This window comes from Staurois parvus, unplaced genomic scaffold (assembly GCF_062004578.1).
Source record: "Staurois parvus isolate SC_StPar_1 unplaced genomic scaffold, SC_StPar_1.0 ptg000592l, whole genome shotgun sequence".
Lineage (NCBI taxonomy): Eukaryota > Metazoa > Chordata > Amphibia > Anura > Ranidae > Staurois > Staurois parvus.
In genome coordinates, this window is record NW_028318388.1 from 1867445 (window position 1) to 1939533 (window position 72089).

Consider the following 72089-nt stretch of genomic DNA (forward strand, 5'->3'; position numbering starts at 1 on the left):
CAGCGCCTCTAAGTGTAGAGTTTGAGTAGATTTAATAGTAAATAAGTTAGGCAACTCACATGTATAAAGAGTAAAACAGGCTTGTCATATAACCAAGGGTGACTGGACCACCATACAGCACAGGTAAACGCTGGGGCACTCTGGTGTCTGTCTCCGGAGTGGATGGAGGAAGTTGGCTAGCACCTCTGCCGATGGGAGCTGGAATGCACCGCGGACCACAAACGTTAGGCGTTGTGATATCACCAGGGGGTTTCTGAGCATAGGCGAAGTCCAAAACAGCTGAATCTTAGCAAGAAGTGTGGCTGGACACATCCCCTGTGGTCATGTCTGAGAAAGCTATCTACAGTAAACCTTTTCAGTACATTTGGGAATTGCCTGAGCAAAGACCTCTGAAATATCAGTTCACTGTACATGACCTCTGTTCCAGTTCTGATACCCATTTACGACAGCTGCCTGTTTTCGGCAATGCTTGGTTTCTGCCAGCCCTGATTGTTTGACTATGACCTCGCCTGTCGATTCTGTACCACACCTTGCTTCTGACTGCTGTCAGTTTTTGCCAATGAGACTGTAGTTGAGGGCCACAACCTGGAAGCCATCCAGAGCAAAGACCATCATCCCTTGTGAGGTGATCTGGTCTGGTGGACAACTAGGCAGTTCGTTAACCAGCCAGCCATACATTCATTGAAATGTGGCCAGTTCAGCAGGGAAAGGGCGAGATTTGATCCATGTATGGGCAGGCTGATTGCACCTAAGTCGATCCATATATCACGGCTATAGCAACTAGGTGTAATCGTGTTCTGCCAGCTGGGAAGTCTCCCCACCAGCAGAACACAATAGCACTGCAGGTGGGGTTCCACCATCAATACTGACTATGTTGATGGGGAAATTGAGTGATTTTCTTTCCTTACATCGTAGGAGGAAAGAAAATCGAGTTATCTATGGGCTGCTAAAGAGTGCCTTAGCCATTCTTAGTGTCTACATTTGCCTGAGGATGCAGAGAGCCCAGTACCTCCTTGACAGTGGATTACTATATTTGTTTAGCTTGGATTTCAAAGAGGAAATTTATGGAGATTGTAGAGTGAATTGTTGTGTGTACAAGAGCGAATCTTTTGATGAAACTGTACATGCATTCATTTATAGTGGTTCTATATTTAAATATTACCATGCAATATAAAAGCTTTGCTGCTACAAATAAACAATAAAAGAAGGGTTGATCACTTGACCAAAAGCCTTAGCATATAGGTTACTTATTTTCCATTAAAAAAAAAAAGATCAGAAAGGATGACCTGCTGCCTCAGATAACATGTGATCACAGGCCTAGAAGTTTGGTTATGCAAGCAGCGCATGGTCCAATTGATTTGCCCATATAAAAGTTTAGAGTAGACCTAAATTCAATTAACAACCCAAATTATTTTGACCAAGTTTATTGCTCCATTAATCTTGTAAAAGAAGGATGTCCAAACTTTCTAAACAAAGGGTCACTTCACTGTCCTTCGGACTTCAGACTTGTGGCTATTGGAGGTAAAAAATGCCCCTCACCAATGGGAGTAGACAAAGCCTCAGGCCTTTTGGTCAGTCAGAGTGTGGTCATTAGAAGGAGGAACAGTATAGCATCATTGGTATTAGTGGTCAAAATAGTGCCCATTCATTTATATCAGTGGGAGAAATTTTAAGCCAATGTTAGTGTCAGTGGAAAGAATAGTGCCCTATCAGGTCAGTAGAAAGAAAAATGCCCCATTGTTGGTTTCTGTTGGAAGAATAGTGCCCCACTGTTGGTGTCAGTGGAAGGAATACAGCCTCATTGTTGGTGTCAGTGGAAGGAATACAGCCTCATTGTTGGTGTCAGTGGGCAGAATAGTGTCTCATATCAGTGGGATGAACATGACCCAAGGATGGGATATAGGCAAGCAAAGGGCCCCAGTTTTGCGACCAACATCATTAATGGTAAAAGGCTAGCATATCTTTTTCCAATAAAATATGATACTCCATCTCTCTTTGGTGTCCGGTGACATTAACAGTACTGAGCAGGGGCGGACTGATCATTTGGAAACTCGGGCACTGCCCGAGGGCCCGGGGTCAATAGGGGGCCCCATGAGATGCACCTGGTACCTTTTTCATAGGCTTTTTTGAGTTTGGCCAAGGACACAGGGGCCCCATGATCCATTATTGCCCGGGGGCCCCATGAGTTGTCAGTCTGCCCCTGGTACTGAGGCATTAGTCACATTGGCTCCAGCAAAGAGGCTTGATGTAGTGACAGGAAGAGATGATCAGTCAGGTTACCTGATGGAACAAAGGTAACCTTCCTCAGCAGACATCACGTGGTTAATTTCTCAGCACTGGTCATTTGAATGGATCCCGCTAAGCATGCTGAACTAGCTAATGCTCCAAAGTCCAATATCTGCATGAACTTTCATCGTGGAGGCTTACTTAATAAAATAAAAATACTTTTATTTTACAGTTTAGGTTTGCTTGACAAACTATACATAATGAACATTTGGTCCTTCTGCTCACCCACACATTTACCAGGAAGATGAATTAATGAATATAGTTTTGTTCTATTTCCACTCAAATGATTATACAAGAGTTCATTTTATCTGAATAAGTTTATTCTGCAGGCAAATACATTTTTAGTCAAAATATATTAATTTACATATTATACCCATAAAATTAATAAATCAGGAAATATCCAAGTAATAAACATCATTGATTTGAAAATACAAAGGAAAACTGTAATTACTCAACAGAAAAAGAATGATCATGTGCTAGAAAATACAAGCTACCATCTGATGCATGACATGTTAGGTATGGACAAAAAACATGGTGTGAATGCTATATAACAGTTATCTAAGTATGCATGATTGTAACATTTTATGTAAAGTAAACCCAAGGGCACAGGTGTCAAACTGGTAACCCTCCAGCTGTTGCGGAACTACAAGTCCCATGAGGCATTGCAAGGCTGACAGTTATAAGAATGACTATCACAGGCAGAAGCATGATGGGACTTGTAGTTTCGCAACAGCTGGAGGGCCATCAGTTTGACACCCCTGCTCTAGGGGGATCTTTAGACATTGTACCTGTCTGTGGCAGTGTGCAGCAATTTCATTTATTTAAATAACATTTGAGAAGCACAAAGATCATGGGTGCTTTAATAAGTAAATTGCGACCTGAGCTGGCATGGTCTTAACACCAGACCCCTTTACCGATAAAAGAAGCTAGCAGGTACTCCAGCTCACCAGGCGCCCCCTTCTAATGGCAAACTTACTTTTTAGTGAATGGAGGCTTTTCTAAGCAGTTCATTATTGTATGTCCTATAATACATTATTGTCAATCTAGGAAACTCCACTTATCCACTAGTAAGTTGAAACTGTTGTCAGATAATACAGCGCAACTTAGACTGGAGAACAGACTCTAAATAATATTTGGAGACAGGGATGGCAATCATATGCAAAATTAAAAAATGACATATGATGCAGTCTGCAAATAGTATTAAGGTGTTACTAAACCAAGGACCCTGCATTCACTATATCTGGTCTCCCTGGATCATGCATTCACTACATCTGGGCTCCCAGGACCCTGCATTCATTATATTTGGTCTCCCCGGACCCTGCATTCACTACATCTGGGCTCCCAGGACCCTGCATTCACTATATCTGGTCTCCCAGGATCCTGCATTCACTATATCTGGTCTCCTCGGACCCTGCATTCACTATATCTGGTCTCCCCGGACCCTGCATTCACTATATCTGGTCTCCTCGGACCCTGCATTCGCTATATCTGGTCTCCCTGGATCATGAATTCACTATATCCGGTCTCCCCGGACCCTGCATTCACTATATCCGGTCTCCCCAGACCTTGCATTCACTATATCTGGTCTCCCAGGAACCTGCATTCACTATATCTGGTCTCCCCGGACCCTGCATTCACTATATCCGGTCTCCCCGGACCCTGCATTCACTATATCTGGTCTCCCAGGAACCTGCATTCACTACATCTGGTCTCCCTGGACATTGCATTCACTCTATCTGGTCTCCCCGGACCCTGCATTCACTATATCCGGTCTCCCCGGACCCTGCATTCACTATATCCGGTCTCCCCGGACCCTGCATTCACTATATCCAGTCTCCCCGGACCCTGCATTCACTATATCCGGTCTCCCCAGACCTTGCATTCACTATATCTGGTCTCCCCGAACCCTTCATTCATTATATCTGGTCTTTCAGGACCCTGCATTCACTATATCTGGTCTCCTCGGACCCTGCATTCACTATATCTGGTCTCCCAGGACCCTGCATTCACTATATCCGGTCTCCCCGGACCCTACATTCACTATATCTGGTCTCCCCGGACCCTACATTCACTATATCTGGTCTCCCAGGACCCTGCATTCACTATATCTGGTCTCCCTGGACATTGCATTCACTCTATCTGGTCTCCCCGGACCCTGCATTTACTATATCTGGTCTCCCCGGACCCTACATTCACTATATTCGATCTCCCCGTACCCTGCATTCACTATATCTGGTCTCCCCGGACCCTGCATTCACTATATCCGGTCTGCCCGGACCCTGCATTCACTCTATCTGGTCTCCGCGGACCCTGCATTCACTATATCTGGTCTCCCCGGACCCTGCATTCACTATATCCGGTCTGCCCGGACCCTGCATTCACTCTATCTGGTCTCCGCGGACCCTGCATTCACTATATCTGGTCTCCCCGGACCCTGCATTCACTATATCTGGTCTCCCAGGACCCTGCATTCACTATATCTGGTCTCCCCGGACCCTACATTCACTATATCCGATCTCCCCGGACCCTGCATTCACTATATCTGGTCTCCCACAGTACACACAACGTGGAAAAGCAGTTATTTTAGAGCAGTTATTTTAGCAAGTATAAACTGCCAAATACCTTTTCTCATCAGCAGTATATAGCAGTCTTGTGACTTATATCAGTGTCTAGCCGAGCACTGGTTAGCTCGTAGTTTTCTTTCTGCTCCTGAAAATGCCAGGACAGTACAAATATCCCCCAAATTACCTCTTTTTGGAAAGTAGACAGTCCAAGGTATTTAAAAATAGGCATGGTGGATGTCTCCCAGGGGTAACAGATCCTGTTGCCCCTGGAAGATGTCCTATGATACGAAACGTATGTAGGGCAGAGCTCAGCGGTGACGTCATCACATCCATCCGGGGAGCTGGTAGCTGTTTGATATGCTCTTCAATATTGCCTTGCTTGTGTTACTGCACTTCTATGTGTTATTGCGCTGATCTGGTTATTTTCTAGCGCAAGTTACCTTTGTAATTTAGAGCATGATATTTGTTATATAGCTCATGGTCCCACTTTGGTTACTTATAAAAGCTGCCATGTTTACAAAACTAATTCAGATTTTGTTACTGTTTTAGCCCTGTGCATTTTTGTATGTTACAGCTGTTTTTGTAGCCATTTCTGGAAAAAAAGAAAGGAATTGCACCATTCGAAAGATGAGGATTTGGTCATTTTCACTTAATGTAAATAAAATAAATTTTTAAACTTCAAACTTATTTAAGGTACAATTCCAGCCTTCACAGAGCAAATGTACTTTACCGGTAACAAGTCTGGCATGTGTAATAGTTTGTAAAATTCTTTTTTGAATAACTGCAATTGATTCTGCAGCTGGGGATCATTTATTACCATTTGCTGAGCATAAGGAAGGAAGTCCTCCTGGTGGCTTGTGACACCAATGACTTATGTGAATGCAATGTCCTTAACAGCAGGCCATAGTAGAATATGACTTGAAGGTGGAGCAGTTATGTGGGTAGCCTGTAGTTGGGAAACCAAAGGGAAGCAGCAATATAATAGCAGCATATATTTTAGGATCTTTCAAAAGTATCCTTAGTGGGGACACCAGAAAAGCACAAGTTCGTTTGGTTGTCACCAAACGTGTGGATTTCACATGTTTAAAGAAAGGGGCTAAAGAGAATTGGGGGGCGATTTACTAAAACTGCATGGTACAAAGACTGGTGCAACTCTGCATAGAAACCAATCAGCTTCCAGGTTCTATTGTCAAAACTTAATTGAACAAGATGAAGTTAGAAGCTGATTGGCTACCATGCACAGCTACACCAGATTCTGAGTGCTCCAGTTTTAGTAAATCAACCCCTAAGTCTTTTTATAATTACTGTTGCAACTTTTTAATTTGTCTGACTAGGTTGTGCATTCAATTTTTTATCATGATCCACCCAATTAAAATTTGAATGTGAACATGTGCTTTGCCGAGGCAGATCACAGCAATGGGTTCGTTAAATTGCTTGATGCTTATATCTTCTGCTAATGGTGCCACGCTGGATGCCTGACCAGCCAATCGTCAAGACACAAGTGCTGTCACATGGGGGCAGGAAGAAAGTCCTTGAGTAAACCTACATGAGATTGGCTGAAGCTGGCCATATACTAGTAGAATATTATTGAAAATACTTTGTTTAAAGAAGTCCATTTGGGGTCAACTTGACATTCGTTTTCAACCACAGTGACAAGAAAATTCAAAGGTGCAGGATGAAAAATTTTCTCAAACGAATTTCCAGCAATGTATGTGGTTTTCATTCAGGAAAGTCCATTCATTCCAAAATCGAATGTTAAAAGCAAACAACATTTCAAGGTACATTTGAGTGACATTCATCAAGTCATCGAATATACTGGAAATTTTCATAGGAATGTTTGTACAAAAACCTGCTAATGTATGGCCAGCTTTAGAGTTCATACAGTACTTTCTCTTTGCTCAGGCAAAAGGATAGGATGAAAAGGGAGCAAAAAGAAGGTGGAAATTCCAGGGCAGCCAACTAGGTAGGTGAACTTGTCTCTTTCCTCTGTGTGGGCAAAGCACAGGTTCACTTTAAATGGTGAATTATTATGAAGAACCCTGTCTATATCCTCTACAGGCCTTCTGCATGTCCTTCAAGAAGTTCGGAACTCCACTCTGAAATAAAACAGGAAAAATGTAATGTTAAAAGAGTAACTCCCCTTCTGTTGAAAAAACAAAAAAAAACAGTCCTCTCTAGGAGATCAATGTACATTACAGGGATTTTAACAAACCTTCAGTTTCCTTCCTTTTGTTACACTGAGGAAATAGTTGTTTGTTTTACCATGTACTTTGGATACTGATTCTCACATTATTGCTGGGGTGGATCTATAGTTATGGGGAGGGGGGCAATATGTTGCGGGTCTGTTGTTGCTGGGGGGTCTACTGTTGCTGGCTGCAGGGGATTTATTTTATTGCTTTTCTTGCTATCGATTAACAAATTCCATACAAATTACTTAGCACCACAAAATGATACTTGGCTCTGTATTCCCTAAAAGGGTTGTACTGGTAAGTGGGCAAGTGATGAAACAAAGGGACGATGCTTGGAGGTGAGTGAGGGACAGAGACAAGTGCTGACTCACAAGTACCTACACCTATTCCCTGAGAAAAAAAGTCCTGATAAGATCCATATCTGAGCTGAACACCCCAGTACAAAGGAGTATAATGTTTAACCACTTCAAGTCCGGACACTTTTACCCCCTTCCTGTCCAGGCCAATTTTCAGCTTTCAGTGCTATCACACTTTGAATGACAATTGCGCAGTCATGCAACACTGCACCCATGTGAATTTTTTAGCATTTTTTTGAGACAGATACAATTTTACTTTGGCGGTGGTGTCTATGTTGTCTGGCCATTGCATCTGGATAAGAAGACCAGCTAAACAGAATTGTTATAAATTTTTTTTTGGGCAGTGGTTCATGGGTGTATATTTTAACAACATAAAAAAATTACATGTGCATCACATCTTTAAGTCATTCATTTGAACACATTTTTGCACACATGAAACAATCTTTGTGTAGGTACATGCCATTTCCTCCCATGATCATTCTGTTAACAATACCTTTAAATGTAAGATATCATAAGGGGATTAAACAATCCCTGGAACAATTAAATGAGTCCTCTGGGACTTAGAGCTACTTTAAAGCGCACATATAAAAGATGTTTGTATTTCCAGAATCGCTCCTCCTAAACACATACCCTTCGCCAAAACCAGGGACTTCGCTAATCAGATCTTATACAATACCCTCGTCTCCTTACGTCAATCCCTTATCTTGACTGTGAAGAAGCAGGATGCAGGAGAAGTGACATCAGTGCATGAATTGTCTAATTGGCGTCTAAGGGCATGGTAATAAAATTAATACACGGCTGCTTTTGCGGCCTCAAACTTTAGGGAGGCCTGGAAGGAAATGGGTTTCGGCAACAAAATAGACAAAGACAATAATAGCAAGATTGTTTAAAGAGTCAGAGAAAACAAAATAAATTCAATTTTCCTTTTATGTAAAAGTGCTGATAAAATGTACTTGAAATTTTAGCGAAAACAGTTTACCATAACTGAGTCTGGTAAGAAAAATAGAAGTTTTTATTTTTAAGTATGAAGGTTTTAAATAATCTTCAAAGGATATTGGCCCCTCCTCAACAGAATCTAGAATAAAGCTCCAACCACTTTGTGTATGACACTGGAGAGGAAATAAGATTGCAGAAAAGTATGGTGGCACACTGATGTTCTAAAGTTCTGTATGACAGCTGAGCATGGGATACCAAATCCTTGGATGGGGTAACATTCTACCCATACCCTGTAACAGGTAAATACAGATTATTGGACAAGTTCATCTAGTGCCCAGGGTAAGAATGTGGAACTGTGCCCCTTCCCCGACTGTTATTGCATGCTGTAGTTTGGGCTTACTGCCCTGTGGCCATTCTCTGCCCCCTTACTCCACTGTGCCAAGGGCAGCTGCCCCTCCAGCCCACCCCTTGTTCCAGCCCTGGGTAAATAGTATAGTAGCTTAGGGAGCTCCAGTCTCCTGTGTGAAAATTAAAAGTCAGCAGCTACAAAAACTGTAGCTGCTGGCTTTTAATAAACAGCCACTCACTTGTCCCACGATCCAGGGATGTGCTCACCCCAGCTGTTTTCACCTTCTGTCCCCTAGTGCCAGCATCTTAACTGTGAGCACCCGGATGTAGGGCCGTGGAGAAGGGGGTACCACCAGTCCTCCTGTATGGGGCCCAGACAGCTGGGTGAATCAGATTTTTGGTCAGGGAGGGTGATCGGCACGTCAGGGGGGCAATTACTGGAACAAATCCCCTGTATGGGTCTCTGCAGCAGCGAAAAGCTGGCTTCTTCTCCTTCCCCTCCTGCTGGCTTTCATCTGTTGCAGAGAGAGCCATACAGGGGATCAGTTCCAGTAATTTACCCCCCCTGCCGCACCCATCTCCCTCCCCGTGCACCATACATTTGCCTTTGCTGCCCAGGACCCCTGTGTCCCCCCACCCTGCAGAGCTTCCGGAATCCCTTCTCTCCTTTCCACAGGCAACTGCAGTGACGCAAAAGGTTCCTTCAGGATGGAGCCTTAGGGAAGGGTCAGATAAATATGTCACATTTACCAGCCCTTTACTTTCCTGAATGAAGACAATGAGGGATTGGTACCGATCACTCATTGTGTTCATTTATAACTGAAGCATAGTAAACTGTGTGTTTTTTGTTTTTTTTGAGGGGGCCCTGTCAGGTTGGCTGTATGGGGCCCCGTAGTTTCTAACAGCAGCCCTGCCCAGGTGAGACAGCTTGTGGCTTCAAAGCTGGGTGCCCACTGCATATTCATGAGCCATGCTGCGCACTGTAAAAGTTCTTGCGGTCTTCTGGGACTTGTGATGTGTCCTAGAAGACTGTGGGGAGGACGGGGGGAGGAGAAGTTTTTCTCCAATCACCTAGGCGGTCCGAGTGGAAGTGGGAGCGGGTATCTGTCAAAATGAGGCTCCCCTCCTTCCCCAAAAGTGCCATTCATTAACAGGAGCAAGGGAGGAGGCCCTAAAGTGGAACTTCCCTTTCTGGGTGAAGCTCCGCTTTAAAGAACCAGAATAGGCATTAAAGTGTATATTTAGGCACAGTTTGGGTTTACGTAATACTAAAGCAAGAGATGGCTCACCTATATGCATGATGTCCCCATTTAATAGATGTGCATTTCCAATGTGCAGCATATTTTTCCAAACTTGTGATCCTAGGACTAGAGAAGACCTGTCATCCCTGTCTGCACTCTAATCCATGGGTTACTGGTCACCCCAATGCCCACTTGTAGTTTTGATGTTGTTAGATCAGTCTGAATCAATTAGTGTTCACCTGACCTCACTGCCAATACCTGAATCAAGGGGTATTCGTAATACTAATGCCTCTCCCCCGCCAGTGCTATTCCCCACGGTCTCTTCTGCTCTGATGATGTAACATGCCATAAAAAAATTATTAACTGTTCGTTATAGGCAGGTAAGGGAAAACAGTTTTAAAGCTGCATGCAGTTGAGAACAGAAGAAGGATGGATGTGGTGGGATGGGAATTGGATATAAGCAAGGAGGTGAGCTTGAGGGGAAATCCCAAAATAAAGTAACATATAAATTTGCCAAGTCATTTCATAATCAAATTTAAGGGTGCATTGACCCTTTAAACCAGCCATACACTAATACGATTTATGATCTATGAAGTGGACTGGGACATGTCTTTCTTGTTTACTTTTAAGCTGAGCATTGCTAGTTATAACCAGGGAAGAAACGTTAAACTGCTCATTTGATGGTAAAGGACCCTATCCTCCCTGCAGAAGATTATCCTATCAATAACTGATAGGTCCTAGAGGTGTGCAGAATCTGAGGGTACCCTATTGCATCTGTGGTGGTCTTGTTCTTGAATCAGGCCATTCTGGGCCAACTTCTTTAAACTGTGCCTCAAGATCCCAGGTCGAACATGGCTGGAGATCCCAGAGGTGGCACCTATCTCCCTATAATTCCAGGGTCCATTGCTGGACCTAAACAGGGTGTTTTTCGCTTTCTTCTCATGCACTCGTCCCTAGGCATTGGAAGAAGATGACCCCCCCCCCAACATTAGGGAATGGACAAAGGAAATCAATTTGATCCTGTGGACGGAGGAGTTAACCACTCACCTATACAATGATACCCTAAATTTGTACCATTGTGGTACTCTTGGATCGACTTTTCCATATCAACCAAACTTTAGCCCTTATGACATTTACAGCTAAGCCTGAAGCCATACAAAGAGTTTTGTTGGGACCCTGGTCATGAGTTCTCACTCCTTGTCAGCTTTTACCATCCTACTTTCCATGGGCCCTCCTTTCCCTCTTGTATTGAACTGTATTGTTGCTGTATTGTCTCCTGTCATATTGTAAAGAGCTGAGCAAACTGTTGGCACTATATAAATCCTGTATAATAATAATAATTCCTCCCACCTTTTTGTTGATATTTTTTGTCTTTCCTCAGTCAAGGCACTACCCACACTCATGCACAGTTTGATTCTCGTCATGTGGTGTTTAAACTTCATGGCACCCATAACCCATGCCCTACTTTTATTGGTAAAGCACCATTACATTCTGTGGCCTGTTGGTCACGAAGCTGACCAGTTAATAAGTCCAAGATTCCATTCAAATAGGTAACCTGGATGAAATTCTAACTGGTTGGATTAGCTGACTCAGTAGTGGCAAGAAAGAATGTTCTGGTGAGAATTTCTGTACGAATGTTTATATGAAATTCTACTAGTGTATGGCCAGTTTTAAGTCCCTTGCAAACTACAGTATATTTATGCTGCAATCAGATTGGGTAATAAACAACACCACCATTGTTTATCCTCTCCAGCAGCATAAGCCTCAAAAACTAGACACATTATAAACACTAGTAAACAGACTCTTACCTTGGCTGCCCAGTTAATAAGCCATAAAGGGATCATTCCACCTGGATTGTCAAAATAATACATAAAAACTGCAAAAAATGTTTTTGAAAGTTTAATTAAACATGTACCTTGGTACAAAAATCCAATATATCATAACTACTATATTACATATTTACATTTTAACTACACAAGTCCTCATGCCTTTTTTCAATACATACAAACTCCAAGAGCATTTTTTTTTTCATTTTAGCAACGTCTTTCTTTGCAATGCAACGTTTACGTAATTTGTGCACACCTAAATATCATAATATCTCAATATACAGTATAATCAACAAAGTCAGCAGATTAAAACCATGCTATGTTAGTGCCACTGTATCATATTGGAATGTTCAAGGCTACCTATCCAACTATACAAGGGGCATCATCCTCAAGGATGATTTTTTTCATTTCTTGTACAGAGAATGCAGGGGAAATAAGGCTGCATGATATGGAAGGAGGCAGAGCAACCAAGACTGGTGGGGAGATCCTACCAGTGGGGACCCTAAGAGATACACTATACATTGAAAGGTTCATAGACCATCACAGGTGTATATATATGCTTGGTGGAACTTGTTTCAAAACCATAGGCATTAATATGGAGTTGCCATCCTTCCTTGCAGCTATGGAAGCCATCGCTCTTCTTAGAAAATGTTACCATAGGATTCTGGAAGTTTGCTGTGGGGATGCATGCCTATTCGGCCAAAGGAGCATTGTGAGGTCAGATACTAATGTTGGATGAGTTAGATTGGCATTCCAATTAATCTCAAAGCTTTTCAGTAGAGTTGAGGTCAGGGCTCTGTATGGACCACTCAAGTTCCACCACACCCAACTCATCACTCCATATCTTTATGGAGTTGGCTTTGTACACAGGAGAACAGGCATGCTGGAACAGATAAGGCCTCCTCTAAACTATTGGCTCAAGGATAGATATACACAATGTTCTACTATGCTGTAGTATTAACTGAATTCTTCAGTTGAAACACCCGAACTGTTATTGGCCATAAAGTGTATTTAACGACAGGGTTTAGTTTTTTCCTACGGGTAATAATTGAGTACTGTCTGTGATACTTTTTTTATTTGCACTAACATACAATTTTGAGGACAAGCTTTCGGGGAGTGTCCCCTTCTTCAAGGTCCAAGCAGTAATATACAGTATAGTACTGCTTGGACTTTGAAGAAGGGGACACTCCCCAAAAGCTTGTCCTCAAAATTGTATGTTAGTAGTACTGCTTGGACCTTGAAGAAGGGGACACTCCCTGAAAGCTTGTCCTCAAAATTGTATGTTAGTAGTACTGCTTGGACCTTGAAGAAGGGGACACTCCCCGAAAGCTTGTCCTCAAAATTGTATGTTAGTAGTACTGCTTGGACTTTGAAGAAGGGGACACTCCCCGAAAGCTTGTCCTCAAAATTGTATGTTAGTGCAAATAAAAAAAAGTATCACGGACAGTACTCAGTAATTGTTTCTGTCGCAAATGCACTAATACAGCTACAATCTTCCTACGGGTACAAAGTTTTGGCAGGGGTTGAGCTTTAACAGCACCCTACAAGACCAAAATCTGTCACTACCCTCTAATTTCCTCTATGCAACTTGGTCATTAGTCATTAGTGCCACATCCCTATTGAAATTTGTACAAATCATATTGTGGACATATTGGGCAAGTACCAGTCTTTTCTATTCTCTTGTGATTGTGGCAAATGTGGAGGTTTGACGCTGGATACATATAGTAGTAAATATGATGATAATTATACCTAGATGCTTCTACCAGTTATATTATACATAGATAACCTTAGATTATGAGATACAAGTGTCTTCCCACATAGTTTACTAATATGCAGATATTCAGATCTGAGGGGAATTGGATAGGAGGGGGTGGCTCCTGGGTGGGCATTCCCACTGATATGAGTCCCATGTAGGGTTCTGTAACTTGTCTCTTCTTCCCTCTTGGTGTGTTTTGAGGACACTGTCTTTCTGGGATCAGATGGTACATGGGATTTGAAGTGAGATTTATGTATGTTTGTTTTTATATTTGGAATTTTGATTATTGTTTTTCATTCAGAAGAATATTTATTGATTTCAGGTACTTGTATTGTGCCGTCAATTTTTATGCAGCACTTTACATATATATTGTATATTCACATCAGTCCCTAATCATCAAGGGGCGTACAATCTAAGGTACCTAACTTACATTCATACATACACATACTAGGGACAATTTAGACAGGAGCCAATTCACCTACCAGCATGCCTTTGGAGTGTGGGAGTAAACCGGAGTACCCGGAGGAAACCCACGTAGGCACAGGGAGAACATGTAAACTCCAGGCAGGTGATGCCATGGTTGGGATTCAAACCAACGACCCCAGTACTGCCAGGCAGAAGTGTTAACCATTTATCCACTGTACTGCTCGAAATAAACAGTTATTCTTTGGGCTCCTGAAAAAGTGGATTTTGTCCAGAAGACGCGTTGCGCTAAGATGAGGACAATCCAATTAACAACGGTTTACTATTATGCCAATGATTTAAGATTTTTTTTTATTTTTTAAAAAATGTGTGTTCTGTAAACAAATAGATGAGTGTATATGTTCTGTGAGGGAGTCAATAATAATAATGTCTGTAATAATAAATACTTCTGTTTTATTTGTAACATATTTTTACACTTGACTACACTGACCCACCAACACTTACTTTTGCAGCCATTTTTCCCATCACTCTCTATAGCAAGGCTTTGCTTGTAACCATTGACTCTAATGATGCCTGACTTCTCTGGCCAGTGGGGAACTGATACACTTTTAGCTAGAATCACAAAGATCTTCCTCCCGCTGATGTCTAGATCTCGCCGTTCCCGAACATATACATACTGCTCTTACTGATTAAGGAAGATAGTTGTACAGATATTTCTTACAGTCAAAAGTAAGATAAAAATAAATATTCCATTAAAAATAAAAACACAAATACAAGTTTTGCTGCAATATTCACCATCAATACAGAGATTTCCCCTGTGATATTTTTTTCTGCTGCTAGCTATTCTCAGTTCGATGGCCAAAATTATTTATTCCACTTCCCATGGTTGCTTGGGCCCGCTTCAGTTTGACTGGACAGTGAAGAAGCAGTACAGTGATGAGTTCATCTCTATGTCACTCTGCTTTCTCCTTCTATCAGCATTCTTCTTGTCGGCATGTGAACTGATTTGGCACCTTGTACTAATTTCTTTTCACATATTCCAGCCCTGCTACCTGCCGTACAGGAGCTGCAAGAAGCTGATACAAGGTCAGATTCAGGTACTTATGCCGCTTGTATTTAAAAACTACAATTAATAATGTATTGCAGATTACAGAGCTTAATGAATTTGTGTAATATTGTGTCTGTATGTATGAGAGAGAGTATATAAATATATATAGTATGTGTGTATCAGGGGCGGACTATTTGGAAACTCGGGCACTGCCCTAGGGCCCGGGGTCAGTAGGGGGCCCCATGAGATGCCCCTGGTACCTTTTTCATAGGCTTTTTTGAGTTTGGGCAAGGACACAGGGGCCGCATGATCCCCTATTGCCCAGGGGCCCCAGGAGTTGTCAGTCCACCCCTGGCGTGTGTGTGTGTATATATATATATATATATATATATATATATATATATATGTCAATACAAGTCGCAAAGATGTCTCACAAAAATTGTGAAGGAACCTTTGCTGCGACTTGAATCATAGCGATAACAGTGGGGCTATTGAAAGATATGAGATGTGACTTTGAACTCGCAAGTTGAATGACAAGAAGCATTGATGTGAACCGGCGCTAACATTGTATGTTCACAACTACTCTAATATTTGCATTTTATATCTTCCTGAAGTTCAGCTTTAAATACACTTTAGATACAGCGATTTCTTGCAAGGGTATAGAAGTAACATTGTTCCAAGTCTATAAGAAAGGATACATCCCTATTAGATAGAGGGAAGGGATACTTTACTTCCCAATAGATCATTTTGTCTTCTCCAGTTTTTTCTTCTTGAAGAGCTGCAGAATAAGAAAGGCAGTTGTGACTCACACCCAGTTTATTTCAATTATTGAAAAATACAACAGCTCCTTATAGAAAACCACACACCAGAAATACCAAAATTGTCATCGCTGAGCAGCTTCTGAAAATCCCACTTTCCTGGCTGTCTATGGCTAGTGGCAAGTGATGTCAGAGTTTCTGGCACACTGACTTCTTTCAGAGTACAGTAATACCTCGGTTTACGAATGTAAGTAATTCTGCAGGACTTTTCGTATAGTGAAAATTTCGTAAAACGAAACGTCATTTCCCACAGGAATGCATTGAAAACCAATTAATCCGTTCCGGAGGTCAGAAAAAAGTAAACGCTACCAAAATACCGAATTAGTTATTTTATCAAGTCATGCGGTATTTTAGTAGTGACAACCATGTGTTAATATTTCAGCTGCCAGTGGGGTTCCCCACTGACAGCTGAATGTAAAAGAATTGCCGGTAATTAAAAAAAAATTTTTTTTAAAACGGCGTGGGATCCCCCCTCCCATACATACAAAGCCCTTCGGAAACCGAGGTACCACTGTAGTTCTGAAGGATTTGGATTAATATAACCGCCAGAAAGAAAGAGGTCAGCAGTGACAGCCTTAACTCGGGTATTTCTTTTAAATGTAAATTAATAAGCCCTGGTGCAACTTGAGGTGCGACATGCGATTTTACAAATTGCACCTGAAGTCGCATCTAATGTGTTTCTATGGCACTGTCTTAATCAGTGCAATTTGAAGTAGCGCAAGTTCCTGCACTACTTTTTCCTATTTCAATGTGACTTGCATTGACTTCTGTTAAATGTGAAATCAGAGGTACAAATCACACCGATCTGCAGCTTTGAAATCACGATTTCAAAGTTTCATTCCGTGTGAACCGGGACTTAAAGTCCTACTAAACTTTCAATTCAAATCAGCTAAATTCTAGTTGTATCAAAGCAATACAATTACACTGCACAATATCCTCATTCTCCAAACAGAATGCATATATATCCATTGTCATCTAATTTTCATTAAATTGATTCTTACTGTTTTTCAGCTTCCTTGTAATGTCCTCTGTGAGCTGCCAAACCTCTCTTTTTCTCTCTTACGTCCCTTTGTTTGGACTCTGATGTAAGGGGAGACTTCAATGGGAACCCGGATGTAAGGAGGACTCTGATTGGGATCCTGATGTAAGGGAGGACTCTGATGGGGACCCTGATGTTACTAGGACTCTGATCGGGATCCTACTGTTAGGGAGGACTCTGATGGGGACCCTGATGTAAGAAATTGACTCTGATCAGGATTCGGATGTTAAGGAGGACTCTGATGGGAACCCTGATGCAGGGGCGGATTGACCATTTGGAAACTCGGGCACTGCCTGAGGGCCCGGGGTCAGTAGGGGGCCCCATGAGATGCCCCTGGTACCTTTTTCATAGGCTTTTTTGAGTTTGGGCAAGGACACAGGGGCCCCATGATCCCCTATTGCCCGGGGGCCCCATGAGTTGTCAGTCTGCCCCTGGTGGGGACCCTGATCTTAGGAGGATCCTGATGTTAGGGAGGACTCTGATGTGGATCCTGATGTCAGAGAGGACTCTGATCAGGATCCTGATGTAAGGGAGGACTCTGATGGGAACCCTGATGTAAGAGAGGACTCTGATCGGAGCCCTGATGTAAGGGAGGACTCTGATGGGGACCCTGATGTAAGAGAGGACTCTGATCGGAGCCCTGATGTAAGGGAGGACTCTGATGGGGACCCTGATGTAAGCGAGGACTCTGATCAGGATCCTGATGTAAGGGAAGACTCTGATGGGGACCCTGATGTAAGAGAGGACTCTGATGGGAACCCTGATGTAAGGGAGGACTCTGATGGGGACCCCGATGTAAGAGAGGACTCTGATCAGGATCCTGATGTAAGGGGGGAATCTGATGGGGACCCTTATGTAAGGGGGGAATCTGATGGGGACCCTGATGTAAGGGGGGACTCTGATGGGTAACACTGAAAAGATTAGAGAACCCTGGCCTAGAGATACCTAACCAAAATTATTTTTTCATATAGAGTAGGTATCCTATATTTTTAGTATTATACAGTTGTGCTCAAAAGTTTGCAAACCCTGGCAGAAATTGTGAAATTTTGGCATTAATATTGAAATTATGACTGATCGTGCCAAAAAATGTTCTATTATTGAAGGATGATGATCATATGAAGCCATTTATTATCAGATAGTTGTTTGGCTCCTTGTTGTCAGGCATATTGTAACTGGGCTTTTTTGTGGCTTGGTATCAAGAGATCCCCAAACTTTCCACTTCTTAATAGATGATTTAACAGTACTGATTGGCATATTCCAGGCTTTGGACATCTTTTTATGTCCTTTTCCATCTTTATAAAGTTCTGTTACCTTGCAACGCAGGACTTTTGACAGTTCTTTTCTGATCCCCATGGCTCAGTATCTAGCCTAGTCAGTGCTTCCATGTAAGAGCTAACAAACTCATTGACTATTTATACACTGACACAAATTGCAATTTAAAAAGCCACAGATGTGGGACATTAACCTCTAATTGGCATTTTACCTGTGTGTGTCACCTTGTGTGTCTGTACCAAGGCCGAACATTCCAGGGGATGGAAACTTTTGATCGTGCCCATTTGGGTGATTTATTTTATCATTATGATTTAAAATGGAGCCACACAACTATTTGATCATCATTGTTCAATAAAAGAGCATTTTTTGGCATCAACAGTCATATTTTCAATATCAATGCCAAAATTTCACAATTTCTGCCAGGGTGAGCACAACTGTAATAAATGTAGATGGATTTAGATTGGTCATTTAAAAGAAAAAATGATTATAAATCCCTCAAATCCCTCTTGTATTGAACTGTATTGTTACTGTATTGTCTCCCACTATAATGTAAAGCGCTGAGCAAACCGTTGGCGCCATAAATCCTGTATAATAATAATAATTATAATATAATAAAAAATATAATTCCCACTGAGTTTGCAGACTCATGGACTTGCATTGTAATTAAAAACAATAACACAACTGCTTTCTAGCAAGGCAATGGGGGAAAGCACGCATCATGAGAAAATATGACTGCCGCCACATACAGTGGGGCAAAAAAGTATTTCGTCAGCCACCAATTGTGCAAGTTCTCCCACTTATAAAGATGAGAGAGGCCTGTAATTGGCATCATAGGTAGACCTCAACTATGAGAGACAAAATGAGAAAAAAAATCCAGACAATCGCATTGGCTGATTTGGAAAGAATTTATTTGCAAATTATGGTGGAAAATAAGTATTTGGTCAATATCAAAAGTTCATCTCAATACTTTGTTATATATCCTTTGTTGGCAATGACAGAGGTCAGACGTTTCCTGTAAGTCTTCACAAGGTTGGCACACACTGTTGCTGGTATGTTGGCCCATCCTCCATGCAGATCTCCTCTAGAGCAGTGATGTTTTGGGGCTGTTGCTGGGCAACACGGACTTTCAACTCCCTCCAAAGGTTTTCTATGGGGTTGAGATCTGGAGACTGGCTAGACCACTCCAGGACCTTGAAATGCTTCTTACGAAGCCACTCCTTCGTTGCCCGGGCAGTATATTTGGGATCATTGTCATGTTGGAAGACCCAGCCACGTTTCATCTTCAATGCCCTTGCTGATGGAAGGAGGTTTGCACACAAAATCTCATGATACATGACCCCATTCATTCTGTCCTGTACATGGATCAGTCGTCCTGGTCCCTTTGTGGAGAAACAGCCCCAGAGCATGATGTTGCCACCCCCATGCTTCACAGTAGGTATGGTGTTCTTTGGATGCAACTCAGCATTCTCTCTCCTTCAAACACAACGAGTTGTGTTTCTACCAAACAGTTCTATTTTGGTTTCATCTGACCATATGACATTCTCCCAATCCTCTTCTGGATCATCCAAATGCTCTCTAGCAAACTTCAGACGGCCCAGACATGTACTGGCTTAAGCAGGGGGACACGTCTGGCACTGCAGGATCTGAGTCCCTGGCGGCGTAGTGTGTTACTGATGGTAGCCTTTGTTACGTTGGTCCCAGCTCTCTGCAGGTCATTCACTAGGTCCCCCCGTGTGGTCCTGGGATTTTTGCTCACCATTCTTGTGATCATTTTGACCCCACGGGGTAGATCTTGCGTGGAGCCCCAGATCGAGGGAGATTATCAGTGGTCTCGTATGTCTTCCATTTTCTAATTATTGCTCCCACAGTTGATTTGTTCACACCAAGCTGCTTGCCTATTGCAGATTCAGTCTTCCCAGCCTGGTGCAGGTCTACAATTTTGTTTCTGGTGTCCTTCGACAGCTCTTTGGTCTTCACCATAGTGGAGTTTGGAGTGTGACTGTTTGAGGTTGTGGACAGGTGTCTTTTATATTGATAAGTTCAAACAGGTGCCATTGATACAGGTAATGAGTGCAGGACAGAGGAGCCTCTTAAAGAAGAAGGTACAGGTCTGAGAGAGCCAGAAATCTTGCTTGTTTGTAGGTGACCAAATACTTATTTTCCACCATAATTTGCAAATAAATTATTTCCAAATCAGCCAATGTGATTGTCTGGATTTGTTTTCTCATTTTGTCTCTCATAGTTGAGGTCTACCTATGATGCCAATTACAGGCCTGTCTCATCTTGTTAAGTGGGAGAACTTGCACAATTGGTGGCTGACTAAATACTTTTTTGCCCCACTGTACATATATAAATATAAAAACGCATAAATCCAAGGTTCCTTCAAAACATGTACACATATAAAGAAACATTTTTATATCAAAGTAATCTCTTTTCCATTCATATATAAAATTATTTCTAGGATGATACATTCCCTTGAGCCTAGCCTTGGTAGAAGCACAGCACCACCAGGTGGCAGCAGCAAACTGATTTCTTTGTAATACGGTCACTACAGAAATGATACATATAGGACTCTTATACCGAACCCTCAAGGACATGAAATGAATGACACGTTTATGTTCTCACGTGGCCTCTTTCTTTCAATACACATGTATCTGCTCCCAATATGTGATAAGAATTTTCTGCTTTTATTATTATCATAAGGCCTATTAGTCCTTGAAAAAAAAAAGAGCTGGACTACAGAACGACAATGATGTTCGAGTTAACTCTTTTGTGACCATAGGCCATTGCTGCATGGGTCAATTACATTAGACAATGATTCTATTACTAATTGTTCTATCTAAATAATGTAATAAGTACCATAATTTGTTTTTATTAATACCTTTTTTTTAACACTGTAATTGTATCTGTCTAATACAATAGTAAATAAAAAACACAATTTTGTCTGATGTGGCCTTGTTTATAAACAAAAATGATTGCGATCACCTGATCAGGAACCACGATGATTGGTTCCTGAACGCTAGTACAGACTGGAAACTAGATTCAGTGTGAGCTGCTGTCAAGGGGGATAATAGATTAATGAGAATAGGGCACTGTGAAATGTTAAAGCAATAGTAAATGTGGAGAAAAAAAAACTTTTCCTTTACAAAGCAATGCCATAATGTGCTAGTATGCACATTATGAAATATTTACCTTAAAACAAAGGGCTCCAGCGGCATGCCATCACCTCTGACAAGGCATCCATCTTAGCCCGGTCTTCGGAGCCTGGAAAGCCTTGCATCAGTGATCAGAAGATCATGGGTGCCATGTTAGGCTCCTGAAGACTGTTAGTGTAGCTGCCTGCCCGTACCGCTGATACGGGCAGGCAGTTGGTTCAGTCCAGGAAGAATTAATGAACTACAAGGATGCTCAACAGCGCCCTCGCAGTTCATTGCGAACTACAAGCCATCAGCAGCAAAGGCTGATGGTACTTGTAGTCTATTAATTCGCAGAACTCTGTGAATGAATGAGGTGGTGGTGTGGGAGGAGCCCAAATAGTGACAGCAGAAGCGGGGAGAAGATCACTGCTCGCTGTCACAGGGACGGGGGAGAGGCTGCAGCTGCTGGAACATGTTACATGCTCCACCCTAAAAACAAGTGAAAAATGTAATGTGTTCCACCCTAAGAACAGGTGAAACATGTAATATGTTCCAAAAGGTGGACTTATCCTTTAACTTAACCCTTTTCTGACTATAGACCATTGAGGCATGGGTCAATTACCTTAGACATCGACTCTATAATGAATTTATCTAAATACCGTATTTTTTGCTCCATAAGACGCACTTTTTCCCCCCAAAAAAGGGGGGAAAATGTCAGTGCGTCTTATGGAGCGAATATGGAGCGACCGGTCCGGTATTTCCACTGCCGCCATGTCAGGATACCGGGCCGGCTGCTCAGCTCTGCAGTGAGACCTTACCTGTCCCTCTATCCAGCGGCGCGCTGTCTTCCCGGCTTCTGTAGTGTGCGTGACAGCCGGGTGCAAAGTGCGCATGCGCAAGAAGCGGTGCTCTTTGTGAATGGTAAGGCGGTACCTGGGACACATGACAGATCCCAGAAGCCGCCGGACCAATCACAAAGCGCAGCGCTTCTCGCTCATGCGCACAGGGCATCCGGCTGTCCGCCAAGCGCCCACACTACAGAAGCCGGGTAGACAGCGCACGGCTGGATAGAGGAACAGGTAAGATCAAAGAACAACTCCGCGGAAGTAAGAGCGGGTACCTGTCAAATTCAGGTACCCGCTCCCCCCCCTCCCCAAAGGTCAGCAGTCATCTCCTGTACTGTCCACAGTCTCTGGTCATCCCCTGTACTGTGTCCGCAGTCTCTGGTCATCTCCTGTACTGTGTCCGCAGTCTCTGGTCATCTCCTGTACTGTCCACAGTCTCTGGTCATCCCTGTACTGTCCGCAGTCTCTGATCATCTCCTGTACTGTGTCCGCAGTCTCTGGTCATCTCCTGTACTGTGTCCGCAGTCTCTGGTCATCTCCTGTACTATGTCTGCAGTCCATTAGTTCAGAATTTTTTTTCCTGTTTTCTGCCTCTAAAACCTAGGTGCGTTTTATGGTCAGGTGCATCTTATGGAGCGAAAAATACGGTAATCTAACATATATCATGCTCTGTTTTTTTTATTATAACTTAACTGTTTTAATATTTTTTTAACACTGTAATTGTATCTATCTAATACAATGGTAAATAAAAACACACTGCAAACTTTCAGCTGATGTGGCCTTGTTTATAAACAAATATGATTGCATGCATGTGAACATATGATCAGGAATCACGATGACTGGTTCCTGAATGTTAGTATGGACTAGAAGCAGGATCTAGTGTGCATGACTGTCAAAGGGTGCAATAGACTAATGTTCCCTCAGGACAGGGCACTGTACTTTAAAATGTTAATATACAGAATACAGTCCGTAGGCAGTAAAAGTGAACTTGTGTTTTGTCCATACACACCCCTTCAGTTCAGTCACCAATAGCAAAAAGAAATACCCTGTACTTGAAGGTTTAGGCTACATGAGACTCACTCACCTACCTTCCACATGACAGTGTTGGTACTTAGTGAGTGCCCAGTGCTAGCACATGGAGCAAAGAGAGAATTCTCTACCCTGTGTATGCTGTAAGTCATGTGTTCCTTAAGAGTCAAAGACGATGTTCACATCAGTCCAGAGTGGTGCCCTGCAGAAGCAGAGACCCCTTCATACATGAGATCCCTATTCTGACATTTTCTGTAAAATTGGTAAAATGCCCAACAGCATCCTCATCCCTGAATGTGGTCTCCAATGCCAACTTTGTACAAACCTTTCACGTTTGTGTCCCATTGCTTCCTGTAGTCCAGGTCCATGTAGACATCCGCACACAGGTCTGGTGGGCAGTCAGCCAGGCCGCCATAGATTTTATATTCATACAGACCCGTTTGCTATAATACACAAAAGGGGAAAGTCTCATAAGTAAAGATGGGGAAAGGTGGCAGATCAAGCTGAATGAGGATCTATGAACATCAAATCTGTTCACCAAGATATTTCATTTTATTTTAGTTAGAAAAAACCCCACAATTCAATAGGTATAGATGTGCTTACATTGTGTATTTAATGAGAAACTGAACTCTAGAAGAGATGCCAAAAAAGGCAGAAAGTAAACAATCCCTCTTGGGATTAGCCATTTTCCCTCCCCGGTGTCATGTGACTCGTTAGTGTTACAAGGTCTCAGGTGTGAATGGGGAGCAGGTGTGTTAAATTTGGTGTTATCGCTCTCACTCTCTCATACTGGTCACTGGAATTTCAACATGGCACCTCATGGCAAAGAACTCTCTGAGGATCTGAAAAAAAAGAATTGTTGCTCTACATAAAGATGGTCGAGGCTATAAGAAGATTACCAAGACCCTGAAACTGAGCTGCAGCACGGTGGCCAAGACCATACAGCAGTTTAACAGGACAGGTTCCACTCAGAACAGGCCCTGCATGGTCACCCAAAGAAGTTGAATGCACGTGCTCAGCGTAATATCCAGAGGTTGTCTTTGGGAAATAGACGTATGAGTGCTGCCAGCATTGCTGCAGAGGGTGAAGGGGTGGGGGGGGGTCAGCCTGTCAGTGCTCAGACCATACGCCACACATTGCATCAAATTGGTCTGCATGGCTGTCGTCCCAGAAGGAAGCCTCTTCTAAAGATGATACAAGAAAGCCCACAAACAGTTTGCTGAAGACAAGCAGACTAAGGACATGGATTACTGGAACCATGTCCTGTGGTCTGATGACACCAAGATAAACTTATTTGGTTCAGGTGTCAAGTGGCAGCAACCAGGTGAGGAGTACAAAGACAAGTGTGTCTTGCCTACAGTCAAGCATGGTGGTGGAAATGTCATGGTCTGGGGCTGCATGAGTGCTGCCGGCACTGGGGAGCTACAGTTCAATGAGGGAACCATGAATGCCACCATGTACTGTAACATACTGAAGCAGAGCATGATCCACCTCCCTTTGGAGACTGGGCCACAGGGCAGTATTCCAACATGACAATGACCCCAAACACACCTCCAAGATGACCACTGCCTTGCTAAAGAAGCTGAGGGTAAAGGTGATGGACTGGCCAACCATGTCTCCAGACCTAAACCCTATTAAGCATCTGTGGAGCATCCTCAAATGGAAGGTGGAGGAGCGCAAGGTCTCTAACATCCACCAGCTCCATGATGTCATCATGGAGGAGTGGAAGAGGACTCCAGTGGCAGCCTATGAAGCTCTGGTGACCTCCATGCCCAAGAGGGTTAAGGCAGTGCTGGAAAATAATGGTGGCCACACAAAATATTGACACTTTGGGCCCAATTTGGACATTTTCACTTAGGGGTGTGTTGAGTTATTTTGAGGGGACAGCAAATTTACATGTTATACAAGCTGTACACTGACTACGTCACATTGTAGCAAAGTGTCATTTCATCAGTGTTGTCACATGAAAAGATAGAATAAATATTTACAAAAATGTGAGGGGTGGACTCACTTCTGGGAGATACTGTGTGTGTATATATATATATATATATATATATATATACACACACAGTATATATAAATATAGCAAAAAAAGCATACCACATTGATTGTTCCTAATGTCTACCAATTCAGATAAAAACTATTAATCTATTATAAATTAGCTAATTATACAGTTAGACCTTGTAAATAAAATGACCAGGGTCCAATAAGACGTATAATAATAATCATAACAAATGTCCAAAAACCATAACATAGAATAAAATAAAATGGATTAGAAACAAGAACAAGTTATAAATATAAATATTAATATCAGTAGAATTAATATAATGATGTTAATGATAATAGAGAACTGTCTGTATTATATTGTATCATAATGTATTACATAATTGTATTATATGCCTATTTATACTATATCCTATGAAAGTATAAAATATAATTAGGAATATAAGACAATTATGTAATATAATAAAGATTATATGAAAGCTAACATTGCTCACCTTCTTCTAAAAAATTCCAGGGCCTGGCTCTATTAATGGCTCATTGACTTCAATTCAGGGGCGGACTGACCATTTGGAAACTCGGGCATTGCCCGAGGGCCCGGGGTCAGTAGGGGGCCCCATGAGATGCCCCTGGTACCTTTTTCATAGGCTTTTTTGAGTTTGAGCAAGGACACAGGGACCCCATGATCCCCTATTGCCCGAGGGCCCCATGAGTTGTCAGTCCGCCCCTGCTTCAGTTCTTTCTCTTTCAGAGCCGAAACAAATATGCACATCAGAAAAGTTGAAGTCAAGTTACTATTTGCATACTCTAGGTTAAGGACTCAAAAGATTGAAGCCACAATGTCTGTATGCCAGCCAGGCAAATAACAGTTACAGAATGAGAAGCCGGCAATGGCAGCTTCAATATTTCTGTCTATTGGCTCTCAGCCCCCACAGAAGCCATGATTTCCATACACTGCACTAATGATAGCCAAATAGCTTGAAACAGCTGTATGAAGTGTGAAAAAAATCGGCTCCATCATGTTAGGCTTTGCTTGCACTATACACCAGCGGTTCTGGATGGGCACCTGGACATTGGGGAGTAAAGCAATGATTCGTATGGCTTCATCCACTGTCCTGAAATAAAGAATAATTATTTTTGGGATATGTGATGGAACGAAGGCTTTACTGTGCTGCATATTTCTCTTGAGGCAATAAGGCTGTCACACCTCTGAAAAGCATCCATGTTTGGTCTGCTTATTAGAGGCATTTAATAGATATGTTATTTCCTCACTGCCTGTTTTAACCCCATACATTCCACCCAGACTGAAACTGTGTGCATTGCATGAGGTTGTGGTGTGGCCCAGGGGTGGACTGACAACTAATGGGTGCCCCGGGCAATAATGGATAATGGGGCCCCTGTCTCCTTGCCCAAACTCAAAAAAGCCTATGAAAAAGGTGCCAGGGGCATCTCATGGGGCCCCCTACTGACCCCGGGCCCTCGGGCAGTGCCCGAGTTTCCAAATGGTCAGTCCACCCCTGGTATGGCCCCATTTGCTTGAATGGGTCGTGTTCGGATGTACTACTGACCGTGAACAGGACACAGGAGATCATTTTTACCAGGACCACAAAACAAAGCTTTGTGACCTCAGCAAGTGAACACCCCCATCCACTGCCTTTGCAACTAATAGCTGTAAACTCAATAACAAGTGTAAGGAGGGGAGGAGAGCACTCCTCAAAAATGAACACCAAAAAGCTCTCATATAAAAAGTATTTATTTGGCTCAATACCTCAACCCAAAGGGATTTTAAATCATATCTCAAAATCACAAAATTCTCAGTACTGGCAAATATCTTTGACTAATACAAGGGAGGATGACGCCCACAGAGGGTGCTTTTGGGTTGATTAATCTACAAAATAACCCTACACTAATATTCTTCTCCTCCTCTGGACCACGTATGGTTAACACTCTTCTGGCTTGGATATTTTGAGGCTACATCATACACAACCATTACTGTTTCTAATACAGAATTGAAGATGGATCCATACTTGATATACTCTCCAGTTAAATATATTAGGACTATGTTTCTTCATCTTTATCCATGATATGCCAAATCTGGAGAATTAGGAATTTACCCATGATATTTTTGTCAACTGTGTATGGGACTGACCAGGGATCTACATTAGTCCAGCATGCTGTGCATTTTTTAAAAATGTATAATATTTAAAAAACTTAGTGGCCACTCTTTCTATCCCCATCTGTCATCTATGACTGTCCCTTTGGTTTGAGAACTCTCAGCTTTTGATTGGTATTCTACTTATATAAATACAAAGATACGATATTTACCATATATATGTATCACTTTGATACAAGATATCTTATCTCATGACCCATGACATTTTCTAATGTGTGCATTTATGTGTTTAATGGACATTCGTTTTTAACCAGTTCCCTACTGCGCTATAGCCAAAGAATGGCTACAGCACGGTTGTCTGGTTCTGGGACAACGTCCATGGACGTCATTCCAGAACATGCCCCCTGCGCACCCCGTTGGCACGCACCTGGCACCACTGGTGTTTGCTATGTCCTACGGACACAGCTGATCACGTGAGATGGTAAATGGCCAATCACGGCCGCCTTTTACCACATGATCAGATGTGTCCAATGACGCAGCAAATCACCGGGTAAATACAGTTGACGGTTATTGGCTGCACTTTCCTCACTCTGTGTCAACTGTCAGTGAAGGGATAAGCACTGATGATCAGTGCCCTGATGATCAGTGCCCAGCAGTGCCGCCCACCTGTGCCCATCAGTGCCGCCCACCTGTGCCCATCAGTGCCACCCACCTGTGCCCTGCAGTGTTACCCACCTGTGCCCATCAGTTCCACCCATCAGTGCTGCCCATCAGTGCCCAGCAGTGCCACCCATCAGTGCTGTCCATCAGTGCCACCCATCAGTGCAGCATCATCAGTGCCAGCTCATCAGTGCCGCCTATCAGTGCCGCCTATCAGTGCCTCCTATCAGTGCCCATCAGTGCTGCCTTTCCATGCCACCTCATCAGTGCCCATCAGTGCTGCCTATCCGTGCCACCTCTTCAGTGCCCATCAGTGCTGCCTATCAATGCAGCCTCATCAACGCACATCAGTGAAGAAGAAAAATTACCCATTTGCAAAATTTTATAATAGAAACAAAGAAAACCTTCTTTTATTTTAAATTTTTTGCTCTTTTTTTGTTTATAGCACAAAAAATAAAACACCCAGTGGCGATTAAATAAAACCAGAAGAATGCTTTATTTGTGGGGAAAAAAAATTATACAAATTTCATATGGGCATAGTGTTGCATGACTGAGCAATTGTCATTCAAACTGCAACAGCGCTGAAAGCTGAAAATTGGTCTGGGCAGGAAGGGGGTATAAGTGCCCTGTAGGCAAGTGGTTAAACTAATCAATCAATAAAATTCAATATTAGTCAAAGATATTTGTCGGTACAGAGAATTTTGTTTATAATTTTTCATTTTTGATATATAATTTAAAATCCCTTTGGGTTTAGGTGTTGAGCCAAATCCGTACCTTTTATATGGGAGCTTAAAGCAGTAGTAAAGTCCACTCTGCAACTTTTACCTACAGGTAAGCTTGCAGTAAAGCTCATCTGTTGGTAAAATGAACACGTACACCATTTAAGAGATATTCCAGTGAGTAGAAGCCAAGTAGCAACTTGAGTATGCCGTCCATTGAGAGTGCTGGGTCGCAATTGTGACATCATTGTGGCTCGGCCATTCAAATGGGTGAAGACTGGGTGAAGAGATGGAATCCCTGTGATAGCACGCCCCTAGAGGGATCCATTCTATAGGTAAATCTGACATAATGTCAGATTAGTAATAATGTACTGCATACTAGCCAGGGGCGGACTGACAACTCATGGGACCCCTGGGCAATAGGGGATCAGGGGGCCCCTGTGTCCTTGAACACACTCAAAAAAGCCTATGAAAAAAGGTACCAGGGGCATCTCATGGGGCCCCCTACTGCCCCCGGGCCCTCGGGCAGTGCTTGAGTTTCCAAATGGTCAGTCCGCCCCTGATACTAGCACATTGTCAGACTTACCATGTTATAACATAAGCCTGCAGAGGGACCTTTTTTTTTTTTGTTTGTTTGTTTTTTTTTTTTTACAGTTTACTATAGCTTTAAGGGGGGGTGAGGTAAAACGTGGCTCAACTATGTGTTTTTACCAACACCCCCACCACAGGTCTAAAAGGGCCCTGAATATCTCTTGCAGGAACTCTTAAGCTGGCCATACATGGATCAAAATTTGGCTGGATCACCAGGGACAGGGCAATCCATGAGTGGGTAGGTTGGTTGTACACAAACGGCTCTAACCAGCCTGTCAGGCTATAGCAGCGGATCACGAATGGGCTGCCTTACACGCATAGTTGGGAAATCTCTTTCTAGTTTTTCATACAATGTTTTTTCTTTTGTCAGGATCCTGGCAGTCCTTTTGTAAAATCTACACAACTCTATAACGTACAATATCATTTTTTTTTACCTAAATTATGTTTGGAACAGGGGTATAAGATTTCCAGGACCCCAGAGGACACGAAGGCTGAAGAATGTTCTGACGTAAATGAGAAGATTTAGTGCAGACATTTATTGGAGCTCTGTGGACCCTGACTTATTAATTCCATCAGTTGTGGCATATAGTGCTGTTTTTCCAAGAAGGCCCATCATCTCCATTTACAAAACATATTAGAGTACTTTTTCATAAGGCTTTAATTTCAAAACCTAACTAAGCTTAAACCTGCGCTTAAACCTGCTCCCAACCCCATTCTGAGCTCTATACTAACTACCCTGTAAAGGAAAGCTGTCTATACTTACCAAGTCTAAGGGCACTCAAGTACAGTTACGTGATCCCCTCAGCAGCTGGCTTCAGGGGAGAGAAAGGAGAGCCGACAACAAATGCCCATAGGAAGTCTATGGGTGACGTCATCACGTAGGCTCTGCAGCCGTTGTTGCTGCTTTCTCCACTCCCCTGAAGTTGGCCGCTGGGGAGATCATGTGACCGGAGTGAAGCACCCTTAGAACAAGTAAGTATAAGCATCCTCCTTCTACAGTGTAATTAGTATAGGGCTTAGAATGGGGGTGGGAGCAGGTTTAAGTTTAGTTAGGTTTTGATCAGATTTCCACTTTAATAGTGTAAGACATGTTTGCCTCAAATCTTACAATACCTGTCTTCTTAAAGTAACTTTTTTTAAATCAATCTTTTGTTAATTCTGAAGTAGAACTATAGACAAAAACATTTTATTTTTATTTTCCATAGATTAAGGGAGGGTTATAGCCCTTGTCAGTATTTCTTCCCAGATTGTCCCACTGGGGAGATTTGCCTTCACTTCCTGTCCCATGGCCACAACAGCAAGTTAGAGGAAATCCCTCCAAGTGAGGGAATCCCTGGTTGTCACCATTGGAAGATTTCCTCTCTATTGCTGTTTTGGTCACACCCCAAAACTTGGGATTCACTTGCACTCTCATTGAGTGGAAGGAATCTCCCTAACAGGGGCACAGACTGCAATAAATACCTGACAGGTGTTCTATTCCTTTTCCACTCAAGATTTTAAAAAATGTTTTATCGTTAATCAAAATTGTGATGCGCTAACTCCTCAAAATGTGAAAACATAAGCTTTAAAACCACGCAGTATTAGTTCAAAAATGTGCAAAATGTGAAATTGTATCAGTCCAATCCAACATATGGTGTGCTATCACCCAACAATAGTCAACGCCGTGCTTGAATTGTAGCCCCACTCGAAGTTTGACCTATACATTATAATAGGCCAAATGTGCTTTTAGAAGGACTGTGTAGCCTCCAAATTTCTAATCCATGTAGTGTTCCTTCCACGTGCAGGGGCGGACTGACCATTTGGAAACTCGGGCACTGCCCGAGGTCAGTAGTGGGCCCCATGAGATGCCCCTGGTACCTTTTTCATAGGCTTTTTTGAGTTTGGGCAAGGACACAGGGGCCCCCTGATCCCCTATTGCCCGGGAGCCGAATGAGTTGTCAGTCCGCCCCTGTCCATGTGCTATATCTTCATTGGACCTTTAGCTCCAAAACCGTGCAGAAAAAACAAAAATATATACCAAAGTGCAACACTGTTTTTTAAAAAATTGTAAATGATATGCACTCACATTAAAAGAAAGAAAATGTGCTCCAAGATGCAATAATCGAATGGTTACATTTTTCCACCATGCAGGCTAAACCGCAGTGTTTCCCATCACTGAATATGTGCACCATACACCCACCTTCTCCCTTGACCTATCAGGTACGTCATAAACACTTAGGGATACTGAGAAGGAAAGTGTTTATGACCTACCTGTTCGGTCAAGGGAGAAGGTAATAGATGGATCAGGGACTGGCCGAAATTCGATCTCTCTATGAGCAGGCTGGTTATACTGAAGTTGATCCGTCGGCCAACTTCAGTTCAACCAGCATGTGATTACTGCTGGCGCCTATAACCACCAGGCGTGATCATTGTGTTCTGCCGGCAATGAAGGCTCCCTCACCTGCAGGAGGGATTCCCCTATCAATACTGACTGTGTTGATGAGGGATATCCATATCCAGATATTTTCCTCTTTCACATAAACCAATTAATTTGCATGTATTGGGATTTTTTTTTAGCAAAGACATGTAGCAGAATAAATTTTGGCCTAAATTTATGATGAAATTTAATTTTTTAAATTTTTTTACTGGACATGTCTAATAGCAAATAGTCAAAAATACTGTTTTTTTTTTTTCAAATGTGTTGTATTTTTTTGTTTATAGCGCAAAAAATAAAAACGTCAGAAGCGATCAAACACCATCGAAAGAAAGCTCCATTTGTGGGAAAAAAAGGACATAAATTTAATTTGGGTTCAGCGTTGCATGACAGCACAATTGTCAGTTAAAGTAACGCCCCGCTGTCAGGAAGGGGGGTAAATGCTCCGGAGGGCAACCTATAGGGCAATGAGATACATGCACAGAACATTGTTATCCACACCTCTTTATAACAAGGAGTATGTGGCAACAAATATTGTTTTACAAAGCATTAGAAAACACTAAATAGCTCTGTCATGCAATAAGTAGGTAATGACAGCTTTCCGCAAGAATCTTAAGACTGGAATGTAGAGCAGAGGTAGGAGGAGGCTGGAATTGCCACATTTGAGATTTGATCATTTGAAAATATTCAACCCAAGTACAGGCAGCACAGGCAGGCTGGATCATGTACATGTACATCACCAGCAGGGGCGGACTGACAACTCATGGGGCCCCCGGGCAATAGGGGATCATGGGGCCCCTGTGTCCTTGCCCAAACTCAAAAAAAGCCTATAAAAAAGGTACCAGGGGCATCTCATGGGGCCCCCTACTGAGCCCGGGCCCTCGGGCAGTGCCTGAGTGCTGGAATGGTCAGTCTGCCCCTGGCAAGGAACATGGGGGTGGGGGGTAGCATCGTTGATGGGAGTTGGGGGGGGGGGCAGCACAATGTACCTTCACCTAATTTTTTTTTTTTTGGTACCCTTTCACTGCATGAGTACAGTTGTACTACCTTGAGTCAGGGAATGCCCCAGAGGCTGTGTTTTGTACTCCACTTTATTGAAAACAATAAGGCCTCATGTATACTGCTTTTGGCATTTTTTTTGCCAATGCCCCTGAACTCAACTCAATAAAAGCCTATGTATCCATGTACACATAGGCTTTTACCAGAGTTTAGGAGAAACAAAGTTTAGGGGCAGTTAAATGTTCCTCTTCTGAATGCAGAATAATCACATTCAGGAGAGGAACGTTTTGGCCAAAAAAGCTAAACGCGGTAAAAACAAGTGTAAACGTGGCTAAACATGGCTAAACGCTAGCCGCGTTTTGCGCTTGGGTGTTTATCCATGTCAATGAAAAATACTCCAGTCCAGGGGAGGACTGACAACTCATGGGGCCCCCGGGCAATAGGGGATCATGGGGCCCGTGTCCTTGCCCAAACTCAAAAAAGCCTATGAAAAAGGTACCAGGGGCATCTCATGGGGCCCCCTACTGACCCTGGGCCCTCGGGCAATGCCCGAGTTTCCAAATGGTCAGTCCGCCCCTGGTCACCAGCTTAGGGGCATTCAGCGAGGAACTGCTGTGTCCAGTGGATTGCGGCTCCCGATACCCCCAGGCATCGCTATCCAATCACATGATCACAATATCAACAAAGCTGTACTGAATGCATTTCATTCAGAACAGCTGTGATTCCTATAGTGATGTTGTGAATGGCCCACAGCTATCACATGGTACCTGGGCCAATCGCAGCACCCTGTACGATGTGACAGCTGTGGCCCAATCACGGCACACAATAGTAATCACAGCTGTTATGAATGTAACCCATTCATGACAGTTCAAAACGCTGCCGTTATAGTGATCATCACTGTAACAGCAATCGAAATGTTAAAAAAAAAAACTATGGTGAAATTGAACTACTCTGATGTAAGTATGAAAAAATTGTAAAAAAAAAAAAACATGATTTAATTTTTTAACATACTGTCACCAGTTAGTATCCCTGATCACCGCCGCCGATATGACGTTGTACTGCACTGGTGACAGTATGTAAAAAAAAGTGAAAAAAACCCACAATTTTGTAATTTCTTTATTTTCCCAAAAATTGTGACAAAAATTACAGCTTTATAAAACTCAACATGCCTCTTACTAAATACCCCAGACTGTCCCACGCCTCATACCTCAGCTGCCACACAGCAAGGCTTCCCTCAATAGGCACCAGGGGCGGACTGACGACTCATGGGGCCCCCGTGCAATAGGGGATCATGGGGCCCCTGTGTCGTTGCCCAAACTCAAAAAAGCCTATGAAAAAGGTACCAGGGGCATCTCATGGGGCCCCCCTACTGACCCCGGGCCCTCGGGCAGTGCCCGAGTTTCCAAATAGTCAGTCCACCCCTGATAGGCACGCAAAAATAGCTGAAACCACAGAAACACAGGATAAAGGATGTGCCAGACCAGAATCAGATAAAAGAGTCCAAGATAATTGTAATTGTTGATAAAAAGTCATAGAAAAACATCCAGCGTATTTTGGGCCGAAACATGTTGGTTGTTTATATGAGACTTTTTTAAATAAAAAAATTACAATTATACCTGACTCTTTATTCTGATTTCGGTCTGGTCCTCCATTATGTATTTCTATGACCTTGGATTGTGACCTGTGAATATGAATATGCTAATACCAATATTCCCAAAAGTATATATCACACAAATATATAAAAAAAAAAAGTCCAAAAATAGATAAGAAATAAAAATAAATATAATATAAAAAGTCACTCTGTGCCAACTTCAATCATCAATCTTCATATTCAGCCTTTCAATGGCTCACAAAGAAACCTCAACAAAAAAGAAAAATCACATAGTGCATTATCTTAAGTAAAATATAAATAAAAGGGATGTTATAAACGCAAACAACCATGCGTGATCACAAATAGTGAAAAAAGTGAAAGTGAATCAAAACAGTGCCAGTGAATCAATCAAGTGAAAAATATGCATCCAAAAACAGCATGTGAAACACTGTGTCCACATCTATGATGGAAGGAGTAAATACCCTTACCAAAAATATGTAAATAATATGCGAGGGTATTATCACAAATTCTGCTTCAACCAAAGGATCATCACAGCCTCATGGATCAGATCAAGATGTTATCCAGATATAGCAACTTTCAACTATAATCATCAATCTCCACCAATCCACCGATGCCCACCATATATAGAATAAAATCATAGTGTAAACCCGCATATACAATTTAAATACTTTATTGAATATGCTTACATCATGATTTTTCTTTAAAATAGCCTTTATCAGAATATCCAAACCTCTCAGAGTTCCACGGACGCCCTCCCAGAACTAGCCGACCATGCTGTAGTCATCCTTTGGCTATAGTGTTGTCGGTAAGTGGTTAATCCTGTGTCACCTATCATGAACATGAGCTGCTTGAGCAGCTACCTTGGATTGTATAACAACATAATCAAAGAGGTGCTGGGACCTTTCACACATGCAAGTGCAGTCAAATGAAGGAAAACTTCAAAGAAGTTTAATAACTCTGGAGAGGTGGTTCCTACATAGCGAGGGTTCCCTAGACAGGCACCCAAAGGTAGCTTAAACCATAGAAATACATAAAGGAACACCAGACCAAAATCAGATAAAAGAGTCCAAGATGGCTTTAATTGTTGATAAAAGATACATCAGATAAAAGAGTCCAAAATGGCTTTAATTGTTGAATAAAAAGTAAAACAGCTAACGCATTTTGGGCTATGTTTTTATTAGACTTTTTTATTAATCAAACATTACAATTATCTTGGACTCTTTTATCTGATTTTGTTCTGGTGTTCCTTTATGTATTTCCATGACCTTGGATTGTGACCTGCCTATTAACCTGTGCCACCTATCCTGACCCTGGATTGGGACCTGCCTAGGAACCTGTTTGTCATGGTCCTGGATCAGGCTTGGAGTCCAGTAGCTATAGCAGTAGGGAGTCTCCCACCGACCAGCTGAATAAGAGCAGCAGCAGGTCACACGGGTGGATGACATGGGCTCACCCGAGGTGTGGAGTCTAAGCACTAATTCATGTTCAGAAGAGCTCCTGATGGTGGAGATGTTTTGCTGCATTTTAGTGCTAAATCAGTGTCCTCAGGATTGCCCCACCAGGAGGTGAGCAAGCTGGGGTCCAGTAGCAGATATGGCAGGTAGGGATCAAGCAGAAGCATAGTCAGTAAACAAGCCAAAGGTCAGTAACAAGTACCAGTTGCACGTTGGGATTAAACAGAAGCGCAGTTGACGAACAAGCCATAGGTTGGTAACGAGTGGTAGTGGAGATGCAGACAACAGCAGGAATGACAAGAGCAAGATATTAGCTGGAGAGAGCACAATAATCTGGCAGCCAGGGAGTGCAGTTCATGGGAGGAGCAAAGAGTTACAGGTTCACCAAAAAGAAAAGACAAGGCAAGAAAGTCCAAACAATCAGACAGAGAACTGTCCAGTATCTCACTTGGCTCTGCAAGAACAGACATTGCCAGGCACGGCAGAGGCTGCAGGTTCAGATCCAGGTCCTGACACTATGCCACCTGTCCTGATCTGACTTGTGACCTGACTACGAACCTGTGCTGCCTGACGTAATATCATAAATTTACAATATGACTTGAGTAGCAATTGCATATGCTTTTTTTTTCTATTTGCTTTATTCTTTTTTACTGAAAGTGGAATAACCCTTTAATAGCATGCACCATAAGACAAAGAAAAAAGGGGATATTTTTTGTATGAAGATAATTAGGTATTTGTTATACTAACATTTTAATGTCAGAGGTACATTCAAAAAAGGGGGTTTTGGATCTATGTATACACAGTATAGTCATGAAAGAATGTTTTGGACCAGGTCTTGGTTTGGTGAAATTTATTAGGACAGAAAAGCATTAAGCAATGTGGGAATCACTTTCTTCATTTCACTTTTATTTTATTTTCCTTCCAACACTGTTTCCTCTTATGTAAACTACTTATCTGTTCCTTGACTAGAACCTATTGTCAAGTTTTGGAACAATGAGTCATAGAACTGTGAGCTTCCAGAGACAGTAATAGAAATACATGCATAATATACGTGTCCTTCATCAATGTAGTTGAAAGGGTTAGTTCACCCAGGAACACCCATCTACTGTTCAAAGAAGTCTTTCCAAAAGTAGTCTTCATAGCCAAAAAGCCATACCTCTGATGTGGAAACAAGGCTGAAAGACTCAACAATGCATGAAAACATAGGAACTTAAGTTCAGAAATATGTCAGCCGGTGTTCTGGACTGATAAGTCAAAATTTGAAATCTTAGGCTGTAGCAGGAAGCAGTTTGTTCACCGAAGGGGCAAGAGAATGGTGCAATAATGAGTGTCTGCAGGTAACTATGAAGCATGGTGGAGGTTCATTGTAAGTTTTGGGCTGCATTTTTGCAGAGTATGAGATTTGTTCAGGATCAATAGTGTCCTTGATGCCGAGAAATACAAGCAGATTCTTATCCATCATGCCATACCATCAGGGAGGAGTGTGGTTGGGCACCAAATGTATTCTGCAGCAGGACAATGACCCCAAACATACAGCCAATGTCATTAAAAACTATATTCAGTGTAAAGAACAGGGAATCCTGGAAGTGATGGTTTGGCCCCAACAGAGCCCTGATCTCAACATCTGTCTGGGATTACATGAAGAGACATAAGGATCTGGAGCACCTGACATCAACAGCAGATCTGTGGTTAGTTCTCCAAGATATCTGGAACAACCTAGCTGCTGAGTTCCTTCAAAAACTGTGTGCAAGTCTGCCTAGAAGAACTGATGCTGTTTTAAAGGCAAAGGGAGGTCACACCAAATATTGATTTGATTTGGATTTTTCATCTGTTTAGTTACTTTCCATTTTGTTAATTGATAAATATACACTAGAATATTATTTATTCATTATTTTTTTATTTCATTATTTTAAAAGCATTCTTCATTTACAGCATTTTTTCACACTTGCCTAAAACTTTGGCATAGCAGTATATACAGTGAGGAAAAGAAGTATTTGAACACCCTGCGATTTTGCAAGTTCTCCCAATTAGAAATCATGGAGGGGTCTGAAATTCACATTGTAGGTGCATTCCCACTCTGAGAGACAGAATTAAAAAAAAAATTCAGGAAATCACATTGTATGATTTTTAAAGAATGTATTTGTCTTGCACTGCTGAACATAAGTATTTGAACACCTGAGAAGATCAGTGTTAATATTTTGTACAGAAGCCTTTGTTTGCAATTACACAGATCAAATGTTTCCTGTAGTTCTTGACCAGGTTTGCACTGCAACAGAGATTTTGGCCGACTCCTCCACACAGATCTCCTCTAGATCTGTCAGGTTTCAGGGCTGTCGCTGAGCAACACGGAGTTTCAGCTCCCTCCAAAGATGTTCTGTTGGACTTAGGTCTGGAGATTGGCTAGGCCACTCCAGAACCTTGATATGCTTCTTATGGAGCCACTCCTTGGTTATCCTGGCTGTGTGCTTCGGGTCGTTGTCATGTTGGAAGACCCAGCCACGACCCATCTTCAATGCTCTGATTGAGGGAAGGAGGTTGTTGCTCAAAATCTCACAATAAATGGCCCCATTCATCCTCTCCTTAATACAGTGCAGTCATCCTGTCCCCTTCGCAGAAAAGCACCCCAAAGCATGATGTTACCACCCCCATGCTTCACAGTAGGGATGGTGTTCTTGGGATGCAACTCATCCTTCTTTTTCCTCCAAACACGACGAGTGACATTTAGACCAAAAAGTTCTACTTTGGTCTCATCTGACCACATGACTTTCTCCCATGCCTCCTCTGGATCATCCAGATGGTCATTGGCAAACTTCAGACGGGCCTGGACATGTGATGACTTGAGCAGGGGAACCTTCCGTGCAATGCATGATTTGAAACCATGACGGTGTAGTGTTCTACCGACAATGACCTTTGAAACTGTGGTCCCAGCTCTCTTCATGTCATTGACCAGCTCCTCCCTTGTAGTTCTGGGCTGATTCCTTACCTTTCTTATCATCAGTGATACCCCACGAGGTGAGATCTTGCATGGAGCCCCAGTCCGAGGGAGACTGACAGTCGTCTTTAGCCTCTTCCATTTTCTAAGAATTGCTTCAGCAGTTGATCTATTTTCAGCAAGCTGCTTGGCAATTGCCCCGTAGCCCTTTCCAGCCTTGTGGAGGTCCACAATTTTGTCTCTGGTGTCTTTTGACAGCTCTTTGGTCTTGCCCATGGTAGTAGTTGGTGTCTGACTGACTGTGGGGTGGACAGGTGTCTTTAAAGAGCTCAGACAGGTGCTACTAAGTTAGATTAATGAGTGGAGTATGGGTGGACTTTTTAAAGACACAGTAACAAGTCTTTCAGAGCCAGAATTCTTGCTGTTTCTTAGGTGTTCAAATACTTATGTTCAGCAGTGCAAGACAAATAAATTCTTTAAAAATCATACAATGTGATTTCCTGAATTTTTTTTTTTAATTCTGTCTCTCAGAGTGGGAATGCACCTACAGTGTGAATTTCAAATTGAACTTGCAAAATTGCAGGGTGTTCAAATACTTCTGTTCCTCGCTGTATATAGTAAATGTTGTCAGGAAAGCCATATGTATCTACAGACAAAACATTTTTCCATTTTGAATGTAGAAGCAAATAGATAATTTTTTTTATTAAATAAATTCTTTCTTTTTGGCAACATTAAAATAATTTGCACAGAGGAGGAACCTTCATCCAGAGGAATATGTCACTTTAAAAAGCAACTGCCCGGGGATGGAACCACCTGTCACAGGTCTGCAAAGGCAGGTTCTATTAAAAAATGAAAGTGCGTGTCATTAGTGAAGATTCTTAGGGCCCTCCATTAAGAATACTTCTTTAAAGAGGATGTATATGGGATAAGAACGATAAAAAAAAGGACGGAATGGGAGGGAGGTGGTGGGATCAGGGGCCACCAAGTTGGCCTAATAAGGCCTTAGTTGGAAGTGTTGTGCTCAGGGAGCTATTGTACTTATCAGTGAAGGTGAATTAACTCCAGTAGAACCATATTTTTTTGAAGTGGGCCTCCTGTCTCCTTCATCTGCATAATATCATTAACTGATTTCAGCCACTGGCCTACAGTAAGGGGCATTGTCGATTTCTAGTGTACCAGAATACAAGCCCTGGCTGCATTGACCAAGTGTTGCACCAGAGAGTGGTGGTATTTCAGTTTAGAAAGCGTACTAAGATGCAGTAGGCAGGCTGCTGGATCTTGGTCCAAAGTTAGGTCCATGAGGTCCTGTCTTGTGAGAAGGGGTGAATATGTGAAGTAGCATGCTTTGAAAAGTCTTGCACTTCCAACAATCTGGGTCTACATTCTGGAACAAGCGGTGCAGTCTCACTGGGACCCTGTATCATCAGGTTTGGAGCTTTTAACTAGGTTCTTGTAGTTTCGAAGCGATAGAAGACTTATGTATGATATGCATATAAACTGCTTATATTCTTGAATAAACTGTAATGCCAGGTCGGTCTCCCATTCTGAGATGACGATAGAAGTATAGCCATCCGGAGGGGAGGATAGCATGAAATAGGCGAGTGAAAGACCATGTTGGAGGGATGTGGTGACTGTGCACCTAAGTTTGAAGGGTGTGGGGTCAGCGCGAGTAACCTGCCGTGAGTCAAAAAAGAGGGGTAGTGTCTGACTTGAAATGCCTGTCCTGGAGGCAGGGATCCAACATCAGCTGTATAATTGGTACAGATTTCCAGGTGACTTTGTTACGGGAGTCTTTCAGGCAAAATTGGTTTGTCTTAAAAAAATTGGTGGAGCTTGGATTACTGAGCTTGTAATGAGGAACATAGGAGATGATATCTACATTAACCTTGGTAGTGGCACCACTGATTGGGTGATCACGTACTGCTGTGGAACAGGGATTCTTTGTCATTTTATATCTTTGTCCCATTGACAACAGGAACAGGAAATGGGAAAAATTTTCCCAAAAAGTGAAAGAAATCCCCTCTTAGATATTGATCAGTAGGAAAAAAATGTCCCTATTGGAAGATCTCTCCTCTGTTCCTGTTTTGGTGACCACCAAAATGTTTTACTTTCTTTCCCAGTGACAGTGGTAACCAGCACATATAGTGAGGCTGAATTTCCCTAACAAGGACACGATTGTGTATAGATATTGTACACTTTAATTTTCTATATTGCAAATGCACATTTCTAAGATGATTACATTAGGCTGATTATATATACCTAAAAACATAACTGTGAAAGAAGTCAGTTTCTTTTAAAATCTTCAAAACTTTGCCCACAGACCACCTATGTAATCCTTGGAACTATATATTACAGGACAATTCGTAGACTCTGACTTTGAGAACTTGTACTGAATCATTACTTTCCCTCCCATTTCCCTTTCACATGCACCAGGATGACCCTAATGTTTGCCTTCTCTATATTTGTTCCTCAAAGGAAAGAATGGCCCAAGAAATAGGACATCGACATGGCACAAGTCAAGAGGGTGTGCTTCCCTAACCTGAACTCGCCTTTGATATGACGGGCTTTGTTCTGTGTGGCTTTTAGACATTTGCATTTTGTTTCGTTATGATTCGTTTTTCAGACAAAAGATTCCGATGTATACAAATCTCCAAATGGACATGGTAATGAATGTCAAAGAATCTGAAAAAAAGTTACAACGAAATGAAAAAATGCATTTGTTTTAATTGGATGAAGTCACATGATGCTATAGTAGTTAGGACCCAATGAATTATATTTTTGATTTTGTTGGATAATTGGGATTCAGATAGGAAATGGATCAGAATTTCGCTCCATTCGTTAATTTGGATGCACAAGATGCCAATTGATATTTTCCAATCAGCTCATGCCATTTCTCTTGGTAGGTTGGACTAGCATTAGAAAATATTGAATCCGTCCGATTCGAATCCGTCTGATTCAATAATACATCAAATAAAGAGCAATCTTCTGGAAAAAACTGTAAATTTTTTTTAATCCACCTGGACCAACGAATATATGAAACGAATGCCGAAGAAGAACGAATGCAAATTAAACTTTCCTGTTTGTACATTTCTAGTGGCTTTTGCTAATGGCTCTAACGCTGGATGCTGTGCCACAACCAAGGGGACCAATGCAGGAGCTAGGGCTAGTGTACTTGGCTTGAGTAGAGCACCTTTGTCTCCTAAATAGAGCACAAACCTCCTTCCTGGCTGGAGCCCTTAGCTATGGCCAGGCCTCACTTACAGCAAGTGTGCACACCTACACATTCACGTAATCTGCAGATCTCTAATAAGACCAGGGCACAGAATTGAAGGCTTTGTCTCATACAAGACACTTTGAAGCCTTCAAGTTCCAGACACCAATCCAGGATAGATAGATAGATAGATAGATAGATAGATAGATAGATAGATAGATAGATAGATAGATAGATAGATAGATAGATCCACAGACCATATAGGCTGTCCCTGAAACTAACATGTTCCCTCTAATCATGAGCAGGAAATCTGTTGATACAATTAGTGATGGTTTCCTAAGAAGGGATAATCCATCTCATTGTAGATCAGTGGCAGGCACATTGCAGGTTCCCTCTACACGATGATAGAAAGCTTTTATCAAATTAAAATTCTCTGGAAAATCTCCATTTGCCTTGATATTACTTCAGGTCAGGGGCGGACTGACCATTTGGAAACTCGGGCACTGCCCGAGGGCCGGGGGTCAGTAGGGGGCCCCATGAGATGCCCCTGGTACCTTTTTCATAGGCTTTTTTGAGTTTGGGCATGGACACAGGGGCCCCATAATCCCCTATTGCCCAGGGGCCCCATGAATTGTCAGTCCGCCCCTGCTTCAGGTGTCCCACCTGTTGGCCACAGTAGCTAAACATCTGCATGTCAAGCTGGCCATACATGATTCATGTTCTTTCAACCAGCAGGTTGAACAAAAGAAAATGAATCCATTCCCCCATCCACACACATTGGAGGTGGATGGGGAATCCCTGCGGCGTAGCTATTGAATTCTGATAGTGGGGAGACTTCTCCTCCATCATAACACACCCATCAGCATTTCCTGCATTAACGTAAAAATGCCCCAGTAGTTGTATCGCCATTGGCTCTTTCTGCTGTCAATTAAATCCTATGGGGGAGGGGGCGAATCCACGCTATGTGCTTCTATAGATGTGCACAGCCCAGCTCGGACTGATAAGAAAAGTATTCTGGATTTAGGCTTCCCCGGTACATATTCCACTGGAATCCCATTGTGTGCAATGACTAGTGGGTGCCCAGAAGACACAACATTTGGAAACAGACCACGAGCTTAAAACGTTACCAAAAGCAGATATTAGAAAATAGCTAACATTGTATCGTTTTATTCCTGAACTGTATTGTTCGTCTTGAAATTCTATTAAAATGATCAAGAAAGAGATGGGAGATGTTTTTTTGTGAAAATGCTGGTTGCCTGGCTGCTATGCTGACCCACTGCTTCAAAAGCCGAGTCACTGACCTGGAACACGCAAATCAGGAATCTGCATACAAAGGCCAGATCATTGACTCATGCATTTGTGCCATCAGCTAGGGAACAAGTATCTTCAGGAGTAGATGTCATCAATGGCAGCCTCCATGTTTCCCTCATAACAGGTTCCCTTTAAATCCAACTCTGGGAAAACAGAAAAAGAAGCCTGAGGATGTAAATAAAAAATATAAATGCAGCTCTGGCTGCAATATTCAGCTCTCTGAAGCATTCCTCTGCACAAGTTCCTCTTTGCCACTAGATGCCCTCAGTCTTCCAAGCTGAATGATGCCCAGTGTCAGTGGAGGATATCCTGTGAGTGCAGGATGTCATGGACCCGCCCCCTGATAAGATATCACCAAGGCACCCTGCAATCCCAAAATATTTCTGCATGGTTGAGAACCACCTATCCACAGAGGAACAGAACCTTGCATGTTATGGGGCTGGCCGGAAGATAACAGGACAGGTGAGTATAAAAGACTGAATAAGTATAAAATACAGCTTGGGGGGCTCCCTGGGAAGGAGGAGTGCAACTGGGGGCTAGGAGGAGGAACCCAGAGTGGGGCTTTAAAGTATAACTAAAGGCACAACTTTTTTTTTTTTCTTGGATAGTGCGGAGAGCAATTCGATCCCCGGTCAGATTTTTATTGCTGTCTGTGCCCCTTTTAGGGGATACTAGTTTAATTTGGATATTCACCCTCTTTCGTGTCACTGCAGTGTAAAGAAAATCCCAAATTTGGGGTTGTCACCAGAACAGGAATAGAGGGGAAATCTTCCAATGGGGACACTAGTTCTGGTGACAACCAGGGATTTCCTGTCACTTCCTGTTTTGGCTAGGGGACAGAAAGTGAAGGGATTTCCTCCTCTCTGAGAGTGAAAGTGAATCCCAGAGAGCAAATCTTCCAATGGGGACACTAGTTCTGGTGACAACCAGGGATTTCCTGTCACTTCCTGTTTTGGCTAGGGGACAGAAAGTAAAGGGATTTCCTCCTCTCCGAGAGTGAAAGTGAATCCCAAGTTTTTGGGGTTGTCACCAAAACAGGAATAGAGAGGAAATCTTCCAATGGGGACACTAGTTCTGGTGACAACCAGGGATTTCCTGTCACTTCCTGTTTTGGCTAGGGGACAGAAAGTAAAGGGATTTCCTCCTCTCCTAGAGTGAAAGTGAATCCCAAGTTTTTGGGGTTGTCACCAAAACAGGAATAGAGAGGAAATCTTCCAATTGGGACACTAGTTCTGGTGACAACCAGGGATTTCCTCTCACTTCCTGTTTTGGCTAGGGGACAGAAAGTAAAGGGATTTCCTCCTCTCTGAGAGTGAAAGTGAATCCCAAGTTTTTGGGGTTGTCACCAAAACAGGAATAGAGAGGAAATCTTCCAATTGGGACACTAGTTCTGGTGACAACCAGGGATTTCCTCTCACTTCCTGTTTTGGCTATGGGACCAGAAGTGAAGGGAAATCCCAAAGGGACACAGATGGCAAAAAGAAAAGCCTGACAGGGGTCATAACCTACCTTATGCAGGCCATAGACGGTTCGTTTATCGGCTGAATTTTTGCCCGAAAGAATAATCGGCTGATATTCGCACTGTTAGTGGGGAAATGTCATCAACTAATTTTTGCGGTACCTCCTCATTTCTTTTATCGGTCATGCTGGAAAATTTACGAAAAACGGACGATTTTTCTAATCATTGGTGGCAACAGAACGACCGATTTTTCATTTTTTGGCCAAAAATTCGGCCGATAAACGAACCATCTATGGCCTGCATTACTCTACCCAAAATTTAAACAAAAAATAAAGTTCTGCTCAGGGGCGGACTGACAACTCATGGGGCCCCCGGGCAATAGGGGATCATGGGGCCCCTGTGTCCTTGTCCACACTCAAAGCACACACAAAAAAGCCTATAAAAAGTACCAGGGGCATTTCATGGGGCCCCCTACTGACCCCGGGCATCGCCCGAGTTCTCAAATGGTCAGTCCGCCCCTGGTTCTGCCTTTCATCTTTAGGCTAGGTTCAGAGTCATGTGGTGCGATATATCGCATGTGATTCGCACAGGAACCACACGGCATTCCTGTACATATCACATGCGATTTGTGTGCGATGCAATTGGAGTCATACATTATGTATGGCTCAAATCGCACTGCATCTGCACCAAAAAGGTGCAGGACCCTTTTTTGGGTCCGCAGTAGAATCGGATCGCATGGGTATTCACACCTATGTGATCCGATTCTGCACATTGCACCACGTTTTGCGGACTGATTTCTGGATGTTGTTAACTTAACTTACACACCTGCAGCGGTTCACATGAATGGGGTGCGATTCTGATGCGGTGCGGAATTCGTACAGAAAACGCTGCAAATTCTGGATGGCATCAGTGTGAACCCGGGCTTAAGATCGTCCTCTAAGGTCGCTTTTAAAATGTATTAATGAAGTTACAGTGAGACGTGTCCACCACCTACAAACGATGAATCCGCCTATAACGTGTCGGCTCTGGGCTCTTTTTTTTTTTTTTAATTTCATAACCATGGACAGCATTGACCATGAATCATCTCCCCCTCATTATCTGTCCATGGTATTGAAATCATCTAGGAATAGTTTCTGAGTCAATGACCCGGAACCAGTACGCCGAATAGAAGGCCTGACTTCACTTGCTGCATGCTTGTTCCAACCAGGCAACCAGTACCTTTAAAGGTCAGGAATGAAAAGCCTTCATAATTCTGTGAGAACAATTACCTTTCACGTGTTGAAGGGATTTATAATCCGCTTATTGCAATTTTTTTTTGGCGGGGGGGGGGGGGGTATAAATAAACAGATATAAGAAGAAAAGTGGAACTAAACCCAATAGTTTAACAGTTTCATTCAAGGCGTACCGTAAATGATGATTGTCTGTCACAGTTGCTTGTACTCTCAACTGAACTATCAAGCCATCAAATGGCTGGCGTCATAACTGATCGCATGTTCAGCACCATGGCATACAGAGGTTAGGATGGCAGTGTCCTTGGCAGGGGCGGACTGACAACTCATGGGGCCCCTGGGCAATAGGGGATCATGGGGCCCCTGTGTCCTTGCCCAAACTCAAAAAAGCCTATGAAATAGGTACCAGGGGCATCTCATGGGGCTCCCTACTGACCCCGGGCCCTCGGGCAGTGCCCGAGTTTCCAAATGGTCAGTCTGCCCCTGGTCCTTGGCTGGAAAGGATAAGAGGGTTTAGTTGGGGCCAGTGCCAGCAATAGGCTTGGGGCACCAGGATAGGAGGGGCAGTAAAATCCCAATCCCCTTCCACTTGCTGGGGATTTAGATTTTTGAAATACATGATTTCTATCCCATAAGGGTGCGCCCTCTGTCTCCTACCGGGCTCAGGGTGGAAGGCTGGCCATACACTATACAATTTTCTGTTCAATTTCTGCTGAATTTCCTTTAGATTTACCATCAACTATGTAGTGCAAGGGCCTGCTTAATTGGATACAATTGAAAGTGTTGTTCAGGTTTGACCTCCTATTATATGGTTTTTGGCAAATCTAAAGCAATTTTCTAAAGAAAATTGTATAATGTATGGCCAGCCTAAGTTTTAGTTTGCTTCACCTGCCAGCTGCCCGTAGCCAGTGAGGGGAAGTGGGTGAAGTATAACCCCGCCTCCTCATTATACACTGCCATTTAGTGGCAGTTCAGAGCCGGGGGGGGGGGGGGAGATGGGGACAAAGGGTGGGAAATGGAAGCGGTTAATGAACGGGACATGGGGACAGGATAGTGGGCATGGTGAGATGAGGACAGAGCAGAAGCCCTGGGTAGATGGGGCGTCATGAGGCAAAGCAAGGAACAGGAGCGGACTGACAACTCATGGGGCCCCCGGGCAATAGGGGATCATGGGGCCCCTGTGTCCTTGCCCAAACTCAAAAATGCCTATAAAAAAGGTACTAGGGGCATCTCATGGGGCCCCCTACTGACCCCGGGCCCTCGGGCAGTGCCCGAGTGCTGGAACGGTCAGTCTGCCCCTGGCAAGGAACATGGGGGTGGGGGGTAGCATAGTTGATGGGAGTTGGGGGGGGGCAGCACAATGCACCTTCACCTATGTAGATAGAAATCTTTGCACCGTCTCTGAGTTCAGTTCCGTTTTAAGGGTTCATTGGAACTGGCGGAAGCCCTTGCCGCCCCTCTGAAAAGCGATCACTGGAACATTTTTTTCAGAGGGTGACAGGTGCCTGGGAAAAGGACCCTGAAAAGCCTGAACCACCATGCGGCATATGTGTACATTGTATGTGCATGAGTGTGGCTGTACAAACCCCCCTGGCGGCTGTGCTAGGTGAAGGGGAGAAGAAAAACTGCAACCCCATACTTTTACCACCCTCGTTGCCCAAACACACATATGAACGAACTCTAAGGGTGCAACAAACATAAGGAACTTCATGACGGTCGATCAGACAAAAACCCATCACCTTATGCTGGCAATACACTGTACAATATCATTGCACAATCTCCATTAGATCTACCAACAACTATGTAGTGCAAGGGCCTGCTTGATTGACAGGACCGGGGCAAGGGGTGGGCAAGAGGGGCCGCTGCCCTGGGCGCAGCAAAGCAAGTGGGCAGAGAGTGAATGTAGGGCGGTACACCCAGATTGGATAGTAACTGAATAGATTGCTTACGTCTGTCCACCTATTACATGGGTATGGTAAATCTATAAAGGACGATGCAGAGATCGCACAATCAGACTGTATAGTGTATGTCAAGGTTGTACAGGTTGTATAGTGTATGTCGAGGTTGTATAGTGTATGTCGAGGTTGTACAGGTTGTATAGTGTATGTTGAGGTTGTATAGTGTATGTCGAGGTTGTACAGGTTGTATAGTGTATGTTGAGATTGTATAGTGTATGTCGAGATAGTACAATCAGCTTGTATAGTGCATGTCGAGGTTGTATAGTGTATGTTGAGGTTGTATAGTGTATGTTGAGGTTGTACAGGTTGTATAGTGTATGTTGAGGTTGTATAGTGTATGTTGAGGTTATACAGGTTGTATAGTGTATGTCAAAATAGTACAATCAGACTGTATAGTGTATGTTGAGGTTGTACAGGTTGTATAGCGTATGTTGAGATAGTACAATCAGATTGTATAGTGTATGGTGAGTTTGTACAATCAGATTGTAATGTGTGTAGGGAACTTAGAGGAGATGTTACAATCAGATTGTATGTTGCATGTCCAGGATTAGCTCATACACGGAGTTCTATATATTTAATGATGAATTATTACTGAACTTCTGAAACAGAGCAGCTTTCCTATCCCGCCATACCTCATCATAGAGCCGGTAGATCTGAACGCCCATGGTGTCGGTGAACAGCTCCCATCCCCCGGTCAGTACCGGGTCATCCAGCTCGCCCCAGGCCTCCTGGAATTGATCTTCGTTAAAGCGGAGCTCCATGTCTCCCGGGACCCGGCACAGCAGTGGCTGCTCTCAGTACGCGGGCTACGTCATCGATCGAAGCGCGCCATAGCCAATCAGCACGCGTCAAAGTGACAGCCGCCCAATCAGACATCGCGAGGTGCTTCCGTGTTAACTGCGGCATTAGCAGTACAGTGGAATCCGGTCTATTGTTCCTGTGTGCTGAATGAGGGCTGACAGTGTCAGCAGAGTGCCGACTCCGCACATTCCCGCTGGGGGGGCTGCGATCTGCAAATATCGGAATAAGGGGGCGGACACCTGTGTGATAAAGGGGGGCTGATCTTCTCACTATATATATATATATATATATATATATATATATATATATATATATATTCTCATTTTCTTTTCACCATATATATATATATATATATATATTATTTTTTTCCTCCCTCTCTCTCTCTCTCTCTCTCCCCCCCCTCTCTCATTCTCTCTCTCCTCTATATACTGAGGCAAGTATACACTAGGGATGTGCTTTGTTCATATTTCCTCTCTGAGGTTTACAACCACTTGCTTGCTTGCAGCATTTGTCCTTTCCAGAAATCCTTTGTAAATCACTTGCAATACGACCATTCCAGGAACAGCTGATTTCCTATCTCAGCCATAGTTCTCTCTCCATTCTTGCACATCATTGTCCTCCTGGAGGGTCTAATTACTGCCTGTGCTGGTCTAGCTCCACCACTCCTCCCCTTACTTTCCTACATAACCTTTTCTGTACGTACCAGTTTAAAAGAACAAGCTTGCCAGCTGAATGTACCAGTTACAGAGATGAGACAAACCATTTAACACTGGCAGGGGCGCTTACAATGATCAGCATTTATTTATGGAAAACCTTCGCCCTAGGTTCACATCTGTGCGGGTGGTGCCACTGTGGATCCGCACGCAAATCCATGCAGCCGCACCACCTGCACAGAGGAATGCGGACCCTCATAGTTATAATGGCATGCCGCCCACACTGGCAAACGCAACCGTACTGGGAACCGAGGTTCCTGTGCGGGCTGCGTTTTCCAAAGAAGTGCAGGGACGTCTTCCCTGCATGTCACAGGCACAGGAGTCCATTCAAATGAATGGGCTCTCGTGCCCGCGCAAAACGCAGCACGCACGGCCACATAGATGTGAACGGGGGGTTATCTCAAAAGAAAAAAAAATGTTTGCTGTAACCAGGGGTGGACTGACAAGTCATGGGGCCCCGGGCAATAGGGGATCATGGGGCCTCTGTGTCCTTGCCCAAACTCAAAAAAGCTTATGAAAACGGTACTAAGGGCATCTCATGGGGCCCCCTACTGACCCCGGGCCGTCAGGCAGTGCCCAAGTTTCCAAATGGTCAGTCCGCCCCTGGCTGTAACTGATTATAAAGTGTTGACTGGAGTGTGGCTTCAGTTTGTTAGTGTATCTAAGTCTGCTAGTCCATCTAACACTCCCTTCCCCACAGAGACTCTCAATGCTGCTGTCTGTCCCCTGTTCTCCTTCATCTAAAGTGGGAGTGCTATAATACAGGAGGCATGTTACTGACCAGATTACTAGGTGAAAACAGGAAAAAAGATAACTAAAATAGAAAACTAATGCAGCCACCACATCAAATGATTGGTAAGCTGTGTTATGTTACATTTTTGATTTTGGGTTACTACCGCTTTAATATAAAGGCCAAAAAATTCCTGTGAATTTATTGAGTTCACAAATGGAAAATGGTTTCCCGGCTTACAAGCAAAGTGCACTGTGTAATGGAGGATTATCCAGCACAGAGAGGATACGTGGCTGGTTATGTATTGCTGGACTGTTGCTGTCTGTTCTCATGATTACATCTGTGTTACATTTGTTTCTTTTTTTTGTATGTATCAGATATTTTCTGTATGGACACATTGTTCATGCACATTACATTCTGTTATCTTTTTTTTAACTACTTCCCTACCAAGACAATTCTGATTTTTCTCTCCTACGTGTAAAAAATCCTAATTTTTTTTGTCCTTTTCAATGGTTTGCATTTGCAATGAATGGACGGCAGTTTGCGGACTCTGCTGTTCAGCAGTACTCTAATGCCTCATAAGAAAATCGTCCGAAAAATTTCATAGAAAGCTGATCGAACGATTTTCTCTTCGTTGATGAGCAGGATGTTTTAACCGATAACGATATTGTGAACGAAAAAATCCGGTTGAACAATAGTGAAAAATGTCATTGTTTTGCATACGAATGACCAATTTTCTATGCGGTGGTATGATGGTCGTACGAAAAAAATCTATCAAGCGCTATCACGCATGAGCAGAAACAGAAGATGATCCGGATGTTTATGGCCAAGGAATCTTCGTAAACACGAACGAAAAATCCAAATGGTAAAATGTAGATTGGCCTAATGAGATAATGACACCAGAATTCTGCATATTATACAGTCAGGTCCATAAATATTGGGATATCGACACAATTCTAACATTTTTGGCTTTATACACCAACACAATGGATTTGAAATGAAACGAAAAAGATTTGCTTTAACGGCAGACTGTCAGCTTTAATTTGAGGGTATTTACATCCAAATCAGGTGAACGGTGTAGGAATTACAACAGTTTGCATATGTGCAAAGTAATGGGACAGAATAATAACACTGTTCAACAGGTAAAAAGTTTTGGGCATAAAATTAGCTAATCTTACATAATTTTGGGGTGCTGAAAACGAAAATGACCCTAAAAAATGTTGATTGGCTCTAGTTTCCATGATATATTCACCCATCTAATGACGTAAGCCATTCAAAATTATGATGCAACTTCAGCTGCATATTGCGCAATTGATACTGGTGACCAATAGAAAATTGCATGTATACTGAGATGATGCAATATTAGCCTTTAATTGCATCACTTCACTGCATAAAAGCTGCAGTATCTGTAGCTGATTGTAGTTCGACAGCGTCTTTACATTTCGTTTTATGCTTATATAGGCTACTCAGTAATGCCTCGAACTTGTGTGAATAAAGCGGATAATTTCTGCTATATCTGCGGTGAAATAACTTTTATCTCACAAAAAAGGAGGATAACAGGAATGATTAAGAAAGCCTACAACTTGTATTTTGGCTGCAAGATAGGAGACCAGGACAAGAGCTGGGCACCACATATATGCTGCAATTCTTGTGGGACGGCACTGGAGCAATGGTTGAATGGAAAAAAGGCATCTATGCCTTTCGCTGTGCCAATGATTTGGAGAGAGCCAACAGATCATGTTAGTAATTGTTACTTTTGTATGGTGCCTCCAATTGTAAAAGGGCTAAATAAGAAGAAAAAGTTATCTGTGCACTATCCAAATATTCCATCGGCAATACGTCCAGTTCCTCATGGAGAGGGGCTACCAATTCCTAAAGCAATCCTTCATGGTTGAGTCAAGTGAGGAAGAACCTGAAGCGTGTAGTCACGTGCAGTTGTAAGAGATAGCCCTTTCCTCGAATACAAGAGAAAAGCCAAGAGAAGCAAAACCGACACAAACTGAAGACAAAACTTGTGAGAATCCTAAGTATTAAAATGATTCAACTTAGCTTATGGCTATAATTTTTCTTGGTAATCCTGTGCAATATATTATGCCATTTAGGCTTTGTTATGTAGTCAATATCACTTGATTTATATTTGTGGAAAGACATCTATCTATATAATTATTGTGCATTATGTAGTCATTACGCCTATAGTAGAAAACTTTCCGTTTACAGAAAAACTAGAGCCAATTGACAAATTTCATTGTTATATTTGAACTCAGAATGTGAAATTCATTAAGAAATGGATCCTTTTGTTTCCAAAACTGGCAAAAAATAAAAATTTGTTGAACAGTGTAATCATAAATCAAACTTTCACTTTTTAATATTGTTTTATCATTTGTGAATAAACTATATTTTGGAACATACTACACTATCTCTGGCACCTATTTTTTGGAGCTCCTTTGTGGAGCTATTGCCCCTGCAGAGAAGGTGCCTTTATTATCCAGAGGAGGGAGCATTATCATTCAAGTGGATTACCCGACTGACCTTAAGGGGATCTCTGGATCTGAATTGGAGCTCTCACTATATCCAAACCTGATGACCAACCCTTAGATGGATGCCCACCACCTGGCTCATGGCAGATTAAACACCTATGAGGATCATTACTACATGCGCATAATCCATGCGTTTCTGGTGAGTGCGCATTGCTACTATTTGAGGCATTAGGCTCTGGAAAAATTTTTCATCTCTCTAGAGAACACCGTGGATGCTACCTGTTCAATCTGATTGACTTATACAATTTATCCTATCACACTTTTGCTGCATTTTATTCATTATTTAGCGCTGCACTTTATTATTCTTATTGCTATTTCAAAGGTATTGTGGCTGCCTCAAGTGTTCTAGCTGCTATACGTATGCGAGAGCGCTCACTACATTTTGCTTTTTACCTGATTGTATCACCATGGGTTTTTAAATTTTTTTTTGCGCTATAAAAAGAAAGACCAAACATTTTGAAAAATAAGCAATATATATATATTTATTTTTTTTGCTATAAAACATATCTCATAAGAAAAAAAATGTTATTTCTTCTAGAATTTAGACCAAACTGTATTTTGCTACATGTCTTTGGTAAAAAAAAATCTTTAAAAGCATGTATTAATTGGTTTGCTGGAAAATTATAGCATCTACAAATGACGGTATATATACTGGAATTTTTTTTCTTCTATACCAGTAATGGCGGCGATCAGCAACTTATAGCGGGAATGTGATAGTACAGTGGGCATTCTGACACTGACTGACACTGACTAACTGCCACTGACATGACCAGTGACATTTATCAAGTGATTACTGCTAATAAAAAGCACTGACACTGTACTTACGACACTGGACAGGAAGGGGTTAACATCTGGGCAATCAAGGGGTTAAATGTGTTCCTAATTATGTGTAATGTATTGACTGTGTGCTGTTTTATTAGGGGATGTGACAGTTTTTGTCTCTTTGCAAAGCAGGAAGGCAAACACTGTCACATCCCTGATGTCAGCAGAGAAATCTGTGTGGCTTACAAACACAGATCTCTCTCCTGAATCTAGCTCTGACAATTGGCGGGACCCAGCCGTAAATCACTGGCCCATTGATTGGTATGTTAAGGAGCCAATGGCAGCACGGGTAGGCGGGCGCACGCATGCCTCCTACCCAGAAAAGGCAAAATCACACATATATATATTGTACGTGACTTTGTACAGCTGGCCGCACACTAGTAGCAAAGCTACAGTATGCAGTCGGCAACTGGTTAAAGTGGCACTAAATTACACTGCTCGAAAAAATTGAAGGAACACTTTGAAAACACATCAGTTCTCAATGGGGAAAACTATCATGCTGGACATCTACACTGATATGGACTGGGTAATGTGTTAGGAACATAAGGATGCCCCATCGTTTGATGGAAATGAAAATGATCGACCTACAGAGGACTGAATTCAAAGACACCCATAAAATCGAAGTGAAAAAATGATGCAGCAGGCTAGTCCATGTTGCTGAAATGTCATTGCAGCAACTCAGAATGGTCCTCAGTAGTTTGTATGGTCCCCACATGCTTGTATACATGCCTGACAACTTCGGGACATGCTCCTAATGAAATGACGGATGGTGTCCTAGGCAGGGGCAGACTGACAACTCATGGGGCCCCGGGCAATAGTTGATCATGGGGCCCCTGTGTCTTTGCCCAAACTCAAAAAGCCTATGAAAAAGGTACCAGGGGCATCTCATGGGGCCCCCTACTGACCCTGGGACCTCAATAGGGGATCATGGGGCCCCCATGTCCTTGCCCAAACTCAAAAAAGCCTATGAAAAAGGTACCAGGGGCATCTCATGGGGCCCCCTACTGACCCCGGGCCCTCGGGCAGTGCCCAAGTTTCCAAATGGTCAGTCCGCCCCTGGTCCTGGGGTATTTCCACCCAGATCTGGACCCATGTTCTATTGGAATTCGGTCACGCAAGCGTGGGGGCCATTCAATGGTATCAATTCCTTCATCCTCCAGGAACTTCCTGCATACTCTCGCCACATGAGGCCAGGCATTGTCGTGCACCAGGAGGAACCCAGGGCCCACTGCACCAGTGTAGGGTCTGACAATGGGTCCAAGGATTTAATCCCAATACCTAATGGCACTCAGGGTGCCATTGTCTAGCCTGTAGAGGTCTGCGTCTCCCTGGATTATCCTCCCCAGACCATCATTGACCCACCACCAAAATGGTCATGCTGAATGATGTTACAGACAGCATAATGTTCACATCTGTCACATGTGCTCATGGTGAACCTGCTCTCATCTGTGAAAAGCACAGGGTGCCAGTGGCTAACCTGCCAATTCTGGTGTTCAATGGTAAATGGCAGTTGAGCTCTATGGTGCCGGGCAGTGAGCACAGGGCCCACTAGAGGATGTCGGGCCCTCAGGCCATCCTCATGAAGTCTGTTTCTGATTGATTGGTCAGAGACATTCACACCAGTGGCCTGCTGTAGGTCATTTTGTAGGGCTCTGGCAGTGCTCATCCTATCCTTGCACAAAGGATCAGATACAGATCCTGCTGATGGGTTAAGGACCTTCTACGGCCCTGTCCAGCAATGCAACGTATTGATGTGTCATCCTGGAGGAGTTGAACTGCCTGTGAAACCTTTGCAGGGTCCAGGTATCGCCTCATGCTACTAGTAGTGACACTGACCCTAGCCAAATGAAAAACTAATGAAAAACAGTCAGAAAAGATGAGTAGGGAAAAAAATTTCAATGGCCTCCACTTGTAAAACCATTCCTGTTCTCGGGGTCGTCTCATTTTTGCCCATCTAGTGCACCTGTTATTAATTTCATTAACATCAAAGCAGCTGAGACTGATTAACAACCCCCTCTGCTACTTAACTGACCTGATCAATATCCCAGGAGTTTCATTGACTTGATGCTAGACTCTGAACAAAAAGTGTTCCTTTCATTTTTGTGAGCAGTGTATATTCTTACTCAACAAAAATAAACCATGCATATCCATTACTTAATTGCCTGTAAACTGTTTTTCCTGAAATTGTTTCTTATTGTGTTTTTTCTGCTTTCTTGTAAGGTTCACTGTGATCTGTTGAATTTCTCCTTTCCCCCTTACTTCTGTTTGGAGCGAGCAGTGCACGTTAGTTGCGGTCATGTTCAATGTTCTATGTACATTACAATTCCCTTAGTCTATAGTCCATCTCTGGAGCGAACAAGAGAGGGTGGCTACATTCCTACACACAGTGGGAGAATGTACGTAGCCACCAGGGGCGGACTGACAACTCATGGGGCCCCTGTGTCCTTGCCCAAACTCAAAAAAGCCTATGAAAAAGGTACCAGGGCATCTCATGGGGCCCCCTACTGACCCCGAGCCCTCGAGCAGTGCCCGAGTTTCCAAATGGTCAGTCCATCCCTGGTAGCCACCCTCTAATAGGAAGTCAGATCACAGCAGCAAAAAAAAAAAGAAAAAAATTTGGAGATTTGGAGAAGGCTGAGAGTAATGGAAGGGACTTTTTTCAGTTAAGAATACACATAGAATTTTGAGTTTAATGTCACTCTAACCACACATTGGCTGTATATTAGCACAAGTTTCAGTGAGCACAGTGTAAAACATCAGAATAGTACTTGTTGCTTTTAACTTCCCTCAGCAACAGTAACTCTCATGTGTACACTGAAGAAGTACACCTGAAACACCGTGATCTTCTCTGGGCCAAGACTCATTTAAAATGGTCTGTTGCAAAGTTGAAAAGTGTTCTGTTGTCAGATTAATCAAAAAATGACATTCTTTTTGGTAACACCATGTCCTACTGAAAAAAGAGGAGAGGGAACTTTTGACTTGTTATCAGCGCTTAGTTCAAAAGCCTGCATTGCTGATGGTATGGAGATGGATTAGTGCGTATGGAATGGTAAGCTTGCACGTCTGGCACCATCGAAGCTGAAAGATATATCCAAGTTTTAGAGCAGCATATGCCCCGATCCAGGTTACGCCTTTTTCAGGGAAGGCCTTGCATATTTCTGCAAGAAAATGCTAAACTGCATACTGCATCTATGCAACAGCGTGGCTTCCTAGTACAAGGGTATGGGTGATTAACTGGCCTGCGTGAAGTCCAAACCTTTCATCAAATGAAAATACTTGGTGCTTCCCTGGGCCAAGGCTCATTTAAAATGGTCTGTTGCAAAATTGAAAAGTGTTCTGTTGCCAGATGAATAAAAATATGACACTCTTTTTGGTAACTCCATGCCCTACCAGGGGCGAACTGACAACTCATGGGGCCCCCAGGCTATAGGGGATCATGGGGCCCCTGTGTCCTTGCCCAAACTCAAAAAAGCCTATGAAAAAGGTACCAGGGGCATCTCATGGGGCCCCCTACTGACCCCGGGCCCTCGGGCAGTGCCCGAGTTTCAAAATGGTCAATCCGCCCCTGTGCCCTACTGAAAAAAAGGAGAGAGAACTTTTTACTTGTTGTCCAAGGCATCAGGCAGGGAGCTATCCAGCATCTCAGGTGGCACAGTGAGAGGAGCTACAGCCAGAGGTCAGGTTCAGATCCGGACCCTGACACCTTGCTTGTTAAGGAAAGTTTAGGCCTTTAGGCAGAGACAGGCTTCAGTAAAGGAGGGATAGCTCAGGTTTGTGACAGGACAACACGTGATCAACTTCTCTCCAGCAGTGGAACCCACACTATGATCAAAATTCACTGGTCCCTGGTGAACCAGCCAAATCAGATTATGGCCAGCTTTAGGTAGTTGAACCTATATGTATATTTGGACATTTTTCAGTTGTTCTTTTAATGTGATAGGCAGCCTTACAGATTAAAGAGCAACTCAGAAGGTGGAAGTGGAAAATTCCAAGCTTGACTTTTACAGGAAACAAATTAAGATTTGCATGACTACAGCTGCCTGTATCTCTGGATGTACCGATTGTTTTTGCATTCCGTGTTCACTATATGTGACTTTTCCTTATGTGGTCTGTCATTATGTGCTGAATTTGATTTGCCCAGGTAAGTGACAGGTTTGCTTAAGATTTTTTATTACCCAGCAGTGTGCTGCTGTCCAGTCAGTTGATGAATATCAGTGATAGTGTTCAGGCTTCTAATATTTAGCTGACAAACTGGAACTACAGCAGTATACTGTATGCTTCAGAAGTACTTGAATAGAGCCCTGACTTCAGTGTATAGCCCTGTAATGATGTGTGGCAGTGTTACTTATATTAGAAATGAACATGCTTGGGCCTCTAATGATTTTACGCCAGTGATTGACAGGGACACTTAAGAGATGACCTGAGACAGGAGTGATCTAAGGACAGAGGCATGTTTGGTAGGTTAAATGAAGCTGATTGACTCTTGTAAATTGCAGGAAGTCCATTGCCCTTTGAGCATATTTTTAGACATATTTCGGCTGGCATTCATGCCTAGTGGCCAACGGAGGGTAAAGTTTGGTCATGTTTTAAATAACAAGTGCGTGAAGTCTAGATAATGTCCCAAGAAGACTAAATGGTGGCAAAGGCTAGTTTCATCGATGGGTGCAGACTCCAGGAGCTCCGTGTGGATGAAGATGGCTTGGTCTTTCTCTAGTTGCCATGTATAATTGTGCTATGTATAATCTTGCTACCTCCATAACTGCCATGTTGTTGTGTAATGCAGCATTTCTCAACCTTTTTTGTGGCGCAATACACTGTAAAAGTGTGCAAAACCTCAAGGCACCCCAGTCTAAAATGTTAAAAACATAAATGTTACTTGTCCAGTAGGGATGGGTTGTATGTTCAAGTAGAACATTAGTTTGACTCAAACATAGGTGAACACATGAACGGCAAGGGTGTTCAGCGGGCTGTTCGCCTGCACATTGCACTGTGCCCTGACAGTGTATTGTGATTGGTCAAAGCAATTCCTCTGACCACAGGTCGGGTGCAATGCTTTCGCCAATCACAGCGCATGATGATGTCACAAGGGGGCGGGTTGACCTGCCCACTTGTGACATCACCGCTGTATTTCAGAACTATCATTGCGGCGCAGCTGTCAGACAGCCAGGAGCCAGTGTCGAGAGCAAAGCATTTTTTTTCTTTTTTGAGGGTCGGCGGTGGTGGCTGGCATCATAATTGATGTTGGACCTAGTTTGGGGACATTTTTTTGTTTTTAATAAAGTACTTGTCAAAGACTGTCTCCTGTCATTTTTTCACTACACTTTTTTGTTTTGTGAATGGGTAGTGGTACCATGTACCCCATACTCATTCACATGGGGAGGACAGGATCTGGGGACCCCCTTGTTAAAGGGGGCTTCCAGATTCCAATAAGCCCCCTGCCTGCAGACCCCCACAACCACAGTTGTGGGGAAGAGGCCCTTGTCCCTTGTCCCCATTAACATGGGGACAAGGTGATTCAAGGGGGGAGCCCCTTTGCCCCAAATCACCCCCCATGTTGAGGGCATGTGGCCTGGTATGGTTCAGGTGGGAGGGCTCTCACTTGTCCCCCCCCCCTTTCCTGACCTACTGGGCTGCATGCTCAGACAAGGGTCTAGTATGGATTTGAGGGGGCACCCACGCCATTTAAATAAAGGGGTTCTCCTCAAAATCCATACCAGACGCGAAGGGCTCGGTATGGATGGGGGGGGACCTCACACATTTGGTTTTTAAAACATTTTTAATTGCTGGGCAATGCCAGCAATTCTTTTTATTTTCACCTATACAATGTGTTTAGTAGCTGTGTGGTATCTTACAGCATACTCAGATGTGGTAAGATACCACTTAGTGAATTGTCATCTCTGTTCGAAGTTTGCGGTTAAAATTTCGTTATGTTTGAATGTTTGACTGCGAACTGAACAGGGGAGTGTTCAGCCCATCACTATTGTCCAGGGCTTTTTTTCTCAGAGAATAGGTGCAGGAACTGCCACATTCCAAGTCACCTTGTGTTTCCACCCCTGGTCCACTGGTCCAAATGGTCAGTCCGCCCCTGCCTCATGTTTGAACACAGAAACAGAAACTTCTGACACCAGAATAAGAAGGTTTATTCTACTATAGGCTGTGGGTACAGGCCAACAAATGATAACATGACACTGTGTAGCCCTACTCTCTCAAGGGCTGCTGAATTTTTGGGTCTCTCTTAACCCCTTGACACCGACGTAACACAAATATGCGGCCTCACGGACCTGGGCTTTTTTCCGTGGGGCCGCATATTTGCGTACCTGTCTTTGTGTTGGGAGCGCGCCCCTCAGCGCGCTCCCAGCACCGAGACCGCGGTGTCACTGAGAGCACCGGGTCCCGTTCTAACGATCGGGACCCGGGACTCCCGGTCCCGGGTCACATGATCGCTGTGATAGCCTCTGATTGGCTATCACAGTGATCAGTCACTGTGCAGCCCAGCCCCCTTGTTTTTTTTCTCTCTCTCTCTATGAATGGAGAAGAGAGATACATTGTATGTCTCGAACTCCTGTCAGAGAGAAGAAAAAAAAAAGTTTGTAAAAAAAAAAAAGATAAATAAATAAATAAATATTAAAAAAAGAAAAGAAAAAATAAAAAAAAATACCTAGATCAAAGTTTGATTTAGTTCAGTGCTAGGGTTAGTGTTTAGGTCAGGGTCAAGGTCAAAGGTCAGGGTCAAAGGTCAAGATTTAAAAAAAAATTGGTATCAGTGTCAGTTAGTGTTAGTGTGTTTTAGGTAATAAAAAAAAAAGACAAAAACAAAATGCGCACTATGGTTTCTGGGCTGTACTACGGGTACAAACAACAAATAACATACACATATATGGTATCGCTGCGATCGTCAAGAGCTGGAGAATTTATTTTGGGTTGCTCTTTGGTGGTAGGTTATGGTCATAACAAGAAACACATAGCTAAATAAAAAAAAAGGATTTTTTTTACTATTTTGGGCCAGTTTTCCTTTGATAATAAAAAAAAAATCAGGAGATATCCATTACCATTTACCACCAAATGAAAGCCCAATTTGTCCTGAAAAAATCAAGGTATAATCCACCTGGATGTGCAAAGTAGTTGTGATGATATGTACGGTTTTGCTATCACATGTCAACGGTGCAGAATTGTGCTTAGGCCTTTAGATTTGTTTTACCCTTAGGCGTGAAGGGGTTAAGCTCTGCACTGCCAGGCATCACACAATTTTCCACATTTTCCCCCAGAGTCAGTAAATCAGTGCTTGAGCCTGGTTTTGTTTTTTAAAGGGGTTAACAACTTGGATAGGGTCTAGGGGTATATAGGATGCTAAAGTAACTGTAAAGCTTGAGGATAACGTCTCGGCAAACACTGTACAAAATGTGGAGCAACAATCAGCGATAATCTCTTTAAAGAGCACTGACTCCCCTTTGGTGTACCTTCTCAGACCCCAGATGAAACTCTCCTCATCCACCCGGCTGTCCTGAGAGTATCCCTGGGCAAGGGATTCCAGAATCCACTGTGAAGCAGCCCTAGATGAGGACTAGTTGGGGATTGGATCTGACAGCCCTCTCTGTTCTGTGGCCCAAAAGATGTAGAAGTACTCACACTGTTCTCTCCTGTAGCTAATGGGTTGCAGCTGCTTTCAGGCCTTACACTGGGCTGGCTCCTTCACTGCTAACAGAATGTCCACCCTAGGAGACTGTAGGGCAGTGGAGATCCTTATGTCTGCTCCAGCCTGTAGGTAGGCCCCCTCCCTGAGGCCCCCTCCCATACTCCACACTCCAGCACTTTCCTTGCTCCATCTTCCACCCGAACACCAGCACTACTACCGCTGAACAGGCTCTCTAACATTTAAGGGTTGCTGTTAGCCACCATGCTCAGCCTCCTGCCTGGGGATTGGCCAAGTTCCCTTAAACATGCAAGCCTAAGCCTCCTCTCCTCTGCCGCTCTCCTAGAAAGTTCCTCCAGTTTCTAGAAGGGTGGGAGAGCTCCAGAAGTTGTGACTTGTAGAGCCTCTCAGCATGCCCTGAGGTAACCTCAATGCTTCACTCCCAGGCTGATTCATCCAAGGCTTCTAACAAGCCTCTACCAAAAAAAAAACATATCTACCTAGAGGGCGCTACATCTGCATAATTAATGCAGATCTTATGCAAGTAAAAAATACAAGTTGCACGTAATTGATTATACCTTTAACATCAGTTGTGTTAAAGTGGGAACTCTAATAAGGCTACCTTACCATTGATCTCCATAGGAATACAAAAAGCCACCATCTCCTAGATTGTAAGCTCGAAAGAGCAGGGCCCTCGATCCCCTCATGTTTTGCATTGTATTGGTATTGTTCTGTCACATGTTCTATCCCCCTTTGTAATGTACAGCGCTGAGTGAACTATTGGCGCTTTATAAATACTGTATAATAATAATGTGATTTGACCTGCCATAGTGCTCTTACCTTTAAAATAGCCTCCACCTTCTGAATGATGCATCACTTATTCTCAAACTCTAGGGAAAAAAATGCTTCCTTGACACCTCTGCCTTTCTGCCACAGTCACATGTCCCTGCACTTTGCACACATCAAGAACCAGAGAAAATTGTTAGTGCTATGTACCAGATAGGAGACCAAGATGAGGGAAGTTTCTCTTGTATCTCTTGCCCAGGCAGCCTAATGGTGAGACAAAAGGTGCAAAGGGACAGGACACTAGTGCCAGAAATCTGAACTGGAGATGCCAACTAGGAAGATCCAGAGGAACATGTGAGCAGGAGTGTCAGGCAAGAAGTCAGCAGAAGAATCAACAGAAGTTAAATGAAAGCTCTGGCATGAAAGCTCAGGATGGTAGAGCTCACTGATGATGTAAGGCAACTGCATCACCACATAGAACAAGTAAGCACTTGACAATGGCGTGGAGCAGAACTGAAAGCAAAATCACAGGTCAAGACAAGATCATTAACAAGTGGACAATGAAGTACCAAATCAGGAGCTGAATCAAGGTCAGAGATGAAGTCGAGGTCAGGCATGAGTTGAACAGAAGTACAGAGCAGAATTCAAAATCAGGCCACGAGGAAGCTGGATTGATAACAGGAATCACAAGCAGAACACAAGTCAGGGAATAAGGAACATGCTGAAGACCAATCAGAACTGACAGTAAATTAAAGCGTCCCTTAAATATCTTGTCTGGCACCCATGTTGACTCTGGGAGTGCACACCATGATGTTTGGTACGTGCAATACAAATGGATGCGTTCTTGCGCATGCTTGTGTCTGGCTATTGTTTGTGCAGAGGTAGACCAAGTGGCTAGCAGAAATTCCCTGATAGTTAGACATGAAGGTGAGAACATGTATTGTATCTGAAAATACCTTACAGGCTCACAAAGAGTTTGCTCAGGATGCTATAGTAAATTGGTGGATGGTGCCCCCATACATTTATGGTAAAATTAGAATCTTCAATAGCACACCTTGTTGTGGTGCAGGGGCAGACTGACCATTTGGAAACTCGGGCACTGCCCGAGGGCCTGGGATCAGTAGGGGGCCCCATGAGATGCCCCTGGTACCTTTTTCATAGGCTTTTTTGAGTTTGGGCAAGGACACAGGGGCCCCATGATCCCCTATTGCCCGGGGGCCCCATGAGTTGTCAGTCCGCCCCTGGTATGGTGATAATCTTGTTCTTTTTTTCATGTAGCACCCTCCTAGTTGGGTGGTAGGATGTGTATTGTTAGGTTAAGCATAACTGTGTTTCTCTGCTTACCAGAGAGGCTGTCAGGTAAGTTCAGTGTGGTATTCTGCTTAACAGATGCTGTGATCAATTAGTTAGAAAAAAACTGTCAATGAATCCAAGCGCAATAAAGAAACCATCCATAGATAGAAATATAATGCATGAAACTTATGAAACATGAGCACCCCACTGCTGCTGTGTTAAACACCTATGTAGTGAATCCAAGAGCATCAAAGAAAAGAGCTCTGTGAGAGTGACTGTAATTTAAACCTGACTAAGAGTTGTACGTTTATTGCAAAAAGAGTCAATGTAGATCACAATATGTAGATCACAATGGAAGGTCTTGTCCAGGATGGACGTCCCATTTACTCCGATATGATGGTATAGGACAGAGAGAACTCCTGTCACCAGCGGTGGACCACGAGGCGTCCCAGAATGACGTCACCGCGGTCTACAGAGGAAACGGGAGGGAGGATCCTGCCTTGGACCGTGTAATGCCTATGAAATGTGTTGGCCTTGGACCCTTTGTTTCTTGAGTAATTTTTACAATAAAGCATTGTTGCCCAAAATGCCAGGGGCATGAGAGGTGACTGATGTGTCATTTCTCTAGGTCAAAGGAACAAAGTCACAAGATATTCTGCTGGGAGCAAGATATAAACTTGGTAATGGAACGAAACGCGTTTATGACATCTAGTAACCTCACATTAGGAGATAAAAACCTGTTTAAAGTAGAAATCCTTAAGTCTGGGGGAGATGAAAAGAGGTTTTGTGGTAGATAAGAAGAAAAAGTGTGACTTTTCAGATAACGAATATGGTGGTTGAACATGACTCTGTTATCCTCGTGGAACCCTTCTACTAGCTCCTCCTGTGGTGGGTGTGGTGCCGCCCACTATTGGACAGCTTCAAGAAAATGGGTTTATGAGGCGGAGGTCCGGGCAAGACCAGTAGAAGCCCACCCTTAGTGGCCAGAAGACGCTCTGACGCTGGGATTTTTGCCAAGGCTATATGGGCTCATCACAAGTGTAATAAAAGCGCCACACCCTTAATACTTTAAAGCAGCAATTCCACCTCAAAGAAACCAAATACATTTCTTAGTGCTATAACTTAAATAAATGAATGCGCTAAAACCACAAACTATTCCTAATTTAGTGTAGAAACATTAGTGCAAAAGATATATATATCTATTCTCAATTAATATCAAAAAATATCAAAATTATGTGCAAAACTATTTTTTAGTGCATAAGTAATTTAAATAATTAAATTTGTGAATATAAAAAAATGTCCAATTCTGAATTTCTTCAAATGTCCAAACAAATCCTTTTCAAATTCAGGTGCTCTCAAAGAAATTGTGCCAACATCCACCACCAAAGTAAAGTTGGGTAACTCACCAGAGCTCCATGCTGATCAATCTCTAGATCAGCAAAAAACGCTTTTTGCTCTGGGAGCAGATGCAATGAATCAACTTCTCAGGTGTGATGATCAATAGCTACACAATCATCCATAAGGTAGGTATCCACCACTCAATATAATGGTTCCAGGAGCATTATATCACTCTCTCTTTTTATATCTCTCCACCGAGGTCATGTTTGGGAATGAAAGAGAAAATCATGGTGCAGCCAGTTTTTTTTATAAAAGTATCCAACAATTTAATAAAGATTTACACTCACAAAAAGGGTGTCTTCACCGACACCAGTATAACAGCATAAAACAGCAAATGGTATAACAGTCTCCTGTTCCCCGCACACTCACTACAGCGCTCGTGACTCAATTTTCTCCACAGACGTCAGCATCCAGCAAGCCAAACCCTACTAGTTTCGTCATGAATGCACTAAAAAATAATTTTGCACATAATTTTGATATTTTTTGATATTAATTGAGAATAGATATATCTTTTGCACTAATGTTTCTACACTAAATTAGAAATAGTTTGTGGTTTTAGCGCATTCCTTTATTTAAGTTATATGGGCTCATCAGCTGGTCGTTATTGCACCCAGCATTTTTTCTTACAGACCCCAAGCCGAAGATGGAGGCTGGTAACCTAGACAACGCGTTTCGCACACATGCACATGCTAATTCTAAATCCCTTCCTTTACTTTCCCATGACAAGAGAGAAGGTACTTTGGCTCATGCATGGACATGCCATGTTAAAGTAAGTTCAGGAGAGTCATTGCTATAATGCCAAGCAATGGCTTGCCACAAAAAGAAATTGTGTCCAAAGGAAAAGAAGCCTTTGTGATGTCCTGAATTTCTGGCTAGAAAACTGAACTGTTGACTAATGTAGGGGGCAGCCCTTGCTCCTCTTTAGGAGATGTCTCTTGAGATGTTGCCTTAGAGGCCAGGTGATGGCTCATAAACAGAGACTCCTACAGAAAGTCATTTCCAAACAGCAGGGGAAGGATCCCTTGCCAAGTTCTTAATTTGAAAGGACACTTTGTGAAGATTATTGCTATGGACACTTTGCGAAGATTTGGCTGTGAAGTTATTGTGCCCGGGGGGGGGGAGGATCCCTTGCTGAATTCACTGCCACTGTGTGGACAGTTATTCCTGCTAAAGCAAGAAAAGGTGTTCTGCATGCAGGGAGACCCCAGCTCCCAATTCTCTGTGTGAGAACCATAGACTTTGGTCAGCAGAGCCTGGGCCTCAATTTTGAAAAATAGGACTTTAAAGTGGATGAGTCTATTTTTCAAAGACATGCATAGATAGCTAAGATTAGTTAGGATCAGGGGTGGACTGACAACTCATGGGGCCCTCAGGCAATAGGGGATCATGGGGCCCCTGTGTCCTCGCCCACACTCAAATCACACCCAAAAAAGCCTATGAAAGGTACCAGGGACATCTCATGGGGCCCCCTACTGACCCCGGGCCCTCGGGCAATGCCCGAGTTCCCCAATGGTCAGTCCGCCCCTGGTTAGGATGTCTACTTTGTTTTCTTTCAGGGATCTGAGAAACGACGTGTCAAGAGTTGCCCTTAGGGGACCATCATTGGAACTGTCTGCTATGAGAATGTTAGATCAGATTTAATAGTGAGAGGATGTTCCCACACCTAGCTTGTAGAATAGGATGTGTAATGTGTGCATATCTGTTCTCTTATCTCTTCCTGCAGGACAGCAAGGAACTACTCTGCCTTGGCCAAGGCCCTTCACTGTAACATATTGTACATGGCTAATACTGTCTAAAATGTATTAGGTAGTTTAGGGTATATTTAGGTATGTGTTTACTTCACCCCACCAATTACTTACATAAAAGCTGCACTTTGTAGGGCTACCTAAAACTTGTGAATATGTTTGAAACTGTATATACTTGTACAGCAGATACTTTATTTTCACACTGCTAATGTATTTGCCCTTATTGGGTTTGTATGTACTGTATGTTACTTTTCTTTTCCCCCTCCAAGTTTGTGGGATACTCCGCTTTGATTTTTTTTACAAAAACCTTTTTGTAGGGGAGGCTGACCAGGCCAGTGAGGACATGGCCTACTTTTTTTTTTGGGGTGGGGGGGTGAGTGTAGCACCCTCCTAGTTAGGTGTTATGGTGTGCATAGTTAGGTTAACCATAGCTGTGTTTCTCTGCTTACCAGAGAGGCTGTTGGGTAAATGCAGTGTGGTATTCAGCACTGGGGTCATTTAGCTAAGTTAGGGTGAAGAGGAATGGTGGAACTGCTGATACATAATTATAAATACACTCCCATATAGATTTACCTTGCACATGGACACAGACAAGCAAACAGCTCTTTTTTCAGAATAACAAAAAGTAGAAATCTTCAATAAAGTTTGGTAAAATCCCTGTAATGTACATAGATCACCCAGAGGGGAATGTTTTTTTCTCAACAAAAGTGGAGTTACTCTTTAATCACAGCTGGTAGAATAGTCTTAACCTACAGTATGAAGACCAACAAAAGCCCTGACAATGGCTGGTAGAAATCTATGGTGAATGTGTGAAGAACCGCAATAATTCAATCTTGTTTCATGATCTGACTGTGCATAGACAGCAGCACCAAGCTGGTATAAAGCTTTTCTCTTTCAATAATTCATCCCCTGTGCATTGTAGAGAGTTAACAGGGCATCAGCCGTCTGCGTTCCAGAGGAAGTGCATTTGTTACAGCAGTCCGGGTTATGTAATAGCTACTTGGGAGGATACTTAAATGTTTCCTTAAGGAAGTGAGTCTTAATAGTTAATTAGTCTGATAGATAAGAGAACTAACTCAAAGTGAAGCTATAGAGAGTGCACAGGACTCAGGCTTCTTGGGTTAATATTGTTAGCAATAACCAGATATGGATAAACCTCAATATTTCACATAACAGTTAAAAGTACACTCCATCTATGAAAATCTTGCATTTTAAAGCCTATGTTTATTCAAAAAGTTTTCTTTAAAAAAAAAAAAAAAAGACGGCATACGGGATTCTACCTACAGTCAATGTGAAGTGCCCCTTGTGCTGTTGGATAAGGTTTCAATTGCAATTGATTCCTAATTACCCCTGCAGGTGGTAATCCTCCAGTGGTGCAGGGGTTAAATCGTTACTAAACCCACAACAGTAAAATTAGTCTGTGTGTGCAGTAAAGTATGCTTGTTATGCACGCTGTGGTACCTAAGGGGTTAATCCTCGGCATTGTGTAAAAAGGCTGTTTGATCCAATCAGCTCTGTCCAGACAGAGGGTGAGTGGCCCTGCAGCCTCATAGGACAATCAGGGGAGAATGAAAACTCTTCCTACAAGCTTTGACCAGTGCTCTGCTGGACACTGATAGAAGTAACAAGACTGCTATGTACTGCTGATGAGAAAAGGTATTTAGCAGTTTATATTTACTAAAATAATTGCATTTCCATGTACTGTGGGAGACCATATATAGTGAATGCAGGGTCCTGGGTTTAGTAGTACTTTAATACAAGCCAAGGGACCTGTCATATGAACTCATCAAAAGTACCAACTATGCCAGCCCCTTCCGCCCCCCCCCCTCTATTCATAGAAGGTATAATATAGATTCCATGAATGAAAAGAGATCTATGAATGGAGCAGGTGGACCTTTAAATTGTCCTCCCGGTCTCCATTCATAGATTGTGTATCATTCATGGATGCTATAGTACAGCTTCTATGAATGGCAGAGGGGCAGAAAGGGTGGGCATAGCTGCCATTTTTGATGTACGGGTACGACAGGTCCCCCCAAAGCCCCTCATGGCCCCAGGTGCACACTTGCGCCCACCATGTACAATACAGGGTTGAAAACCCTTGCAGTGTGTTGTGGGGATTTTTTATAATTCCCAGAATTGGGTTTTAATATACCATTAAATGCAAGAAGTGAGTCTGACCTAGTATCAGCCTTTTGCATTCCCTGTATAGCAGAGCTGTAGCAGTAGTCACACAAAGTCCCGGAGTGCAGAAACCGATGTACTGAGGAACTTGCAGAACAGTTACAACAACCTGGTGGAGTGGAACGCCTGTCCGGGAACCTACAGTCAATGCAGCGGAGGGTCAGTGGTAGTAGGCCCAAGCTGAAAACAACACTTGCTAAGGGAGGTGGTGTGCAGAAGTATAGACGTAGGCCCTGCTCTTTCCCTACTCCTCTGGAACCTTCCCCTATCTCTAGTGCTGTAGACAGGTGAGCTATTCCTATATTAGCCACTTTGCATATGAGCACAAAAACCTGGTGGCAGGGACTTAAAAAGACTCTGCTTGACCCAAGATGGCTGCCAGGGCCAACTGGAAAACTGTTCCAGGGGACCAAGGAAACCATAGGGAAACCATGTTTCTTTTGACTTATCTTCCATCTGCAGTACCGCTCAAGTCAAACAAGACCTACAGTAGAGGAAGCAGACTGCACCTGCCTACAAGTATAAGACACCAAACAGTTTATGTGCTGACAGGAAGATACAAATGGAGAAACAGAAAAAGGGCGCACCGACCTAGTGCATTATCGTTTAAAATAATTTATTAAAGAAACAAAAATAGGTATCATACTCACAATGGACATAATAACACAGGCATGTCAAACTGAACAAGGTGTATGATCCAAACAACATCTGAGTCCAAACGATGGAACCCTGGATGACCAACTGGCTAACGCGTTTCGAGGACACAACCTCTTCCTCAGAGCCAACACTACAGGAGTCTGCACTTCTCTTTATATAAGTTACTAAATGGTAACAAAAGGGCTGTATCAGAACCACCTGAAGGCGGAGCCTGACATCACATGTCCCGTTAGCATCAAAATAGACAAAAATAAAAAAGAAGATACAGCAGTGACAGACAAATAACCTCATCACTAGTCTGCTTCTCCTTTCACTGAGCAGTCACAGGCTGGGGCTGGCCCAGGATAACCTGGGCTCAAAGGAAGTAGGATGAATGGTGCTGTCCATTAGACTAAAGACATCTAGTGGCAGACCCGGCATTTCAGGGAATTCTCTAAATTAAAAGATAATATTGCATTTTTTTAAATGGGCTTTTCCTTTTATTTCTGCTATTAACGGCTTTTGACAAATGAAGCATTTGGAAAAATGTCAAAACTTCAATCCAACTGGCTGATCAGAAAGATATTTCAAAACGAATGTCCATTTTTCTCTCGTCAACAGCCCTCCCATGACTAAGCCAGCAAAAAACTTAGCCCACCCCTGCCGGTGTTTAGATAAAAATGTAAACAGTGCAAAGCCGTTGTCACTCTGATTACGATGAGCTGCGGAATGTGAGTCAGTTCCAGCCTGGAACACCTGTCGGCCATCAGATCCCCATTTGTCAGCACCGGCCGCAGTTATTGTTTCTGATAGCGCTCATATTTTCAGAAGAAAGTTTTTTTTTCCCACTGCTGGCCGGGCAGGAGAGGCATGATCAGACGTCATCACAGAGGAAGCGTGGACGGAAGTGGCCCGAATGTTTTCCTGGAGAGAGGAGTTAGCAAGTTAATAAAAAGAGCGAGTGAAAGGAAAGAGAAGGGATTAGCAAGCAGACGAAAACATTACCCAGACACGTACAGTAGCTGAACTTGCCCACAGCAGATGTCCTACTGTATTTAGAATGCACCGTGCCTGTCTGGATTGCTGCTAAGCCCAAGTTCAGCATTGCTCCCAACTGTTCCTCATTTCGGAGGACTGTCCCTCTTTTTAAAACAAATCCTTCTGTCCCTCTTTTCTCCGTAGTTGTCCCCCTTTTTTTTTTTGCCCGATGTGTACACCTCTATAAAAAATGTACTATTTAACCACAAAAAAAAGTATACTGTACTAAACCTCTTACTATTTAATTTTTTATAGCACAGTGTAAAAGAAAAGTAGTGGTGAACAAAAATACTGTATAGGAATAAGGGGGAAGCCCCCTTTACCCCATGGGACTGGCAGCATTCTAACCCCTAGAATGTTGATTTTAATGGGGGTGAATTTGATAGGTAATTAGGGTCACATGGTAGGGAAGGTTCTGGAAACTCTGGGGGGGTCATTAGGGATAGGTCAATGAAAGTAGAACTATAGGCAAAACTTTTTATCCCATTTTAGATAGAGTTAAGCAGGCCATAGACGGGGAGAAAACTGGCCGTTTTAAAAAAAAAAAATTGGTCGTTCGATCGGCCGACGTTACCACCAACGGTACAAAAATCCAACACAACAAACACTTTTCTCCTGCGCTAGAAAAGGACTCAGTAGACCCAATAGGAATGTTCTGGAATTTTCTGGAATATGCACTGCTTGCTGCCCTCAACAGACCGGGGTGGTCCAAATACACTGGATACAAACGGAGAAACAGAAAAAGGGTGCACCGACCTAGTGCATTATCGTTTAAAATATTTACTGAAGAAACAAAAATAGGTATCATACTCACAATGGACATATTAACACAGGCATGTCAAACTGAACAAGATGTATGATCCAAACAACATCTGAGTCCATACGATGAAACCCTGGATGACCAACTTGGCTCTGATGAAGAGGTTGTGTCCTCGAAACGCGTTAGCCAGTTGGTCATCCAGGGTTCCATCGGTGCGCCCGAATAATTGGTCGTTCGATCGGCCGACGTTACCACCAACGGTACAAAAATCCAACACAACAAACACTTTTCTCCTGCGCTAGAAAAGGACTCAGTAGACCCAATAGGAATGTTCTGGAATTTTCTGGAATATGCACTGCTTGCTGCCCTCAACAGACCGGGGTGGTCCGAATACACTGGATACAAATGGAGAAACAGAAAAAGGGCGCACCGACCTAGTGCATTATTGTTTAAAATAATTTATTGAAGAAACAAAAATAGGTATCATACTCACAATGGACATATTAACACAGGCATGTCAAACTGAACAAGATGTATGATCCAAACAACATCTGAGTCCATACGATGAAACCCTGGATGACCAACTTGGCTCTGAGGAAGAGGTTGTGTCCTCGAAACGCGTTAGACAGTTGGTCATCCAGGGTTCCATCGTATGGACTCAGATGTTGTTTGGATCATACATCTTGTTCAGTTTGACATGCCTGTGGTAAAAAAAATCGGCCGATTTTTGTCTCGTCTATAGCCGGCATTTAACCCCATAATTACTTCTGTCCGTTGCAGAGACAGGGGAATTCCAGTCCGCTATTATGTTTTAGATGAAAAAGTCTTGCGGTTGCAACAAATGTATCCATACAGATGGTTTTATTTGGATACAAATGGATACACTTGTTGCAACCGCAAGACTTTTTCATATAAAACATAATAGCGGACTTTAGAATAAAGAACGGAGCCGCCGTTCAGTGACACCTGTACATTCTTCTTCTTTTTCTTCTTCTTCTACTTTTTCTTTTCTTCTTCTTCTTTTTCTTCTACTTTTTTCTTTTTCTTCTTCTTTTTCTTCTTTTTTTTCTTCTTCTTCTTCTCCTTCACGACGCATGCGCAGATTTTTTTACCAGTAAAACAATCAGCTGATTTGCCCATCATTGCCGGGAAAATCGTCCGATCGTCAAAATCAGCCACAAATTTTCCAACATGACTGATAAAAAAAAATGTGCCAAAACCCCAAAAAACGGCCTACCAATTAA

General features: G+C 42.9%; 1 protein-coding gene across 2 annotated transcripts; it reads right to left on the minus strand.

The window, feature by feature from the left end:
- Positions 1–2584: 2584 nt before the first annotated feature.
- PCTP (phosphatidylcholine transfer protein) lies at positions 2585–48619 on the minus strand. 2 transcript variants are annotated; one of them, XM_089692543.1, is made up of 6 exons: positions 48408–48619; positions 23439–23556; positions 15672–15751; positions 14430–14601; positions 11729–11769; positions 2585–6946 (listed from the first exon to the last, which is right to left on the minus strand). In XM_089692543.1, exons 1-6 carry the CDS (start codon positions 48534–48536, stop codon positions 6878–6880), a joined length of 609 nt encoding a protein of 202 aa, XP_089548669.1. In that variant the 5' UTR covers positions 48537–48619; the 3' UTR covers positions 2585–6877. The 2 variants fall into 2 exon arrangements, with proteins under 2 accessions (XP_089548669.1, XP_089548668.1); XM_089692542.1 differs by having other exon boundaries at positions 11729–11796; positions 48408–48613.
- Positions 48620–72089: the final 23470 nt, after the last annotated feature.

What these genes read in the sequence shown, in the direction of transcription:
- PCTP (XM_089692542.1), bottom strand. Translation starts at nt 48,536, where the DNA reads ATGGAGCTCCGCTTTAACGAAGATCAATTCCAGGAGGCCTGGGGCGAG. An exon ending in ATGGGACACAAACGTGAAAG is followed by an intron (nt 15,752 to 23,438) that starts GTTTGTACAAAG and finishes CTTATTCTGCAG; the next exon opens with CTCTTCAAGAAGAAAAAACT. An exon ending in TGGGAAAAATGGCTGCAAAA is followed by an intron (nt 11,797 to 14,429) that starts GTAAGTGTTGGT and finishes CATTTTTTGCAG; the next exon opens with TTTTTATGTATTATTTTGAC.